This window comes from Bufo bufo, chromosome 4, assembly GCF_905171765.1.
Source record: "Bufo bufo chromosome 4, aBufBuf1.1, whole genome shotgun sequence".
In the NCBI taxonomy this organism is placed as follows: Eukaryota; Metazoa; Chordata; class Amphibia; order Anura; family Bufonidae; genus Bufo; species Bufo bufo.
Window position 1 is genome coordinate 60,222,293 of NC_053392.1, and position 72,089 is coordinate 60,294,381.

Here is a 72,089-nt window from a genome sequence, read left to right on the forward strand (position 1 = left end):
AAGCTTGTGAAGGAATTCTGGTGTCTTATACCATCTCGTGAGTAATTTATAAGAGTTCGCCTGAATCCTAATACAACGGCTGAAACCATGTGAGTGTGTGAGGATAAACGCCTTTTCAGGTTCCGATAGGGTCGTGGACAACTCCTTTTCCCAAGCTGCAAGGAACCACAGGTCTGGAGGTGCAGAGGAGAGTAGCTCCCTGTAAAATGTGGAGAGAGGCTTCTTGGGGCGAAGGGAATTAGAAATTTTTCCTTCTATCCATGAGGGATCTAACACAGGCCTAGGGAGTGATTCTAAAAGTGCCAAATCTTTTTTAAAAGCTATAACCGCCAGGAAAGAAGCCCCTTGAACCCTCGGGATTTCGTATATTTTGCTCCAATCCACGGCGCCTGACACAGTCATAATGTCTTAAGGTTGGATATTATAGCCCAAATTCCTGAGGCATCAGAGGTGGTAGGATGAATATAAGCCTGAAGAAAGTTTAAGGGGAGACTCAAGCTTGGGAACCTAAGGGTCGAGGACCTGTATAGCTTGGACCATTCCAATAACAGACCTTTCCATAAGGGCGAGGTATACTTATTATTAGCGGTACATTTGCGTAGGCCCCATAAAGCTAACTTGTCCCTATACGTAAGCAAATCACACTCCAGTCGGGAGACAAGGCCGAGAGGGCGCCAGGAAAGGAGGCTCAAAGCTCTGTTCAGCATTGATGCTTTGTAGTAGAGGTAGATGTCGGGAAGGCCGAAGCCTCCCAACCTTCTCTCCCGAGTGAGAGTGGTATAAGCCAATCTAGGGGAACCGCCCGACCACACAAAGGCTGAGAAGACCCTGCGGACCTCCACAAAGAAGGAATGGGGTAGCCAGATAGGGAGAGTTTGGATGAGATAAAGTAGTCTGGGGACAATAAAAGCTTTAATGTAGTTTTTCCGTCCAATCCATGAAATAAACTGAAGTTTTAGGGATTGTAAGTGTGATCTAATGGATTTCAGTAAAGGAACATAATTCAGTTCGAAAAGATCCTCTGGTTTTGCTGAAATATGGGTACCCAGAAAAGGGATTGACTTGGGGGACCATGAAAAAGCAGTGGAACATTTGAGCGTTTTGACAGTAGCGGGTGGGCAAGAAATATTCAGGGCCTGTGACTTAGTATAGTTAATCTTAAAATTTGAGACCGTTCCATAGTCTTCAAAAATGGCTTGAAGTCTGGGGAAAGAGGTTAGAGGGTTGGACGTTATGACCAGAAGATCGTCTGCAAAAGCAGCCGTCAAATGGGTATGTGCCCCCACGGTGATTCCCTTAATGTCCGGATCTTGCCTGATCCTGGCCAGCAGGGTCTCCATGACAATAACAAAGAGGGCAGGTGAGAGCGGACAACCTTGTCGTGTCCCATTAGTAATGGGAAATACTGGGGAGAGTGTTCCATTAATCCGTATCCTGGCAGAGGGGAGCGAGTAAAGTGAGAAAATGGATTGGATGAACTGGTCCGGCAGGCCGAACTTCGACAGTGCCCGAGACATAAATTGCCAACTGATCCTGTCGAAGGCCTTCTCTGGATCTGTACTAAGAAGAGCTAGAGGTATTGAATGCTGACGAGCATGTGTGATCAATTGAATGACACGGACCGTATTATCACTCCCCTGTCTGCCAGAGACGAACCCCACCTGCTCCTCGTTGATAATGTCAGGGAGAACCGCCTGAATCCGTTGAGTCAAAATCTTGGCCCACCACTTCACATCCGTATTCAGAAGCGAAATGGGACGGTAACTCCCGCAGTTTAGGGGGTCTTTATTTTCCTTGTGAATTACTGTGATATGGGCTGAAAGTGATTGGGGAGGGAGGGAGCCTCCTTGGAGTAAGTAATTACAGAGGGTGTTAAAGTGAGGGATTAGAGTATGCTTAAAGGTTTTATAATAAGAGATGGTGAAACCATCGGGGCCTGGGCTTTTCCCTGAGGGTATGGAAGAGAGAACCTTACCAATTTCAACGTCTGTGATAGGAGATAAGAGCTGGGCTGACTGAGCTTGGGTAATAGTGGGCAATTGGAGGGAGGAGAGAAATTTCTCCGTTGCTTCACCTAATTGAGCTGGTGACATATCATCTGGTGTTTTAAGGTTGTATAGGTCCCTATAGAAAGCACAAAAGGACTGTGCTATGTCTGGAGTACTTTTATGTAGGACGCCTTTGCCATCTTTAACTGCAGCAATAAAGGAGTCAGTTTTTTGCTTCTTAACCAAAGCGGACATTAACCTATTACCTTTATCCCCGTGCGCATATGAACGGAATTTGGCTCTTAGTAAAAGCTTAGCTGACGTGACATTCAACAGGTTCTTGAGCTTAGTGCGGGCTTCAGAAAGCTCTAAGGCACAACTAAGGGCCTGGGAGGTTTTGTGCGATAACTCTAGAACCTGAATCTGGGAGAGAAGTGTCGCCACAGCCTGATTCCGTTGTTTTTTAATATGGGCACCTAAGGCTATTAGTTCTCCTCTCAGGACCGCTTTGTGGGTTTCCCATATTATGGAAGGGGAGGGGGCGTCAGGGCCTGAAGCATTAGATGTGAAAAAGTCAGTTATGATAGAAGATAATTTAGCAGCATGGGAGGGGTCTGAAATGATGGTCTCATTGATGCGCCAATTCCATTCCCTCTATGGGAGGTCCAGCAGAGAAATACTCAAAAACACCGGAGCGTGGTCAGACAAGGTGATGTTCCCTATGTGGGATTTGATAGCCCTGTTAGCAAAGGATTTAGATAAGAATAGATAATCTAGTCTGTGATAAGACAGTTTAGCAGCTGAATAAAAGGAGAAGTCCCTACCAGTGGGGTTTGTGGTACGCCAGATATCTAGGACTCCTAACCTCTGTAGGGCAAGCTTGAGGCGCCGCAAGCGGACATGTGTAATGGCAGACTTCCCATTAGAAGAATCTAATGCAGGGTCAAGGGTAGCATTAAAATCACCTCCCAAAATAACCATTCCCTCCTTGAAGGAGGACAGTAGGCCTAGGGTCTGAACGAGCCAAGCAACCTGCCCTCTGTTGGGAGCATATACAGTTGCCAGGGTAACAGGAGTGTCAGCGATAGTGCCCTTAACAAACAGGTAACGATCCTCAGGGTCTGCAGATACAGCAGAATGCTTAAAGGGGAGCTGCTTGTGGATCGCTATGCTGACACCCCTGCTAGCCGAACTATACGTGCTGTGGAACCATTGGGAAAATCTTTTGGGGGGCAGTTTGGGGATCTTACCCTCTTTGAAGTGGGTTTCCTGAAAGAATGCTATAGACACTTTATCCCTCTGTAAAAGGGCCAGGATTTGGGACCGCTTGCAAGGCTTGTTTATTCCCCGGGCGTTAAAGGATGAAATCACAATAGACGACATTCTGAAATAGAAAGCAGACAATCAGCATCTGAAAATGCAATATATGACATCTGATGGTGGAGGGGGGGGAGGGAAGACACATGAGGGAAGATGGGGAGACAAACAGGTAAGACATTGAACAATAGTGCAAATACAATCTGCAAAGTGAGCTCTACTGAGCACCTGACTATACGACCCTTTCTCATCACGGCTACCAGCCGGGGTCTGTCAGGTGGGGGGTCCCGCAGAGCTACAGAGGGCCATTTACTGGCCATCTCACAGGGAAAAGGGGTGACCCAGAGGTGACACCGGGTTAACCCCTGCAAAGTAGAAAATGAGCAGGTAAAAGGCAAGGTCCAGAACATCAAGTGAACCAGAAGCAAGTCTGGAACTGGGTAAACTTCAGCTGCACGCTGGAACATTCTTCTCCACAACAGGTGGACATAACTGGCTTGAAATCAGGCCTGTAACCCTCAGGAAACAAAGGAGCTCCAGGGCACTTCACCATAAGGCACTAAGTCCCAGGTATACCGATTGGAGCAGGAACCAGAACAGAGATCCCCTCAGAGATCTCCATGCTCAGGTAGGAGGGTGGTCAGCCTTCTCAGCCCTAGCTTTGGGCGATCTTTTATTATAAACAAGGCGCCATTCAGTCGCCTGGGGTGGCGGGAGAGGTGGATCCACCATGTCGGCCGGCATCCATGAAGGGATCTCGATCGGGCTTATCCCCAGCTGGGCCCAGCTGGCATGTAGATCCCTCGGCGATCGGATGGAGATCTGGCGTCCGTTTTTGAGGACCGCGATCCCGAACGGATATAGCCACCGGAACGGGGTAGCTGCTGCTCTAAGGGCATCTAGGAGCGGCTTGAGGATGCGCCGTTTAGCCAATGTGGTCGGGGCCAGGTCCTGGAAGAACATGACCGGCGTACCTTCATACTGCAGACGATCCGTTTCTCTTCCAGCTCTCATGAGTGCTGCGGTGTCGATATAACTTAAGAGGCCGCAGATGACATCACGTGGGGGATCGGTGTTCTTAGGTTTAGGCCTAAGCGCTCTGTGGATTCTTTCAATCACTATCCGCTCCGCTCTCTCAGGCCCCAGCAGATCAGCAAATAACTCATGCGCCACTTTCTCCAGCGCTTCACTGGCGAATGATTCTGGGAGCCCGCGAATCCTTAGATTCCTCCTACGGCTCCGGTTCTCCTGGTCCTCGACCCTCAGGAGCGCTTCATTAAGCAGGTCAGTATGGGAGCTGAGTGCCTTGTATGTTTTCTCTTTAATTTCAGATAGGTCCCTCTTAATAGGGGCTAGTGACGAATTCAGCACCTCCAAGAGCGCCGCTTTGGTGAATGAGCCCCTCTGCTTCCTCGATTTATAAGTCGAGGCATCCGAGACACTGCCGCCATCTGTGTCTTCCTCCATGTCGGATGCCTGGGCTGGAGCGGGCGCCATCTTGGGGGTCTCAGCCAACCGAAGCTTTGTTTGCTTTTTTAAGAATTGATCCATGTCTGGCTGTCTGGATCTCACAGGAGTAGGATCTGCTTGATCCTTAGAACGATCCTTGCCCGTTTTGCCCATCAGAGCGGTGCTGTTTGCTTATTTTAGGGGTTAATTCGCCGGTAAGGTTGAGGAGCTCAGCAACTTGCAGCCATCAAGCTACACAGCCAGGCTCTGCCCCTATAGTAGTTATATTCTTGTACATAGGAGACAGTATTATAGTAGTTATATTCTTGTACATAGGAGGCAGTATTATAGTAGTTATATCCTTGTACATAGGCGCAGTATTATAGTAGTTATATCCTTGTACATAGGCGCAGTATTATACTCGTTATATTCTTGTACTTAGGATCAGTATTATAGTACACTGCGTGCAGAATTATTAGGCAAATGAGTATTTTGACCACATCATCCTCTTTATGCATGTTGTCTTACTCCAAGCTGTATAGGCTCGAAAGCCTACTACCAATTAAGCATATTAGGTGATGTGCATCTCTGTAATGAGAAGGGGTGTGGTCTAATGACATCAACACCCTATATTAGGTGTGCATAATTATTAGGCAACTTCCTTTCCTTTGGCAAAATGGGTCAAAAGAAGGACTTGACAGGCTCAGAAAAGTCAAAAATAGTGAGATATCTTGCAGAGGGATGCAGCACTCTTAAAATTGCAAAGCTTCTGAAGCGTGATCATCGAACAATCAAGCGTTTCATTCAAAATAGTCAACAGGGTCGCAAGAAGCGTGTGGAAAAACCAAAGTGCAAAATAACTGCCCATGAACTGAGAAAAGTCAAGCGTGCAGCTGCCAAGATGCCACTTGCCACCAGTTTGGCCATATTTCAGAGCTGCAACATCACTGGAGTGCCCAAAAGCACAAGGTGTGCAATACTCAGAGACATGGCCAAGGTAAGAAAGGCTGAAAGACGACCACCACTGAACAAGACACACAAGCTGAAACGTCAAGACTGGGCCAAGAAATATCTCAAGACTGATTTTTCTAAGGTTTTATGGACTGATGAAATGAGAGTGAGTCTTGATGGGCCAGATGGATGGGCCCGTGGTTGGATTGGTAAAGGGCAGAGAGCTCCAGTCCGACTCAGACGCCAGCAAGGTGGAGGTGGAGTACTGGTTTGGGCTGGTATCATCAAAGATGAGCTTGTGGGGCCTTTTCGGGTTGAGGATGGAGTCAAGCTCAACTCCCAGTCCTACTGCCAGTTTCTGGAAGACACCTTCTTCAAGCAGTGGTACAGGAAGAAGTCTGCATCCTTCAAGAAAAACATGATTTTCATGCAGGACAATGCTCCATCACACGCGTCCAAGTACTCCACAGCGTGGCTGGCAAGAAAGGGTATAAAAGAAGAAAATATAATGACACGGCCTCCTTGTTCACCTGATCTGAACCCCATTGAGAACCTGTGGTCCATCATCAAATGTGAGATTTACAAGGAGGGAAAACAGTACACCTCTCTGAACAGTGTCTGGGAGGCTGTGGTTGCTGCTGCACGCAATGTTGATGGTGAACAGATCAAAACACTGACAGAATCCATGGATGGCAGGCTTTTGAGTGTCCTTGCAAAGAAAGGTGGCTATATTGGTCACTGATTTGTTTTTGTTTTGTTTTTGAATGTCAGAAATGTATATTTGTGAATGTTGAGATGTTATATTGGTTTCACTGGTAAAAATAAATAATTGAAATGGGTATATATATTTTTTTTGTTAAGTTGCCTAATAATTATGCACAGTAATAGTCACCTGCACACACAGATATCCCCCTAAAATAGCTAAAACTAAAAACAAACTAAAAACTACTTCCAAAAATATTCAGCTTTGATATTAATGAGTTTTTTGGTTTAATTGAGAACATGGTTGTTGTTCAATAATAAAATTAATCCACAAAAATACAACTTGCCTAATAATTCTGCACTCCCTGTAGTTATATTCTTGTACATAGGAGCAGTATTATAGTAGTTATATTCCTGTACATAGGAGCAGTATTATAGTAGTTATATCTTGTACATAGGAGCAGTATTATAGTAGTTATATTCTTGTACATAGCAGGCAGTATTATAGTAGTTATATTCTTGTACATAGGAGCAGTATTATAGTAGTTATATTCTTGTACATAGGAGCAGTATTATAGTAGTTATATTCTTGTACATAGGAGGTAGTATTATAGTAGTTATATTCTTGTACATAGGAGGCAGTATTATAGTAGTTATATTCTTGTACATAGGAGGCAGTATTATAGTAGTTATATTCTTGTACATCCAAGCAGTATTATAGTACTTATTTTCTTGTACATAGGAGCAGTATTATAGCTAGGGTTGTCCCGATACCGATACTAGTATCGGTATCGGGACCGATTCCGAGTTTTCTCGGCGGTACTCAGCCGCCGATACCCCGCCCCGATACATAAATAGAATACTATGGGCGTAACTATGTAACTCTTACACCGGGCCCCGCCGCTCACCAAAGTATTTATAAACGTGAATCCTTATCCTGTTTACTAACGCTGCCCTCTCCCATGTTCCCATGTCCCCCCTGTATCCCCACAGCACTTACTTAAGCTTCCATAGCAGGCAGAGCGGACGGCACCAGTAACGTCACTCACTGACGTAGAGCGCCTGCTCCGCCCACTGACGTCGCGCGTGAGTGACGTTACTGGTGCCGTCCGCTCTGCCTGCTATGGAAGCTTAAGTAAGTGCTGTGGGGATACAGGGGAACATGGGAGAGGGCAGCGTTAGTTCAACTTAATAACAGGATAAGGATTCACGTTTATAAATACTTCGGTGAGCGGCGGGGCCCGGTGTATTGGGGGACACTGTTATGAGGGGGATCTGTGGATGACATATAGCAGTGTCATCCACAGATCCTCCCCATAACAGTTCCATCCACAGATCCCCTATAACAGCACCATCCACAGATCCCCCACCAAATAACAATGCCATCCTCAGATCCCCCCAGCCCATAACAATGCCATCCTCAGATCCCCCCACCCCATAACAATGCCATCCACAGATATCCCACCCCATAGCAGTACCATCCACAGATCCCCATAACAGTGCCATCCACAGATCCCCCATAACAGCACCATCCACAGATCCCCATAACAGTGCCATCCACAGATCCCCCATAACAGTGCCATCCACAGATCCCCCATAACAGTGCCATCCACAGATCCCCCATAACAGTGCCATCCACAGATCCCCCATAACAGTGCCATCCACAGATCCCCCATAACAGTGCCATCCACAGATCCCCCATAACAGTGCCATCCACAGATCCCCCATAACAGTGCCATCCACAGATCCCCCATAACAGTGCCATCCACAGATCCCCCATAACAGTGCCATCCACAGATCCCCCATAACAGTGCCATCCACAGATCCCCCACATGACAGTGCGTCATCCACAGATCCACAGATCCCCCAAAACGGTCACATGACATTTAAAAAAAGTATCGGTATTCGGTATCGGTGACTACTTGAAAAAAAGTATCGGTACTTGTACTCGGTCCTAAAAAAGTGGTATCGGGACAACCCTAATTATAGCACTTTTATTCTTGTACATAGGGATAGTATTATAGTAGTTATATTCTTGTACATCCAAGCAGTATTATAGTAGTTATTTTCTTGTACATAGGAGCAGTATTATAGCACTTTTATTCTTGTACATAGGAGCAGTATTATAGTAGTTCTATTCTTGTACATAGGAGCAGTATTATAGTAGTTATATTCCTGTACATAGGAGGCAGTATTATAGTAGTTATATTCTTGTACATAGGAGCAGTATTATAGTAGATATATTCTTGTACATAGGAGCAGTATTATAGTAGTTATATTCCTGTACATAGGAGGCAGTATTATAGTAGTTATTTTCTTGTACATAGGAGCAGTATTATAGTAGTTATATTCTTGTACATAGGGATAGTATTATAGTAGTTATATTCTTGTACATCCAAGAAGTATTATAGTAGTTATTTTCTTGTACATAGGAGCAGTATTATAGCACTTTTATTCTTGTACATAGGAGCAGTATTATAGTAGTTCTATTCTTGTACATAGGAGAGGATAGACGTGTGCTGCTGAGCTCCCTGCAGGGAGGGGGCATGGCTTCTGACCCAGGTGGAGGGGAGGGGAGCTGGGCTGATGATCCTGGGAAAGCCCAGAGCCTGGAGTGTGGCCTGCAGCATGGAGAGGAGAGTTTGGAAATGGTGGCTGGTGAGTCTTCTGAATGCAGCATTGTTTCTGACTTGAACATAAATGGGACCAGGAAAAATGTATTTAAACTTGAAATGAAGATCCACAGATTAAGAGATTAAATTAGCAAAGAGTCTGATCCTAAAACAAAGCTGATGAAGTGTGAGTGTCTGGATGATTGCACACGTGAGCTGGCTGTACTGAAGGGGAGTCGGGAGGAAGATAAAAATATAATATCTAAAATACAAAACTGGGCAAGTGACAAAAAGAAAGAATCTAGAGCAAAAAGTTGTGAAAAGGAGAGAAATTCTTAGAAAAAAAGAAACTGAATATGAGAATGGTTGCAATGTTGTGAAGCAGAGGAACCCTATAATATATGGGGGTGCAGAGACTGGAGGATCACAGCTCTTGTGTGAACCATGTTTGGGGTCTGAGCCATCAACCTCTGCAAATGCTGCAGAACAAAGTGTGCCAGACAGCAAGGGGTTAAGCACAGTGGCACCCATGGGTGCTGCTTCACAAATATCACCAGCCACCGAAGAGAAATTCCTTTCAAGAAGCAAAATATTCAAAAAAGTTATCAGTAAATTACTGAAACAAAAGCTCAGCACGCCTGAAGAATCTGCTGCCACCAAACCACCTGAACAGAGGCCCTGTGTGTCTACAGAACCAGCTAACCCTGCAGGGGTCACACTTGTAGAACCAATTGATCCAGGCACAGAGACCATTTCCACAGAGCCAGCTGGTCCAGGCACAGAGACCATGTCCACAGAGCCAGCTGGTCCAGGCACAGAGACCATGTCCACAGAGCCAGCTGGTCCAGGCACAGAGACCATGTCCACAGAGCCAGCTGGTCCAGCCATAGAGACCAGTGTGGCTGATGATGGGTTCCAGACAGTAAAAAGGAAAAACAGCATAGTGAAGAGAATACCTGAGCTATCGGTACTGGAAGTAGCTTCTGGACGTTACAGTGCACTGGGAGAAGAAGCTCAGAAGGAAGAGGCACAAATGGAGCAAGTTCATTCACTCAATCCTGAGGATGACCCTCAAAAAGAGGATCTTGTTTCCTCAGTGTTCACCAAAAGATGGGGCACTACAGGTCACAGCAGTGGGAGGAGGAAAAAAAGGGACAAAGAAGTTTAAGTGACCTGAATAAGACTGCAAAAAAACCTCTTAATGTGAACAGTGTAAAGACTAAGAACAGGCAGCAGGCGAGTTTCTCAGGAGAGATCTGATGTCTTCTCCATCCATACAGGAGACTTATATGAAGAGCAATGCTCATGAGTTTGCAGCCAGGAGACAAGAAGCGTCTTTCTGGTCCTTTGTGCTGGAGAGAAATGATTGTGTGATAAGATAGAAGTTAAGAAAAATAACTGCAAAAATGTGTAGTGGAGGAACATCCATGTCTCAGCATTTGTATAATGTTTGTGATGTTTATGTGATGTAACTTTATTTTCTATGACTTTATTGTAAATATATTGTAATATTTTGTTGCTTGATTTTAAATAAAAAGATCATTATAGTAGTTATATTCTTGTACATAGGAGGCAGTATTATAGTAGTTATATTCTTGTACATAGGAGGCAGTATTATAGTAGTTATATTCTTGTACATAGGAACAGTATTATAGTAGTTATATTCTTGTACAATGGAGGCAATTTTTATTAGTATAAACAAGCAAAAATACAATAGTACATTTCAAAATAAGAATGAACAAACAATTATTAAACTGAAATCATACATATCATCAAAATAATAAATTTATAATAACTTTAACTTAAGAGTCCATTGCAAATAAATGGGAGAAAAGATGAATAAATAAACATAATTTCAGGATACATGAACCAAAAATTACTCCAAATATACATTCCTCCATAATTTTTCATTCTCGCCCTTTCTCCTAACTTCTATAGACCTGATCCACCTTAGCTCCGACAGGATGAGGTTTACGGCTTTCTCATGATTGAAGGGCTCACTGTGGATGGACACTCTTGTTCTTGTATGCCAGTGATAGTATTTAACGATAGTAATAATCAGATGCATGGTCCCCCGGTCAATGTCAGCTACCTGTGATGTCACACCATATACAATGTCTGGGTAGGTCAGAGACTGCAGTCTTGGGATTTTTAGCTTGCTGGTTATCTCCTGCCATATCTGTCGCCCTCCCCAGCACTCGGTTATAAAATGTTCCATAGTCTCCTCCTGCTGACAGCCCAAGGGACACATGCGATCTAGAACACTCAGGAACTTTAAATTGCCTCTGACAAAAAGCTTCCCATGGAATGACAGCCAGGCAATGTCAAACAACTTTGCAGGAAGCCTTGGTCCGTTGAGGAACCTAAGACTTTTCTGCAAGGTGGCTGTTGTGCAGTCTCTCAGTGCTGGCTGCAAGTTATAGAAGGCCCTACAGATCCTTATATAGAGATCCTTCCTGGTCTTAGTCTCCAGATACACCTTGTCTATTCCCCATTTCCTCACACACTTTAGACCATATTCCAGGTACTGGGGGAGGAAGCCACGAGTAAACCGACCCCTCTTGAGACTGCCGCCTCGCACCCAAGACTCTGCAAAAGGCAATATCCAGTCCCTGACACTGTTCACCCACAGGGAGCTGCTGTTTGAGTCCAGGCAACCAAAATTAACTTTCAGAAACATGGAGTCAAAGAACACCCTTGGATTTAACATATCCAGCCCACCCTCTCTCCTCTGTAGGTAGGTGATCCCTCTTTTTATTGGGTTCAACCTGTTCCCCCACAAAAGTTGGAAGAACAGGCTAAAGAGCCTAGCCGAGAAAGGTTCTGGCAAAGGAAAGACAACAGAGACGTACAAGAAGACGGGGACCAGGTAAGTCTTCAACATAGTAACCCTTTCTCTATAGGTCAGCCTCCAGTTCTTCCATCGCTGAACCTTTGCATTTCCGGAATCCAACTTTTCTTCCCAATTTAGTTTGGCATTATCTTCCCTCCCAAATTTGACCCCAAGGATTTTAATATAGGTGGAGGCCTTTGCAAATTGTGGCAGATCAAAGTCTGGATCAGTACTCAAAGTCCAGAGAGCTTGACTCTTCTCAAGGTTGACTAGAGACCCTGAGGCCTCCGAGTAGCTTCTGATGGCTGCAGACAACATCTCCACCTCTCGAGGCTCAGATATCACCACAGTCACATCATCCGCATAGGCAACTACTTTCAAAGGCAAGCAGTGGGGGACCAGCACCCCCTGAAAATCACACTCCTGTAGTGACCTCAGGAACGGGTCCAAGGCAAACACATACAGCAGTGGACTCAAAGGGCAACCCTGTCTCACCCCTGCCTCTACTTCAAAAGTGTCCCCTTGCCAACCATTGATTAGAGGAAAGCTCTTCGCCTCACAATATAAAGTTTTCAGCCAATCTACAAATTGTCCTGGAATACCGTACTTTGACAAAGTGGCCCATAGATACTCGTGATCCACTCTGTCAAAAGCTTTAGCCTGGTCCAGACCTACAACATATCTCCCACACCTCAGAGCTTTACATCTCTCAAACATCTCCCTTATCGAGATGACTGCTCCAGAGATGTTCCGCCCTTTTACTGTGCCAAACTGACAGCCTGCCAACAGTGCCCTGGACAAACAGACTAACCTAGAGAACAGGATTTTTGCCAGAATCTTCCTGTCGACATTCAAGAGGGCAATCGGCCTCCAGTTCTTGATGTCACTAGGCTCCTTACCTTTAGACAGCAGAATTAGCGAGGACACCCTCATGGACGGAGGCATCAGGTGATTTTCTAGACAATTTTTGTACACGTCCACGAGGATTGGGGCCAAGTGGTCTCTGAACTTCTTATAGAATTCTGCTGTTATACCATCTGGACCTGGTGCCTTCTTCAGATGTAACTGATCAATGGCCACTTTAACTTCCTCCACCGTTAATTCTGCTGTCAAAGGAGAAAAGTCCACATCATTAGTATCAGGGCCTGGAGTTGCCTCCAAGAATTGAGTCATCTTCTCTTTATCCAAAACCTTCTTCTGAAATAAGTCAGCATAGTAAGATTTCACCACCCCCAGGATACCCTCCCGAGATTCCTGCAAAACACCCTGGGAGTCAGTGAGACCTGCCACCGATTTATTAGCCACACGTTCCCTGCAATTCTCAAAGGGATCAGGAGCCCCTAAGGTCCCATAATCCCGTTCCAGAACCAGGGAGGTGTACCTGCTGTACTGATACTGCCTTATCTCAGATTTCAGTTGGTCGATCTTTTGTTTTTCATCCCCACCCGCCGAATACAGTGACTCCAATTCTTTCCGCAGCCTGAGATACTGGCTATACTTACTCTTCCCTCTTTTAACTGACAGTCTCTGTAAGAGGGATCTGATCTCCACCTTGACATCCTCCCACCAGTCGGCCACGTTGTTATAAAAGTCCACTCTCTGTAGCTGAACCTGGAAAAGAGAGTGGACACAATCCTGGACATAGACATCATCCAGGAGGCTGGAATTAAGCCTCCATAGCCCTCTACCAATATCAGAGCGTCTAGTGGCTCCCAAGCAAAAAAACAAAGCCAGGTGGTCAGAGTAGGGGACGACCTTCTCACTTATCCCGCTAACAGTCTCTGTGGGGTTCACAAACGCCATGTCGATTCTACTGCTTCTGTCAGCACAAGAATATGTGAAGTTTGGCTTTCTGCCACCCCATGTGAAGACATCACTTAGGCCAGCCTGCGATATTATGTTACTTAAGACTCTGGAGTCTCTGACCACCGCTCTGCCCGAGGACCGGTCACCTGATGACAAAGTGACATTAAAGTCCCCTGCCATTACCACAGGTATAGAGGTGAAAAGATACTGCTTCACATCATTAAACAGCTGGATTCTCTCAGCCACTGTCTGTGGGCCGTAGATGTTAATAAAGCGGAGCCGTCTACCATGGATGGTCACTTCCAGCACCAGGCACCTTCCCATAGCTACCTCCGTTAACCTGTGCACAGTCACGTCATTGGTGTTAAACAGTATGGCCACCCCAGCATAAGGCTCCACAGCCAGCGACCAGCAAGAAGGACCAGACCGCCATTCACTCTCAGCCTCACGTAGATGCCCCAAGGTGTTCAAACGTGTCTCCTGCAGAAAGATGACATCTGCATCCAGGTATCTGAGGTGATCGTATACCGCGTGTCTGGTCCTTCTTACTTTGATGCTGTTCACATTGCTCGAAGCAACTTTTAGAAAAAACCCAGCCATCACAAGATAACAGAGAAAGAGCAGATAAGTGACTCCCATCATCATAGGTCAGGATCAGAGGCTTCCTGCCTACCACCGGTCTCCATATCTGACTCTACAGGGGCTTCTACAGGAGGGGGCTTCTTCTTTGTTGGGGGGTCCCCTGTGTCTGCCTCACACTCATTATCTATTCTCTGTTGCTCTTCCTCATAATCCCCATCAGACTCTGATAACGCCTCATATCTGTTTGATAGGACCATGACACTTGCACCGGTACTGACTTTTTTCCTGGTGTTTTGGCCCAGGTTATGTCCCTCCTCAGACTTACGGGAAGACTTATCTTTTTTCCTCCTTTTGTTCCTCTTGGCCTCTTCATATACAGAAGGTGATACAGAGGCGGCTGCCTGAGACTGGTCCTGAGTGACCACCTCCATGGTGCCCTGTGTGTTCTCTGAAGGCTGAGGTTCGGGTGTTGTCTCACCTGACCCCTGTTGTACCTCGTGCCTCGTCAGTATGGTCCCTGACATCAAAGCCTCCTCCTCTATAGCGTCTGCGGCCTCCACTAACTCCTCATCTGGAAGCTCCCTGCATACGTTATGCCAGGCATCTGGGCAATCCTTATGTGAGTGGCCTATCTGTCCGCAGAGATTGCATCTAACGTTCTTACACGTGGCACTCAGATGGCCGAGCTCACCACACAGGTTGCACTTGACCACTGTGCACACATTTGCCACATGACCGACCTTGCCACACTTGAAGCACTTTCTAGGTTGCCCAGGATAGAAACAGACGCCCTTCTCTCTACCGATAAAGAAGGAGTTAGGGAGATGTAAGGTGATGTTATTGTGCTGGCGCAGCTTCACCAGCACCTTCCACCCTCCAGTCCAGACACCATCATCGTCCCTGTTCTTAGTGAGGTCGGACACGAGGTCACAGTGCCTCCGGAGCCACACCACAATGTCCTGGGGAGGAACAGATTCATTCCAGAAAATAACATTCACAATAACAGTGTCTGGCTTGGAAATGGGAATGAAAATGAACTTATTCCAGCCCTCGGTGTCTCTAACCCTGGCAAAGTTTGCCCAGAACCTATCCAGACTAGACATAAGCTTAAAGCTGACATCATAGCCCTGCCTGTCTGGTAGATTTATCACTGCCAGGATGTCCTCTGGAGCAAACCCCATCTGGTGGCACAGGAGTTCCCTCACCACAAACCTCCTATCGGGGAGGTCTTCTTTGGTGCCTCGGTGTTTAAACCTCACCACGTTCCTCCTCTTAAACGCCTGGCCTGTATAGCCTGCACTGGAGGTGAAGGATGGAGCGCCGCGGCTCCAGGCATTCCTGGGAGGATCCTGACGGGCCTCACTACCCTGAGTATTGGGGCGAGTGTCTCCACTAGAGGGGCCTGACGGGGGGGCTCTACCCTGAGTATTGGGGTGCGCGTCTGCACTAGAGGGGACAGTCTCATCCGATGTGGGTTGTGTTAAGGGGGGGAAATTACAGACATCATTCTGTACACCTTCCTGACCGCCATCCACCTCTATATCCCACACAGACTGTACAGTATCCCCAGCCCCCGATCCCTCATGTACAATATCAATGTCCCCGGTCTGTGCCCCAGTAACAGAGCTCTCCTGCGTCTCCGCATCACCCTGACCCATGGATACATGTCCACTGTCCTGCCGTTGGGCTGGCTCTGCTGGGACTTGTGGTGCCACATATCCAGGATGTTGCTCAGGGACAGCTGAAGGTTCTTGCGGCTGCACTTGCCCACCTCCCTTCTGGAAAGAGAAACTTGCAGGCTTCAGTATTGGTTGTGTCACATGCCGGGGCTCATCTGGGGACACGGACCCTGATTGTGCTCTAGAGGAGCGGGATCCAGAGTCACTGTTCTGTCTCTGCTGTGAGAAGCGTTCCTGGTTCCCGTAGGACTCGGCCAGGGGCCCCCTCCTCTCCAGGACACAGTCCATCTCCTTCACCACCTGTGCCAGCTCTATGCTCAGTGAGTGCAGCTTGGTATCGTACAATGTGTTACTATCGGGGTGCGCAGTTTTCAGGTTATACACACAGTCTATCTGCATCTGCAGCAGTTGTTTGTGGTGCTTTAACTCCCCCATTATCCTTACCAGAGCCGGGATCTCCTCCGCCATCTGCAGCTCAGGTGCTCGCGTGGTCTCCTTCACCTGCTGTCCTGGTCGGGGCAGGGGTCCAGGCTGTTTGGATTCACAGGTCTCCTGCAGCTTTGCCTTTCCAGCTTTACTGCTAGCACTTGCAGTTGCATCTGCTGAGGCCTGTTCACACTTTGCAGTGTTTGTAGACATGGCATTCCTGGTTACCTGTAGAGGCATTGCTGCAGATCTGGTGCGGCCTTGGCAGGCCATGCTGGAAGCCACAACTTGCTGTTTCAGGTTTTCTTGCAATGTTTGTTTCTCCAGTGATGTCCGTCTCTGTCTGTGTGCAGGAGAGGGGAGCTGCTCACCTGCTGCACGACCTGTGCTCATCACCTCTGCACCTTGCTGGCTGGACTTGGGATCCGCTTGCATCTTCACTACACTCACTTTCTTCTCTTCTTCTTTCTTCAGAACAACAATATTTCCTTCATTCTGCTGCTGACTGGAAACTTTGGGATTAGTATCCACTTTAGAAATGGTTTGGGAGTTTTCTCCCAGTGTAGGCCTGGAAGCCTGGGCCTTGCTGAGGGAAGTTCCCCGCCCGGGCTGGCCACACCCTGGGCTCTGGACAGACATCCACAGGCTCAGGAGAGCTACTCACACACGTCCTCACAGCTAGGAGGCAGTATTATAGTAGTTATACTCTTGTACATGGGAGGCAGTATTATAGTAGTTATACTCTTGTACATGGGAGGCAGTATTATAGTAGTTATATTCTTGTACATAGGAGCAGTATTATAGTAGTTATATTCTTGTACAATGGAGGCAGTATTATAGTAGTTATATTCTTGTACATGGGAGGCAGTATTATAGTAGTTATATTCTTGTACATAGAAGCAGTATTATAGTAGTTATATTCTTGTACATAGGAGCAGTATTATAGTATTTATATTCTTGTACAATGGAGGCAGTATTATAGTAGTTATATTCTTGTACATAGGAGGCAGTATTATAGTAGTTATATTCTTGTACAATGGAGGCAGTATTATAGTAGTTATATTCTTGTACATAGGAGGCAGTATTATAGTAGTTATATTCTTGTACATGGGAGGCAGTATTATAGTAGTTATATTCTTGTACATAGAAGCAGTGTTCAGAAAAAACGTGGTATGAGCAGCTCTCACCTGCCTGGAACTCCACTTTTGAGGCACGGAACCGCTCCCTCACCCGGTCTGGGAGCAATGGGGATAAATGCCAAATGAAGTTGGTCCAGCCTTGCTTCGTGGTGATCCAAAAGGCACTTTATTGAATAGTTATATGTACTAAAAACATCCAGATACAGGTTGCATACGTCTAGGCGTTTCGGGCAAAGAACAGTTTAGCCCTTACTCATGACTGCTCAACACACATTAAGATCCTCACCTTTTATAGGGGGAAGTGAGCCACAGCTGAAGCAATCAAGGCATCAGGTGGCGCCTCCCTCCTGGGAGGCAGTATTATAGTAGTTATATTCTTGTACATAGGAGCAGTATTATAGTAGTTATATTCTTGTACATAGGAGCAGTATTATAGTAGTTATATTCTTGTACATAGGAGGCAGTATTATAGTAGTTATATAAGCATCCGCGAGCAAGTGCAGATGCGGTGCGATTTTCACGCATGGTTGCTAGGTGATGATCGGGATGGGGACCCGATCATTATTATTTTCCCTTATAACATGGTTAGACAGGAAAATAATAGCATTCTTAATACAGAATGCTTAGTAAAATAGGGCTGGAGGGGTTAAAAAAAATTATAATAATAATTTAACTTACCTCATCCACTTGTTCGCGCAGCCCGGCTTCTTTTCTGTCTTCTTCTTTGCTGTCCAGGAGGAAAAGGACCTGTGGTGATGTCACTGCGCAGTGACATCACCACAGGTCCTTTTCCTCAAATAAGAAGAAAGAAGAGAAGCCGGGCTGCGCGAACAAGTGGATTAAGGTGAGTTAATCTATTATTATTATTTTTAACCCCTCCATCGCTATTTTACTAAGCATTCTGTATTAAGAATGCTATTATTTTTCCTTATAACCATGTTATAAGGGAAAATAATAAAATCTACAGAACACCTAACCCAAACCCGAACTTCTGTGGTCTGGGTACCAAACATGGCGATTTTCTTACGCACGTGCAAAACGCATTAAAATGCTTTGCACTCGCTGGAAAAAATCACGCATGTTCCTGCATCTTTTCCCGCAACGCACCCGCAACGCCCGTGTGAACCCAGCCTAAGGCCTCTTTCACACGGGCATCACAGATTTGGTCCGGATGCGTTCAGGGAAAATCGTGCGATTTTGCTTGCAATTGCTGTCAGTTTTGTATGCGATTGCGTTGCGTTGTTGCGTTTTTCCCACGCGTGTGACATGCGGATGGCATGCGTTTTTCACGTTCGTGAAAAAAATCTGATCCATCCTCTACATTCACCTGTGACTGCAAACACATATAAATACCCCCAGCATGCATTGTTTTGTTAGACAGCTCCATTTTTTGGTGGAGTGGTTGTCGTCTGGTTGGTGTGTGTGTGTCTCTGGTATTGGATTTTCCTTTGCAGGATGTCTACTTTCACCCTGTCATCAACTGACCATTTCTTCTTGCACTGGCTGGTCTCCCGCTGTTTTGGAGAGCAGCCAGAAATGATTGAGGAGTCACCGTAGAGGAAGCGTCTGTGGGGGCATCCGATCCTTTCGCAGAGGGCCAGCAAAGGTCTCTTTGTTGGCTTGTACGCTGAGCTCCGTGCAGACCCTCAGAAGTTCTTCAATTATTGCCGCATGCCGGTGTCTACGTTTGATTGGCTGTTGGGGGAGTTGAGGCCTTCCTTAACTTTCCAGGACACCAATATGCGGCGGAACGTCTTATTATTACTTTAAGGTAAGACTAAATATACATTATCAGACTCATACTTGAATGGCACACTGTTTGCAAATACATCGTTGTTTTGTCAATGGCCTATGTCTTCTGAACTTTTGATCTTCAATGCATAAGTACGTAAAATTAGTAGACGTATTTAAAATCGTTCATTTGTAATCATGAACTGTGTCCGCTTAATTAGTCACACCAGAATCCAGTTCCGCAGGGGTTAATAATTCAAATGCATGATGAGGACACTTTACCTGTGTGTATATGTTAATTGTCTAGAACTTTATGAAGCTAAATGCTATTCCTTTTTTATAATTATCTAAAAATATAAACAAAAGCTTTAAAATCTACCACTATGTGCTCGGTTCATTTATACTTTCCAGACACATTGCCATTAAATAATGTCAAGTAATGTACTTGATTTCCAAACGTATGCTATTTATGTGTATTCATTTTTATTTCTTTTTTTCTTTTCAGATATCTGGAGGCTGGAAATTCTTTTTCGTCTTTACATTTTGATTTTCGAATGGGGACCTCCACAATTGCTGGCGTGGTACGGGCTACATGTTCCGCCATTTGGTTGACACTGAAGGCTTCAGTGCTGCCACAACCAACCAGGCAGCAGTGGCTTGACATAGCCCAGGGCTTCCTGGAGAGGGCTCAATTCCCAAATTGTATTGGTGCCCTTGACGGGAAGCACATACGGGTTAAGAAGCCACCGAACTCAGGGTCCCAATACTATAATTCTAAGCAGTTTTTCTCTGTAGTTTTGTTGGCCTTAGAATGCATGTTTTAAATTAATACAATTTCTCAAGTATAAGTGGGACTAATTCTCATTATTACCAAAATATGAGTATATGTGTAATAGCGAATAAAATCCATGTGGAATGTTGGTTATATGGTGTAAATTTTGGTATGTCTAACATGTTATGTATATACACTCACCTAAAGAATTATTAGGAACACCTGTTCTATTTCTCATTAATGCAATCATCTAGTCAACCAATCACATGGCAGTTGCTTCAATGCATTTAGGGGGGTGCTCCTGGTCAAGACAATCTCCTGAACTCCAAACTGAATGTCAGAATGGGAAAGAAAGGTGATTTAAGCAATTTTGAGCGTGGCATGGTTGTTGGTGCCAGACGGGCCGGTCTGAGTATTTCACAATCTGCTCAGTTATTGGGATTTTCACGCATAACCATTTCTAGGGTTTACAAAGAATGGTGTGAAAAGGGAAAAACATCCAGTATGCGGCAGTCCTGTGGGCGAATATATGCTTGTGAAAATCTGCTATCTTGTAAGTAGAATAAACTTTGTTACTTACGTACCTTGAGGGTATTGCACCATCTTTTTCTGTCCTTCATTAAGGCAATCCAGACCGGTTTGGAGCAAGCGGTCGTTGTGGTGGATGATTCAAGGCAAAGTCTCACTTCATTATATATTTGCGGCGGACAACAGGTCCATTGCAGGCGGACAACAGACTCATTGCAGGTGGAACATTAGATACAGAGCAGCCGGGTGTGCTTTTGAATAGCCTCGAACGGCTGCTGAAAAATCCACGAGCTGTATTGGGACTAGTGTGTTCCGTCCATGTATTGATATAATATGAACTTGCGCCTTTTTTGCTCTGCTGCAGACTACGAACTATTTTCTTTTGGGTCACAGTAATTAACATCTTCACATATTGCTGTAGTATTTAGCGCGGTACCCGTTTTTCTTTTTCTTTTTACTGTGGGCGAATATGCCTTGTGGATGCTAGAGGTCAGAGGAGAATGGGCCGACTGATTCAAGCTGATAGAAGAGCAACGTTGAGTGAAATAACCACTCGTTACAACCGAGGTATGCAGCAAAGCATTTGTGAAGCCACAACACGCACAACCTTGAGGCGGATGGGCTACAACAGCAGAAGACCCCACCGGGTACCACTCATCTCCACTACAAATAGGAAAAAGAGGCTACAATTTGCACGAGCTCACCAAAATTGGACTGTTGAAGACTGGAAAAATGTTGCCTGGTCTGATGAGTCTCGATTTCTGTTGAGACATTCAAATGGTAGAGTCCGAATTTGGAGTAAACAGAATGAGAACATGTATCCATCCTCTGATGGCTACTTCCAGCAGGATAATGCACCATGTCACAAAGCTCGAATCATTTCAAATTGGTTTCTTGAACATGACAATGAGTTCACTGTACTAAAATGGCCCCCACAGTCACCAGATCTCAACCCAATAGAGCATCTTTGGGATGTGGTGGAACGGGAGCTTCGTGCCCTGGATGTGCATCCCTCAAATCTCCATCAACTGCAAGATGCTATCCTATCAATATGGGCCAACATTCCTAAAGAATGCTATCAGCACCTTGTTGAATCAATGCCACGTAGAATTAAGGCAGTTCTGAAGGCAAAAGGGGGTCCAACACCGTATTAGTATGGTGTTCCTAATAATTCTTTAGGTGAGTGTATGTGAAATAAAGCATGATGTCCAAAAATCTGTTTACCAAACATTTTAATCTATGAAGTAATGTCATAGCCAGACCCTTATTTCTGATATTTGCGGACTCTATACTGACAGGGAATGTCCCACAGGATTGGCGCGTGGCATATGTGGTGCCAATATTCAAAAAGGGGCCAAAAACAGAGCCTGGAAACTATAGGCCGGTAAGTTTAACATCTGTTGTGGGTAAACTGTTTGAAGGTTTTCTGAGAGATGCTATGTTAGAGCATCTCAACGGAAATAAGCAAATAACGCCATATCACCATGGCTTCGTGAGGGATCGGTCATGTCAAACTAATTTAATCAGTTTCTATGAGGAGGTAAGTTCTAGACTTGACAGCGGCGAATCAATGGATATCGTATATCTGGACTTCTCCAAAGCATTTGACACTGTACCACATAAAAGGTTAGTATATAAAATGAGAATGCTCGGACTGGGAGAAAACATCTGTATGTGGGTAAGTAACTGGCTGAGTGATAGAAAACAGAGGGTGGTTATTAACGGTACACACTCAGATTGGGTCACTGTCACTAGTGGAGTACCTCAGGGGTCAGTATTGGGCCCTATTCTCTTCAATATATTTATTAATGATCTTGTAGAAGGCTTGCATAGTAAAGTATCAATTTTCGCAGATGACACTAAACTGTGTAAAGTAATTTACACTGAAGAGGACAGTATACTACTACAGAGGGATCTGGATAGATTGCAGGCTTGGGCAGATAAGTGGCAGATGAGGTTTAACACTGATAAATGTAAGGTTATGCACATGGGAAGGAATAATGCAAGTCACCCGTACATACTAAATGGTAAAACACTCGGTAACACTGACATGGAAAAGGATCTAGGAATTTTAATAAACAGCAAACTAAGCTGCAAAAAACAGTGTCAGGCAGCTGCTGCCAAGGCCAATAAGATAATGGGTTGCATCAGAAGGGGCATAGATGCCCGTGATGAGAACATAGTCCTACCACTTTACAAATCGCTAGTCAGACCACACATGGAGTACTGTGTACAGTTCTGGGCTCCTGTAAACAAGGCAGACATAGCAGAGCTAGAGAGGGTTCAGAGGAGGGCAACTAAAGTAATAACTGGAATGGGGCAACTACAGTACCCTGAAAGATTATCAAAATTAGGGTTATTCACTTTAGAAAAAAGACGACTAAGGGGAGATCTAATTACTATGTATAAATATATCAGGGGTCAGTACAGAGATCTCTCCTATCATCTATTTATCCCCAGGACTGTGACTGTGACGAGGGGACATCCTCTGCGTCTGGAGGAAAGAAGGTTTGTACACAAACATAGAAGAGGATTCTTTACGGTAAGAGCAGTGAGACTATGGAGCTCTCTGCCTGAGGAGGTGGTGATGGTGAGTACAATAAAGGAATTCAAGAGGGGCCTGGATGTATTTCTGGAGTGTAATAATATTACAGGCTATGGCTACTAGAGAGGGGTCGTTGATCCAGGGAGTTATTCTGATTGCATGATTGGAGTCGGGAAGGAATTTTTTATTCCCCTAAAGTGGAGAAAATTGGCTTCTACCTCACAGGGTTTTTTGCCTTCCTCTGGATCAACTTGCAGGATAACAGGCCAAACTGGATGGACAAATGTCTTTTTTCGGCCTTATGTACTATGTTACTATGTTACCTGAAAACCCTAACATTAATGTGTGTGTCACTGATTGTGGGCAAAATTTTCAAAAATTATGTGTATTTTGTGGATAATGATGTTCAAGACAAAGCATAAATCTATATTGTGTTGTGTGTGTTGCTGCAACATAAACACAAATCTGCACAATTATAAACTAGAACAAAAATGTGTTTTATTGAACACAATAGTCAATAATATACTCTGGCATTTTAAAAAAAATAACTCAGTAAAACAAATAAATTATAAATTAACATAACGCCTTTATGGCGAGGATGGTCCCTGATAATGAGGCCCAGAGTCTTGGTGCTGGGAAGGGGGCCCAGATTATTGGGATGCCCAGGTTGACTTGGTGAGGGGCCCTGATAAGGAGGCCCAGAGTATTGGGGCTGGGAAGGGGGCCCAGAGTATTGGGATGGCCCAGGTTGACTTGACGATGGGCCCTGCGGCCCATAGATGGGTTCCCCCTGATACTCTGGCACATATGGCGCCATTGGTGGACCATAATGATCCCTTTGGGGAGGCAATTGTTGGGGGGCCTGTGAGGGCTGAGAAACTTGGGGGTGGTGGGGGACAAACATGTGCCCATGGAAGCGCAGGTTTTCTAGCGCCTCAAACATTTCTGTCGGGTCATGTGGGGGAGTTGCTACCTCTAGAACGATTTCTAGAGCCGATCTCGTTCTCAATACGTGATCTGGAGGCAGGGCCGTCTTTTCGAATGGGCACGCTGGGCAGTTGCCCGGGGGCCCCACTTGCCTGGGGGCCCGCCTGCCCAGTGAACCCACCAGCCAACTTCCCAACCGTCATTTAGCAGCGGGCGAGGGGGGGCAATCGCCCCCCCTATGTTGTCCTTTGCCCCCCCGGTTGCCCCCCCGCTGATTCCCCCAGTTGAATACTAATGAGCGCTTCCATTATGGAAGCGCTCATTAGAACCGAGAGACCAGGAAGTGGTGAACGCTCTGTACTCACCACTTCCTGGTCCTCGGCTGTCGGCTGTGCAGGGCTGCGCACAGCGTGAGGGCGCTCTGTGACCTCACGCTGTGCGCGCCAGTTCAGAGCACAGAGTCGACTGAGGAGAGGCAGGCGGCGTCCAGGAGCAGGAGAGGTAAGTGATTTTTTATTTTATAAGAAAATGTGGCTGCTGGGGGCATAAGGGGGCTAATGGAGAGGCATATGGGGGCTAATGGAGAGGCATATGGGGGGCTAATGGAGAGGCATATGGGGGGCTAATGGAGAGAGGCATATGGGGGGCTAATGGAGAGAGGCATATGGGGGGCTAATGGAGAGGCATATGGGGGCTAATGGAGAGGCATATGGGGGCTAATGAGGCATATGGGGGCTAATGGAGAGGCATATGGGGGCTAATGGAGAGGCATATGGGGGCTAATGAGGCATATGGGGGCTAATGGAGAGGCATATGGGGGCTAATGGAGAGGCATATGGGGGCTAATGGAGAGGCATATGGGGGCTAATGAGGCATATGGGGGCTAATGGAGAGGCATATGGGGGCTAATGGAGAGGCATATGGGGGCTAATGGAGAGGCACATGGGGGCTAATGGAGAGGCATATGGGGGCTAATGGAGAGGCATATGGGGGCTAATGGAGAGGCATATGGGGGCTAATGATGAGGCATATGGGGGCTAATGATGAGGCATATGGGGGCTAATGATGAGAGGCATATGTGGGCTAATGATGAGAGGCAGCATATGGGGGCTAATGATGAGAGGCAGCATATGGGGGCTAATGATGAGGCATATGGGGGCTAATGATGAGAGGCATATGGGGCTAATGATGAGAGGCATATGGGGGCTAATGATGAGAGGCATATGGGGGCTAATGATGAGAGGCATATGGGGGCTAATGATGTGAGACATATGGGGGCTAATGATGAGAGGCAGCATATGGGGGCTAATGATGAGAGGCAGCATATGGGGGCTAATGAGAGGCATAATAACACTGTCATCCACAGATGCCCCCATAACAGTGTGTCTTCCACAGATCCACCATAACAGTGCGCCTGCGCACTGACGAGAGACAGAAAGAAGGGGAAAGAATCCGCGGAAGCAAGCAGAGGACGGCAGAGCAGACGACTGAATAGCTTCTTTTGTAAGTAAATAGTTTTATTATAAATGTATCCCTGCATACCGCAATTCTCTCATATTTTGTAATCTTATTTATATATACTTATTTTGTTTTTGCCCCCCCATTTTTGACTGTGGTATCTTTGTGCCCCCCCTATATATTATTCCTATATTAAACACTGATTTTGTTGAAAGTACCAATAAATATCGCCTTATTGATAATTTGCATTTTTATTCTAGTGCGTGATTGTGTAGACAGGGCCCCAGTGCACTGTATTGCCCGGGGGCCTATAATGCTCTTAAGATGGCACTGTCTGGAGGTAGCTGGCGCATATTATGGGCCAGACTACAGGCAAACAAACATATCACGATGATCCTACTGTCATGCTCTAGATAAATAATCTAGAATTTGAACATTTATGTTCGAGTTGGCAGGAGGCATTGCCCGTCGTCTGGCCCTGCTGGGTAGAGCCAGAGGGGGTGAATCGGCACCTGATGCTGCAGGAGGCCTTGATGGTGCTGTGCTGGGTCCTGGAACACTCTCCTGCTGTGCCGATGTCGTGTCCTCCTCACATGCACTTGAAAGGTGCAGGGCCGACTCCTCACCTTCCTCCTCTAGGTTGTTCTCCGTTCTACAAAATGAAGACAAAAAAAATACATGAGGATATGAAGACAATTTAGCTTTGTATATAATTATTGAACAAATTCCTATCATGAGCTAACTACATTTGTCACATAGTACTAACTGGGCCAAAAAAAAGAATACATATGTGGTAATTTAACTACATTCTTAACATTATAAGTACAGATGTAGCAGGGATGTACTTCTACTTCTATGACATCTCACATTGACCAATTCAAAACATTGACAGTACATAAGTATTCTACATACAGTGTGTATAGCTTCACATGTAGTGGTCAGTGTGTAGGATGGACTTACGGACGCAGCACCATGACGTCGCGCAGGAACATCAGCTGCTCCTGGAATATATATGGTCTTTTCTTGTGGGGACCAGCCCCGCTCCGCCCATGCTGCTTCATCTCTTTGCGGATCTCGTCACGGCAGCTCCGCCAACGATTCTTGACCTCTTCAACTGGTAATACAAAGACAAGAAAGGAACATGTATCAATTTCTAAATTTAGACAGACAATAACGTATAACAAGGCCTATATACTAGGGACAATAACGTATAACAAGGCCTATATACTAGGGACAATAACATATAACAAGGCCTATATACTAGGGACAATAACGTACAACAAGGCCTATAAACTACGGACAATAACGTATAACAAGGCCTATATACTAGGGACAATAACATATAACAAGGCCTATATACTAGGGACAATAACGTACAACAAGGCCTATATACTAGGGACAATAACATATAACAAGGCCTATATACTAGGGACAATAACATATAACAAGGCCTATATACTAGGGACAATAACGTACAACAAGGCCTATATACTAGAGACAATAACGTATAACAAGGCCTATATACTAGGGACAACGTATAACAAGGCCTATATACTAGGGACAACGTATAACAAGGCCTATATACTAGGGACAATAACATATAACAAGGCCTATATACTAGGGACAATAACGTATAACAAGGCCTATATACTAGAGACAATAACGTATAACAAGGCCTATATACTAGGGACAACGTATAACAAGGCCTATATACTAGGGACAACGTATAACAAGGCCTATATACTAGGGACAATAACGTATAACAAGGCCTATATACTAGGGACAATAACGTATAACAGGGCCTATATACTGGGGACAATAACGTATAACAAGGCCTATATACTAGGGACAACGTATAACAAGGCCTATATACTGGGGACAATAACGTATAACAAGGCCTATATACTAGGGACAATAACGTATAACAAGGCCTATATACTAGGGACAATAACGTATAACAAGGCCTATATACTAGGGACAACGTATAACAAGGCCTATATATTGGGGACAATAACGTATAACAAGGCCTATATACTAGGGACAATAACGTATAACAAGGCCAATATACTAGGGACAATAACATATAACAAGGCCTATATACTAGGGACAATAACGTATAACAAGGCCTATATACTAGGGACAATAACGTATAACAAGGCCTATATACTAGGGACAATAACGTATAACAAGGCCTATATACTAGGGACAACGTATAACAAGGCCTATATACTAGGGACAATAACGTATAACAAGGCCTATATACTGGGGACAATAACGTATAACAAGGCCTATATACTGGGGACAATAACGTATAACAAGGCCTATATACTGGGGACAATAACATATAACAAGGCCTATATACTAGGGACAATAACGTATAACAAGGCCTATATACTGGGGACAATAACTTATAACAAGGCCTATATACTAGGGACAATAACGTATAACAAGGCCTATATACTAGGGACAATAACATATAACAAGGCCTATATACTAGGGACAATAACGTATAACAAGGCCTATATACTAGGGACAATAATGTATAACAAGGCCTATATACTAGGGACAATAACGTATAACAAGGCCTATGTACTGGGGACAATAACTTATAACAAGGCCTATATACTAGGGACAATAACGTATAACAAGGCCTATATACTACTGACAATAACGTATAACAAGGCCTATATACTAGGGACAATAACATATAACAAGGCCTATATACTAGGGACAATAACGTATAACATGGCCTATATACTAGGGACAATAACGTATAACAAGGCCTATATACTAGGGACAATAACGTATAACAAGGCCTATATACTAGGGACAATAACGTATAACAAGGCCTATATACTGGGACAATAACGTATAACAAGGCCTATATACTAGGGACAACGTATAACAAGGCCTATATACTGGGGACAATAACGTATAACAAGGCCTATATACTGGGGACAATAACGTATAACAAGGCCTATATACTAGGGACAATAACGTATAACAAGGCCTATATACTACTGACAATAACGTATAACAAGGCCTATATACTAGGGACAATAACATATAACAAGGCCTATATACTAGGGACAATAACGTATAACAAGGCCTATATACTGGGGACAATAATGTACAACAAGGCCTATATACTAGGGACAATAACGTACAACAAAGCCTATATACTAGGGACAACGTATAACAAGGCCTATATACTATGGACAATAACGTATAACAAGGCCTATATACTATGGACAATAACGTATAACAAGGCCTATATACTAGGGACAATAACATATAACAAGGCCTATATACTGGGGACAATAACGTACAACAAGGCCTATATACTGGGGACAATAACGTACAACAAGGCCTATATACTAGGGACAACGTATAACAAGGCCTATATACTATGGACAATAACGTATAACAAGGCCTATATACTAGGGACAACGTATAACAAGGCCTATATACTAGGGACAACGTATAACAAGGCCTATATACTAGGGACAATAACGTATAACAAGGCCTATATACTAGGGACAATAACGTATAACAGGGCCTATATACTGGGGACAATAACGTATAACAAGGCCTATATACTAGGGACAACGTATAACAAGGCCTTTATACTGGGGACAATAACGTATAACAAGGCCTATATACTAGGGACAATAACGTATAACAAGGCCTATTACTAGGGACAATAACGTATAACAAGGTCTATATACTGGGGACAATAACGTATAACAAGGCCTATATACAGGGGACAATAACGTACAACAAGGCCTATATACTAGGGACAATAACGTATAACAAGGCCTATATACTAGGGACAACGTATAACAAGGCCTATATACTATGGACAATAACGTATAACAAGGCCTATATACTGGGGACAATAACGTATAACAAGGCCTATATACTAGGGACAATAACGTATAACAAGGCCTATTTACTAGGGACAACGTATAACAAGGCCTATATACTGGGGACAATAACGTATAACAAGGCCTATATACTGGGGACAATAACGTACAACAAGGCCTATATACTAGGGACAATAACGTATAACAAGGCCTATATACTAGGGACAACGTATAACAAGGCCTATATACTAGGGACAATAACATATAACAAGGCCTATATACTAGGGACAATAACGTAAAACAAGGCCTATATACTAGGGACAATAACGTACAACAAGGCCTATATACTAGGGACAACGTATAACAAGGCCTATATACTAGGGACAATATCGTATAACAAGGCCTATATACTAGGGACAATAACGTATAACAAGGCCTATATACTGGGGACAATAACGTATAACAAGGCCTATATACTGGGGACAATAACGTACAACAAGGCCTATATACTAGGGACAATAACGTATAACAAGGCCTATATACTAGGGACAACGTATAACAAGGCCTATATACTAGGGACAATAACATATAACAAGGCCTATATACTAGGGACAATAACGTACAACAAGGCCTATATACTAGGGACAATAACGTACAACAAGGCCTATATACTAGGGACAACATATAACAAGGCCTATATACTAGGGACAATATCGTATAACAAGGCCTATATACTAGGGACAATAACGTATAACAAAGCCTATATACTAGGGACAATAACGTATAACAAGGCCTATATACTGGGGACAATAACGTACAAAAAGGCCTATATATTAGGGACAATGTATAACAAGGCCTATATACTATGGACAATAACGTATAACAAGGCCTATATACTAGGGACAACGTATAACAAGGCCTATATACTAGGGACAACGTATAACAAGGCCTATATACTAGGGACAACGTATAACAAGGCCTATATACTAGGGACAACGTATAACAAGGCCTATATACTAGGGACAACGTATAACAAGGCCTATATACTAGGGACAATAACGTATAACAAGGCCTATATACTAGGGACAATAACGTATAACAAGGCCTATATACTAGGGACAACGTATAACAAGGCCTATATACTAGGGACAATAACATATAACAAGGCCTATATACTAGGGACAATAACGTATAACAAGGCCTATATACTAGGGACAATAACGTATAACAAGGCCTATATACTAGGAACAATAACGTATAACAAGGCCTATATACTAGGGACAACGTATAACAAGGCCTATATACTGGGGACAATAACGTATAACAAGGCCTATATACTGGGGACAATAACGTATAACAAGGCCTATATACTGGGGACAATAACGTATAACAAGGCCTATATACTAGGGACAACGTATAACAAGGCCTATATACTGGGGACAATAACGTATAACAAGGCCTATATACTGGGGACAATAACGTATAACAAGGCCTATATACTAGGGACAATAACGTATAACAAGGCCTATATACTACTGACAATAACGTATAACAAGGCCTATATACTAGGGACAATAACATATAACAAGGCCTATATACTAGGGACAATAACATATAACAAGGCCTATATACTAGGGACAATAACGTATAACAAGGCCTATATACTGGGGACAATAACGTACAACAAGGCCTATATACTAGGGACAATAACGTACAACAAAGCCTATATACTAGGGACAACGTATAACAAGGCCTATATACTATGGACAATAACGTATAACAAGGCCTATATACTAGGGACAATAACGTATAACAAGGCCTATATACTAGGGACAATAACATATAACAAGGCCTATATACTGGGGACAATAACGTACAACAAGGCCTATATACTAGGGACAACGTATGACAAGGCCTATATACTATGGACAATAACGTATAACAAGGCCTATATACTAGGGACAACGTATAACAAGGCCTATATACTAGGGACAATAACGTATAACAAGGCCTATATACTAGGGACAATAACGTATAACAGGGCCTATATACTGGGGACAATAACGTATAACAAGGCCTATATACTAGGGACAACGTATAACAAGGCCTATATACTGGGGACAATAACGTATAACAAGGCCTATATACTAGGGACAATAACGTATAACAAGGCCTATATACTGGGGACAATAACGTATAACAAGGCCTATATACTGGGGACAATAACGTACAACAAGGCCTATATACTAGGGACAATAACGTATAACAAGGCCTATATACTAGGGACAACGTATAACAAGGCCTATATACTATGGACAATAACGTATAACAAGGCCTATATACTAGGGACAAAGTATAACAAGGCCTATATACTAGGGACAATAACATATAACAAGGCCTATATACTAGGGACAATAACGTACAACAAGGCCTATATACTAGGGACAATAACGTACAACAAGGCCTATATACTAGGGACAACGTATAACAAGGCCTATATACTAGGGACAATAACGTATAACAAGGCCTATATACTAGGGACAATAACGTATAACAAAGCCTATATACTAGGGACAATAACGTACAAAAAGGCCTATATACTAGGGACAACGTATAACAAGGCCTATATACTGGGGACAATAACGTACAAAAAGGCCTATATATTAGGGACAACGTATAACAAGGCCTATATACTATGGACAATAACGTATAACAAGGCCTATATACTAGGGACAACGTATAACAAGGCCTATATACTAGGGACAACGTATAACAAGGCCTATATACTAGGGACAACGTATAACAAGGCCTATATACTAGGGACAATAACGTATAACAAGGCCTATATACTAGGGACAATAACGTATAACAAGGCCTATATACTAGGGACAATAACGTATAACAAGGCCTATATACTAGGGACAACGTATAACAAGGCCTATATACTGGGGACAATAACGTATAACAAGGCCTATATACTGGGGACAATAACGTATAACAAGGCCTATATACTGGGGACAATAACGTATAACAAGGCCTATATACTAGAGACAATAACATATAACAAGGCCTATATACTAGGGACAATAACGTATAACAAGGCCTATATACTGGGGACAATAACTTATAACAAGGCCTATATACTAGGGACAATAACGTATAACAAGGCCTATATACTACTGACAATAACGTATAACAAGGCCTATATACTAGGGACAATAACGTATAACAAGGCCTATATACTAGGGACAATAACGTATAACAAGGCCTATATACTAGGGACAATAACGTATAACAAGGCCTATATACTAGGGACAACGTATAACAAGGCTTATATACTGGGGACAATAACGTATAACAAGGCCTATATACTGGGGACAATAACGTATAACAAGGCCTATATATTAGGGACAATAACGTATAACAAGGCCTATATACTAGGGACAATAACGTATAACAAGGCCTATATACTGACAATAACGTATAACAAGGCCTATATACTAGGGACAATAACGTATAACAAGGCCTATATACTGACAATAACGTATAACAAGGCCTATATACTGACAATAACGTATAACAAGGCCTATATACTAGGGACAATAACATATAACAAGGCCTATATACTAGGGACAATAACGTATAACAAGGCCTATATACTAGGGACAATAACATATAACAAGGCCTATATACTAGGGACAATAACGTATAACAAGGCCTATATACTAGGGACAATAACATATAACAAGGCCTATATACTAGGGACAACGTATAACAAGGCCTATATACTGGGGACAATAACATATAACAAGGCCTATATACTAGGGACAATAACGTATAACAAGGCCTATATACTAGGGACAATAACGTATAACAAGGCCTATATACTGGGGACAATAACGTATAACAAGGCCTATATACTAGGGACAATAACATATAACAAGGCCTATATACTACTGACAATAACGTATAACAAGGCCTATATACTAGGGACAACGTATAACAAGGCCTATATACTGGGGACAATAACATATAACAAGGCCTATATACTAGGGACAATAACGTATAACAAGGCCTATATACTAGGGACAACGTATAACAAGGCCTATATACTGGGGACAATAACGTATAACAAGGCCTATATACTGGGGACAATAACGTATAACAAGGCCTATATACTGGGGACAATAACATATAACAAGGCCTATATACTACTGACAATATCGTATAACAAGGCCTATATACTAGGGACAACGTATAACAAGGCCTATATACTGGGGACAATAACGTATAACAAGGCCTATATACTAGGGACAATAACGTATAACAAGGCCTATATACTGGGGACAATAACGTATAACAAGGCCTATATACTGGGGACAATAACGTATAACAAGGCCTATATACTAGGGACAACGTATAACAAGGCCTATATACTGGGGACAATAACGTATAACAAGGCCTATATACTAGGGACAACGTATAACAAGGCCTATATACTGGGGACAATAACGTATAACAAGGCCTATATACTGGGGACAATAACGTATAACAAGGCCTATATACTAGGGACAATAACGTATAACAAGGCCTATATACTACTGACAATAACATATAACAAGGCCTATATACTAGGGACAATAACGTATAACAAGGCCTATATACTGGGGACAATAACGTACAACAAGGCCTATATACTAGAGACAATAACGTACAACAAAGCCTACAGGGAGTGCAGAATTATTAGGCAAATGAGTATTTTGACCACATCATCCTCTTTATGCATGTTGTCTTACTCCAAGCTGTATAGGCTCGAAAGCCTACTACCAATTAAGCATATTAGGTGATGTGCATCTCTGTAATGAGAAGGGGTGTGGTCTAATGACATCAACACCCTATATTAGGTGTGCATAATTATTAGGCAACTTCCTTTCCTTTGGCAAAATGGGTCAAAAGAAGGACTTGACAGGCTCAGAAAAGTTAAAAATAGTGAGATATCTTGCAGAGGGATGCAGCACTCTTAAAATTGCAAAGCTTCTGAAGCGTGATCATCGAACAATCAAGCGTTTCATTCAAAATAGTCAACAGGGTCGCAAGAAGCGTGTGGAAAAACCAAGGCGCAAAATAACTGCCCATGAACTGAGAAAAGTCAAGCGTGCAGCTGCCAAGATGCCACTTGCCACCAGTTGGGCCATATTTCAGAGCTGCAACATCACTGGAGTGCCCAAAAGCACAAGGTGTGCAATACTCAGAGACATGGCCAAGGTAAGAAGGGCTGAAAGACGACCACCACTGAACAAGACACACAAGCTGAAACGTCAAGACTGGGCCAAGAAATATCTCAAGACTGATTTTTCTAAGGTTTTATGGACTGATGAAATGAGAGGGAGTCTTGATGGGCCAGATGGATGGGCCCGTGGCTGGATTGGTAAAGGGCAGAGAGCTCCAGTCCGACTCAGACGCCAGCAAGGTGGAGGTGGAGTACTGGTTTGGGCTGGTATCATCAAAGATGAGCTTGTGGGGCCTTTTTGGGTTGAGGATGGAGTCAAGCTCAACTCCCAGTCCTACTGCCAGTTTCTGGAAGACACCTTCTTCAAGCAGTGGTACAGGAAGAAGTCTGCATCCTTCAAGAAAAACATGATTTTCATGTAGGACAATGCTCCATCACACGCGTCCAAGTACTCCACAGCGTGGCTGGCAAGAAAGGGTATAAAAGAAGAAAATCTAATGACATGGCCTCCTTGTTCACCTGATCTGAACCCCATTGAGAACCTGTGGTCCATCATCAAATGTGAGATTTACAAGGAGGGAAAACAGTACACCTCTCTGAACAGTGTCTGGGAGGCTGTGGTTGCTACTGCACGCAATGTTGATGGTGAACAGATCAAAACACTGACAGAATCCATGGATGGCAGGCTTTTGAGTGTCCTTGCAAAGAAAGGTGGCTATATTGGTCACTGATTTGTTTTTGTTTTGTTTTTGAATGTCAGAAATGTATATTTGTGAATGTTGAGATGTTATATTGGTTTCACTGGTAAAAATAAATAATTGAAATGGGTATATATTTGTTTTTTGTTAAGTTGCCTAATAATTATGCACAGTAATAGTCACCTGCACACACAGATATCCCCCTAAAATAGCTAAAACTAAAAACAAACTAAAAACTACTTCCAAAAATATTCAGCTTTGATATTAATGAGTTTTTTGGGTTCATTGAGAACATGGTTGTTGTTCAATAATAAAATTAATCCTCAAAAATACAACTTGCCTAATAATTCTGCACTCCCTGTATATACTAGGGACAACATATAACAAGGCCTATATACTAGGGACAATAACGTATAACAAGGCCTATATACTAGGGACAACGTATAACAAGGCCTATATACTATGGACAATAACGTATAACAAGGCCTATATACTAGGGACAATAACGTACAACAAGGCCTATATACTAGGGACAATAACATATAACAAGGCCTATATACTATGGACAATAACGTATAACAAGGCCTATATACTAGGGACAATAACGTACAACAAGGCCTATATACTAGGGACAATAACATATAACAAGGCCTATATACTATGGACAATAACGTATAACAAGGCCTATATACTAGGGACAATAACGTACAACAAGGCCTATATACTATGGACAATAACATATAACAAGGCCTATATACTATGGACAATAACGTATAACAAGGCCTATATACTAGGGACAATAACGTATAACAAGGCCTATATATTAGGGAGGACAGAAAGGATCAAACATGTATACATTGTGTACTTACTTAAGTTCTTGCGACTTTGGCCTTGTTTTTTTTTCCCTAGATTCGGGCAAAGAGATCCTGGGTTACCTCCACCCACGCGGCGTCCTTTTTATAAAGGTCCTGGTACTCCCCAGACCGAAGATCCCAGAGGCAGGGCCTGTCCTGCACCAGGAAAATTTGCTTCTCAACGTCCATGGCGCGTGGTGTCTTTGGCATTTTGAAAAGTTTGGGCCCTGCAAGGGCTGTAAAGTGATGCAGCCAACTTCTCCATCTTGTGCTGGCCTCAAAACAGACGCAGCCAGACGCAGAGAAACGCCAACTTCCTGTATTAGATCCCCATGAGTGTTGCTAAGTTACTTGCATGAAAAACGCAACGCAGTGCATCTGGATGCGTTGCGTTTTTCACGCGGCCCCATTCACTTCTAACAGAATATAGACCCTGCTGCGATTTTCACGCAACGCATAAGAAATGAATGGGTCAGGATTCAGTGCGGGTGCCATGCGTTCACGTCACGCATTGCACCCGCGCGGAAAACTCGCCTGTGTGAAAGTGGCCTGATTGTTCTGTGCATATTGTATACATTCTTCAAGGAGAATATGATGCATGAATGTGACATCAGCACAAGAATCTATAAAAATATAATGGCTGCACACACATATAAGCAGTAAAGCTGAGAAATGGGGATCATTCCAAATTCAAGTGGTACTATACCTACTATTTGGATCAATGTTAAGCTCTTAGCGCACATTTTGTTCAAACTTGTGTCGGGCCCAAGAATCTTGTGCATTTTTTATTTAATCCTTGTCTTTACCTTTGTCTCTATTTGTCTCCTGTCCGCATAGTTGTATGATCTTTACATCTCGCACGGTTATGACATCTGGCAGATAAAAACTGTAAAGCGCTATGTGAAGCACGCTGTCAGAACATTTAGAATAACATTTCCGGGATTACATTTGTATAAATTAAAGGGAAAAAGAATTCATTGAAAAAATCTTTATTCTGGAATAATCCATTTATAGCACTAGGCTGGCTTTCCACCAACACCTGTGTGGTTTTCATAGCTATGAGGTGCAATGGAAAATTGTAATTGAAGCTTGTATGTCTTTTTAAGGGGCTTTCCAGAAATATACATCGCTGGTCTATCCTCCGGTCACCAGTGTGTGATGATTGGGCAGCCCCTGCTTGTTAGCAGAATATATGGACCGGTGGGGTCGTGGGGGTCAGGATGCAGGTGGGGATCATGATTGGGAGAGGTGGTTGTGGCCTTGACATGGGTAGTAGTACTCACAGTTCAACTTGGCAGTCCTCCCTCTGGTGCTCTCTATGGCCATGCAGTGAATGGAGCGCGCACCCTTTCTTCCCTCGGGGCCCACACTGTTATTGGGGCTCATGTCTTGTGATAGTTTGGGTGCACTTGATGGTAGTTGTTTGGGTAGGGTGCAATGCAGGAGGGTGCATTCCGAACTGGCAAAGTATGGAGACGATGATCAGGCCTGTGGGTTACAATAAATAGTCTCTTTACTGAATGGATGATGAGGGCAGTAGTACAAGTAGCAGCTAAATCACTTTTTATAAGTATCTTACATTTGCCACAATTTCCAAAATGGCAGTGTATGGGCAACACAATGATGGAGGTAGTAGTACTTTCAGTCTCTCTCTCTTTACTCTTTACCGTCTTTTTAACCCCTTAAGGACTCAGCCCTATTTCACCTTAAAGGGAACCTGTCACCAGTTTTATGGTGTCCTAACTAAGGGCAACATAAATAAGTGACTCATTCTCTTAGCACAATGCTGGGTCACTTTCTTTAATTGACCCAGTCAATCTGCCAACATCTTGTATTGAAAAGCTCCAGCTGACTCTCCTCGCCCACCTGCTGCTGAATGACAGTTTGTTTCCATATGAACCAGCAGCAGGTGGGCAGGGGAGTGGCTATAGCTCTGAATTAAATATACGCTGGACTCAATGACATCACGCTGGAATCGAATCAGCTCATTAGCATGCGGCATGTGGCATCTTTGTGTGTATATTATAAGGTAACCATCTGTCACACCAGTAAGTGAATACATCTAAGGTACTTTTTAGTAGTTAATGATTGTATATAATTAGTTAGATTATAATCAAATATCCACATGACAGGTTCCCTTTAAGGACTTGGCCATTTTTTGCAAATCTGACCAATTGTCACTTTAAGTGCTGATAACTTTAAAACGCTTTGACTTATCCAGGCCATTCTGAGATTGTTTTTTCGTCACATATTGTACTTCATGACACTGGTAAAATGAAGTAAAAAAAATTCATTTTTATTTATAAAAAAATACCAAATTTACCCAAAAATTGAAAAAAATTGCAAATTTCCAAGTTTCAATTTCTCTACTTCTATAATACATAGTAATACCTCCAAAAATAGTTATTACTTTACATTCCCCATATGTCTACTTCATGTTTGGATCATTTTGGGAATTATATTTTATTTTTTGGGGATGTTACAAGGCTTAGAAGTTTAGAAGCAAATCTTGATATTTTTTTTTTTGAAATTCTCAAAAACCCAATTTTCAGGGACCAGTTCAGGTCTGAAGTCACTTTGCGAGGCTTACATAATAGAAACCACCCAAAAATGACCCATTCTATAAACTACACCCCTCAAGGTATTCAAAACTGATTTTACAAACTTTGTTAACCCTTTAGGTGTTCCACAAGCATTAATAGAAAATAGAGATACAATTTCAAAATTTCACTTATTTGGCAGATTTTCCATTTTAATAATTTTTTCTAGTTACAAAGCAAGGGTTAACAGCCAAACCAAACTCAATATTTATGGCCCTGATTCTGTAGTTTACAGAAACACCCCATATGTGGTCGTAAACCGCTGTACGGGCACACGGCAGGGCGCAGAAGGAAAGGAATGCCATACAGTTTTTGGAAGGCAGGTTTTGCTGGACTGTTTTTTTTTACACCATGTCCCATTTGAAGCCACCCTGATGCACCTCTAGAGTAGAAACTCCATAAAAGTGACCCCATCTAATAAACTACACCCCTCAAGGTATTCAAAACTGATTTTAAAAACGTTGTTAACCCTTTAGGTGTTCCACAAGAATTAATGGAAAATAGAGATACAATTTTAAAATTTCACTTTTTTTGGCAGATTTTCCATTTTAATAATTTTTTTCCGGTTACAAAGCAAGGGTTAACAGCCCAACCAAACTCAATATTTATGGCCCTGATTCTGTAGTTTACAGAAACACCCCATATGTGGTCGTAAACTACTGTACGGGCACACGGCAGGGCGCAGAAGGAAAGGAATGCCATACGGTTTTTGGAAGGCAGATTTTGCTGGACTGGTTTTTTTGACACATGTCCCATTTGAAGCCCCCCTGATGCACCCCTAGAGTAGAAACTCCATAAAAGTGACCCCATCTAAGAAACTACACCCCTCAAGGTATTCAAAACAGATTTTACAAATGTCGTTAACCCTTTAGGTGTTCCACAAGAGTTATTGGTAAATGGAGATGAAATTTCAGAATTTAAATTTTTTGGCAAATTTTCCATTTTAATCCATTTTTCCCAGTAACAAAGCAGAAGGCAGATTTTGCTGGACTGTTTTTTTTGACACCATGTCCCATTTGAAGCCCCCCTAATGCACCCCTAGAGTAGAAACTCCAAAAAAGTGACCCCATTTTAGAAACTACGGGATAGGGTGGCAGTATTGTTGGTACTAGTTTAGGGTACATATGATTTTTGGTTGCTCTATATTACACTTTTTGTGAGGCAAGGTAACAAGAAATAGCGGTTTTGGCACCGTTTTTATTTTTTGTTATTTACAACATTCATCTGACAGGTTAGATCATGTGATATTTTTATAGACCAGGTTGTCACGGATGCGGCGATACCTAATATATATTACACCGTTTTTACACCGTTTTTATTTTTTTACGGTATTCACCTGAGGGGTTAGGTCATGTGATATTTTTATAGAGTTATTACGGATGCTGCGATACCTAATATGTATACTTTTTGTTTCTTTATGTAAGTTTTACACAATAATATCATTTTTGAAACAAAAAAAATAATCATGTTTTAGTGTCTCCATATTCTGAGAGCCATAGTTTTTTCAGTTTTTGGGCGATTATCTTAGGTAGGGTATGATTTTTACGGGATGAGGTGATGGTTAGATTGGCACTATTTTGGGGTGCATATGACTTTTTGATCGCTTGCTATTACACTTTTTGTGATGTAAGGTGACAAAAAATTGTTTATTTAGCACAGTTTTTATTTTTTATTTGGGGAAAATGACGTTTTTGTTTATTTTTACTTGAAACTTTTAATTTTGGGGGGGGACTTTGTTTTTTCAACTTTTTTTTTACTTTATTTTTTGTCCCACTTTGGGACTTCAACTTTTGGGGGTCTAATCCCTTTTACAATGCATTCCAATACTTCTGTATTGGAATGCATTGGCTGTATGAGTAATACTGTGAGTATTACTCATACAGCTTCCGGCCTGTGAGATCCAGGGGGCTGGATCTCACAGGCTCATCACCGGAAGGCAGCGCAGATGCCTAAGGAAGGCATCGCGCTGCCTTCCATGCCATCGGGTCCCCCCTACAGCCGCATGGGGACCCGATGGCACCGCCGCTCACCGCCCGCCGGATAAGGTAAAACCGCAAACCGCAAGTCTGAATTGACCTGCGGTTTGTGGCGATCGCCGATGCGGGGGGGGGGGGTCACATGACCGCCCCCGGCGTTGTGACAGGATGCCCGCTGAATGATTTCAGCGGACATCCTGTTCCAATTAACCCCCGCCGCGCCGCAATGTAATTTTAAAGTTAGGACGTACCGGTGCGCCCGGATACGGTCGTGTGCATAGGGCTTAAATATAATCCATAAATTCCAAAATGAGAGTTGCCAACCAGCGACATAGCAATAGGGGGTGTAGAGGTAGCAGTCTTCCTCTAGGCTCTGTTGCTCGAGAAGGTCCAGAGCCAAATAGGAAGACATTGGTATTATACCTGGTAGGTCGGGGAGGACCTCGTGCAGATTTTGCACTGGTGTACAGGAGTTCCAGGTAATGCCTCTGGTGCCAACAACAGCAAAGGCAATGCAATTTGGATTCATTGTACATCACTTTTCTCCATAGTGTCATGGTTTAGAACAACTACACCTATCATTTAAAGTGGCTGAGTGGACTACATTGCTGTGCCTTGATCCAGACACTATATCTGCTGGAGTCCTTGGTGACGTGAGTAGCTGAATGGGTGAAGAGCTCCAGGAGTGTGAGAAAGACATAAATACTGGGGGAAACCAGTTACAGAGCTAACAATAAACCTGAACAGGAACTCAACATGTCCCAGTCACATAGCAAGTAAACAGTGGCAACAGCAAAATAGTGTAACGCCTCCCGTTAATAACTTCCTCTTGGGCAGCGGGGGCCACAATCAGCCATTGACAGATGTGAATAGGTATTTTGCTATTTTAGACTTTGCAGAGGAAATTATTGAAATAGCAGAAGCTTCAGTAGATAATAAAAGGGCGCCCTCAACTGGCTACGTTGACTCTATTGCACGTCAGTGTGGTGACGCTGCAGGTGGCTACATGTCCTGCCAGTCTAAGGCCTCCAAGCCCTGTTTGTACACAAGCACATAGTGACCTACAGTAACCAAGTATGGAGCCTTACAGAACCATATGTTGGGATGACCTGAGCTGCCCATGGATCAAGATCAAGTGACTGCATAGTCCAATAGTCCTAATGGGACATAGCAAGGTCCGTTGGAGGACATGTTCATGTGATATTTCACCAATGTGAAAAAAAAATGTCGCTGTGACCCAGACATACAGTAACACTGGACTGTTGCCTGCCAGCGATAGTCTTGGTTTGCCCTAGTAACCCATATATAGATGAGCTCGTCTTTAGGTTTTCCAAAACGGAAAGCCACTATGAGTGGTTCTTCCTCTGCCAGACGTAGCCTGTCCATGTATTACATAGAGAACCATGGACTTGGATGGCCACCATGTAATTCTATGTTTCACCTGTAGCGGCCACTGCAGTGGAAATGTATGGCCAGAAATGATAGCAGCTGATCACTGGGGCATCCAATGATTGACGTAAAAAAATGAATCAGACATATAGCACATGACAATCTCTTTCTAACAAAGCTAGATGTTAGACATGGATCCAGAGATCTATCCATTCATTGCTTTGAGGGCATGTCCTTTTTCCTATAGCTCTCTCCCTATCACAGCTAAGGAGGGGGTCTGTCCTTTTTGCTGCAGCTCTCTTTCCATAACAGCTCAGGAGACATGTCTTTTCTGTGGCATCTCTCTACCTATCACAGCTCAAGGAGTTTATCCTTTTTGCTGAAACTCTCTCCCTATCATAGCTCAGGGGTGTGTCCTATCTGCCGCAGCTCTCTACCTATCAGAGCTCAGGGGTGTGTCCTATCTGCCGCAGCTCTCTCCCTATCAGAGCTCAGGGGTGTGTCCTATCTGCCCCAGCTCTCTCCCTATCAGAGCTCAGGGGTGTGTCCTATCTGCTGCAGCTCTCTCCCTCTGTCACAAGCTTCAAACTGTAGATAGGGGTTGGTGGTAGTTAAAGGATGGAACTGAGAATGTGCGACCACCTCAGCGATGTTACTAAAATGGACGGAGACATAAGGAAAAGAACAAACAGCAGGTGGCACTCTACAGATACATTTTATTGAATAACTCAGTGGCTATACTAAAATTTTAATTACATGCAATTACAAAAGTATTCAGATCCAGGTACTGGCCTGAAAATGTTGACTATTTTTTGTGGGGCAACCCCTTTAAAAAGACAAAAAAAAATGCTTAATTGATGATATCTATAGAGTTCAAATTAACATAAATATAGAAAATGGTGTCTTAGCAATAAAAATAAAAAAAAAGAAAATTCCTAGAAAGGAACCGGGTTGCATAAGTTTTTGTGACAGACGTTGCGAGTGTTAATGGCGGATACTTCTCCAGCAGATCTTGTCCAATATGAAGAGGAAGTCCTTGCAGAGAACAAACGGATGGCTGCACAATGGCAGGAAATAGCTTCCCGCGGTCCAGCAATCAATTAAAACAAAGATGAAATCCTCCGGGATGATACAATTTAGCGCAAGTCAATTTAAAGGGACAGACAATAACACGAAAATAAGTATAGTCCGGGGCTGCTGAAACTGGAAAGGAATGTAACTCCAGAGGATGTAAAGTCTAGGAAATATGTAGAAATTGTCAGTGAGGAACCGGAAATAGTTGCCAATGGTGGGAATAGTTATCACATATGTAGTAAAGTACTTACACGAGGCAAATAATTTGATAGTCATTCATAAAGAACCACTTAAAGGCAACATCTAAGATCAAAGCATTTGGTAGGAGTTCCCAGATCCTTCTGTTTCAATGTAGGTTGAGCTAAACATTTGGTTAGACAAATTGCAAACATTACAATTAGGGATCAGCGAATCGACTTCGGATGAAACATCCGAAGTGTCATACCCTGCTCTGACTATGTGCGTAGGTCGGCCAGAATAGCAGCATGTGTTTAGTTTTTGTTTTGTTTTGGAGTCGTGCTGGACCCGCCTCCCATCAGGTGCACTGGGTGGGGTCATTGGTTTAAATATCACTCTAGTCCAGTGTTCTGAGCGGGTTATAGAAATCAGTCTGGCCTTGGAAGCAAGGAAGGAAGGTTGTCTGTTCCAGCTCAGAAAAGATAAGTGTGGTTTTAGTTTTTGTTGATTGCTGTCTAGGTGGTGTTTGTGTCATCTTTCCCATCCAGGTTCTGTGCGAGCAGGCTGCTCCTTTTCCCCTTTTCACCATCTCAGGGAATCTAGGGTGTTTTAGCCCAGGCACGAGGACACATCATTCCTACCTTCAAGGTCTGAATGTGGGCTGAGCAGTGCAGGGAGAGAGGTCATGGTTTAGCTAGGAGGTGACCCTTCCCCTGCTTCTCGCCTAGCGCCTGGTTGTTGGTTTATCTGTGTGTCTGAGTTCCCCGTCCGCCGTGACACGAAGTCGATTTGCATAAAACTTCATTCCGATACTGTACAGAGCAGGAGCTCCCTACAGTATAAGAATGTATTGGCTCCGATGAGCCGAAGTTATTGCCACTTTGAGAATATAGATTTAGAATATAGTGTTATACTGTCTATTCATATTGGCGAATATTCTAGATTTTTTTTCATCTGAACCCATGATCCCTCCCTGCTTCTTGCTTGAGGGCCAATGAGAAGGCTGCATGTCTTTGTCTGAGCTTAGCAACATCCCTAGCAACCAATAGGAAAGTTACCTACCCCTTATTACTATATAAGAACCTCCCCAGCAGCCATTTTCTGCAGTTTTATGGACTTTTGAGAGAGACAGCAGTGTCATTGCTGTGTCATTACATTAGATAGTTAGTTAGTTAGTTAGCTCATATATATATAATACAGATAGTTAGTGGGAGATAGTCCGTGTAGGTTATATAGTAATATAGTGTAGCTGATTCCAGTGCAGGGTGTTAGGCAGTGTGATAGGTTCTGCTGTCCTTACATACATGCTACAGACATAGTGCTGTGATGTCACAAGTTCGCAACAATACTTAGCGCACCAATCAGTAATATGTAGTCAGACCTGCTAAAATGTGAAGTTGCACGTATTGCGCCAAAATATGCGCATTAATTGCCGATTTGCGCAATCGTGAATATATTGGACCTCTCTATCTGCATATAAAGCTATTGTAATGTTCCGCTGTGCCAACCATTGTCTCCAGTCTCAGGAAACTTCTAGCAGCTTAAAAAATGTAGCAAAAGTGACCCACGCCTGTATTGCGCGCGCATTACGCGCATATTACATTGCCGATTTTCGCAATCAAGAAAATAATAGCGAATTCTCGAATTTGCAAATTTATGACAAATATTTGCCCAAATATTTGTGAAATATTGCGAATTCGAATATTGAAATAGATACAAACAAGAGTACATAGAACTTTCATTCCAGTGTGTACGTCTGATAGGGTGTGTTCCTGTCTCCCCCGGCTATATAACCATCTGCTGCCTACTGAGCTAGACAGGAAAACACAGTACTATCTTGATGTAGTGTCCATAGTTATTTACTACATTTTTATTTACTATTTACTTTTTAGATATTAGTTTTTATGTTTGGATATTTTGATATGTTTGGGTATTTGGATATAATAAATATCTGTTCTTGGTACATTTCCTGGTGACTGAGTGCCTGTTAGTACTTTTGTAATACAAGTCTCTATTTACAGACTGTGAGGCACCTAAATCCAGAAGCCAGAACGGGAAAGCCACTATATATTTTAGCTGAGTTCCAATTATTTTTGTACAGTCGTGGCCAAAAGTTTTGAGACTGGCCCAGATTTTGGTTTCCACACAGTTTGCTGCTTCAGTGTTTTTGGATCTTTTTTGTCAGGTGTTTCTATGGAATACCGAAGTACAGTGTTGATCCTCCTTCTTTTTCCAAACGCCTGGACTTCACCCTGGCATGCTGGATATCAGCTTCTGGGACAAATCCTGACTGATATAAACCCATTCTTGCCTAATAAGTGCCTGGAGTTTATCACAATTTCTCTGTTTTTGTTTGCCCACCTTCTTTTTGAGGATTGACCCTCTGGGGGCCATGGACCCAAAAGGTCCATGTTTTGTTCACTGAGCCACTTGGCTATTACTTGTGACCTGGTGCTACATTATGCTGGAAGAAGAATTATTCATCACCACATTGCTCCAGTCCTCACCACACTCTCTTGGATGAGAAGCAACCTCACACATGAATGGTTTCAGGATGCTTTACTTTCGACATAACACAGGATTCATGGTAGCACTCAGGACAATAATTTTTCTAGATGTCCCAAGCAGTCTGAAGGAGGCTTCATCAGAGAAAATAATTTTACCCCAGTCCTCTGCAGTCCGATTCCTGTACTTTTTGCAGAATGCCAGTCTGTCTTTGATGTTTTTACAGAGGCTTCTTTGCTGCCCTTGTTGACACCAGGCCATCCTCCGAATACCTTTGACTCGCAGTTACACTCACACCAGCCTGCTGCCATTTCTGGATAAGGCTAGTTTCACACTAGCATTGTTGGATTCCGTCAGGCAGTTCCGTTGCCGGAACTGCCTACCGGATCCGGAAATCCATATGCAAACGGATATAATTTGTTTCCGGATCCATCTGACAAATGCATTGAAATATTGGATCCGTCTCTCCGGTGTGATCCGGAAAAACGGATCCGGCATTTATTTTCTTCACATTTTTAAAGGTCTGCGCATGGGCTGACCGGAAAACCGGATCCGTCAATGCGGCAATTTCCGGAACACTTGGTACCAGTTCCGGCATTAATACATTTCAATCCGGCAAGTGTTCTGGAATTTTGGCCAGAGAAAATACCGTAAAAGGGACGGAACGGAAGACATCCTGATGCATTCTGAATGGATTGTTTTCCATTCAGAATGCATTAGGACAAAACTGATGCGTTTTTTTCCAGTATTGAGCCCCTAGGACGGAACTCATTACCTGGAAAACTTTAACGCTAGTGTGAAAGTACCTTAAGCTCTGCACTAGTGGTGACCCGATCCTGCAGCTGAGTCCTATTTAGGAGACTGTCCTGGCACTTGCCGGACTTTCTTGGGCACCCTAAAGTCTGTTTTACAGCAGCTGAACCTCTCTCATCTCGAAGTTCTCGATGATCCGGTTGATTTAGGTGCAATCTCACAAGCAGCAATGTCCTTGCCTATGAAGCCCTTTTGATACAAAGCAATGATGACTGCACGTCTTTCCTTGGAGGTAACCATGGTTGACATAAGAAGAAAATGATTTCAAGTAACACACACCCTTTTAAAGCAACCAGTTTACTCTTCTAAGTGTTAACAAGACAGCTGCCTTATCCTTCTTAACACTTTCTCCTGAGTTAACAAGAACACTGAAATGATGTCAGTAAGCCATTTTGTGGGAGGGCTGAAAATCAGTGGAAATAAGGATTTTATGATAAGTTAATTTTCATGGCAAAGAATGACTGCAGTTAATTGAAATTCATCTGATCACTCTTCATATCAATCTAGAGTAAAGCGGTTATCCAATTAATAATGTAAAAAAAAAAAAAATCAGATATCATATAGTACATGGCAATCGCTTTCTAACACAGCTAGAACCAGCCCTGTACCTCACATGGATCCAGAGATCTCCACATTCATTGCTCTGCTAGATTTATATCAAGCTGACAGCTCAAAGGGAGTGTCTTATCTGCTGCAGCTCAGGGGGCGTATCTCAGCTCTCCCTATCACAGCTCAGGAGGCGTGTCTCAGCTCTGCCTATCACAGCTCAGGAGGCAGATGAAGGATAAAACTGAGCATGTGCGGCCTCCTCAGTGGGCAGGACAAAGAAATAAGAGAAAGAACAAACAGCAGGTGGCGCTATACAGATACATTTTATTGAATAACTCAGTGGCTATGTAAAATTTTTAATTGCATAAAATTACAAAAGTATTCAGATCCAGGGGCTGGCTTAAAAAAATGTAGAATATTTTTTGCAGGACAACCCCTTTAATGCTAATTTCCACCATAAAGCAGTAAACTTTTTGAAAAACAAAATTTGTGTCACTCTCAAAACTTTTGGCCACAACTGTTTGGTGCCATTTGTGCACTGTATCATGCTATTATTTAGGTATTGTATGGTGCTATTTGTGCACTGTATAGTTCTCTTAATTGTGCACTTTATGGTGCTATTGTTTAAACATTGTGTGGTGCTCTTATTTGTACACTATATGGTGCTCGCATTTAGACTCTGTATGATGCTTTTATTTTGGGATTTGTATTGTGCTGTTATTTGAACATTGTGTGGTGTTCTTATTTGTACACTATATGGTGCTTTTATTTGGACTCTGCATGATGGTGTCATTTGTCGCATTATGTGTTGCTGTTATTGAGCCAGCTCCTATATGTGAGTGATGGTAGTCAGCTCCTGTCTGAAAGTCAATAAAGCTGATTTGAGAGCCAATTGAAGTGTTACTCTGCACTCTCTCTCTCTCTCTCCTTTGCCCATTGATGAGGTTGGACTGACTGTCTAATATGTCTAAAGGTATTAAATAGGGAGCCACTTGGGAGCCAAAAAAGATGATCTGGTTCACTAAAAAGGGCCAGAATTCCCATCACTACTGTATATTTGTGTAGTATGGTGCTGCTATTTATGTGCTGTATGGTGCTATTATTTTTCTACTGTATAGTGCTGTTATTTATACACTGTACGGTGCTATTTGTGCACTATATGGTGCAGTATTTGTAATCGGTATGGTGGCATCGTTTGGGCATTGTATAGTGCTTATTTGTACATAGTATGGAATCAATATCTGTGCTCGGTATGGTGGTGGTCTTACTTGGGCAGTTTGTGGTGCTGTCATTTTAGCACTTTATTGCACACATTAGTGAACACTTTATAGCAATACTATTTTTAAGGACCACAGTCATTGTGTTACTGTCTGTAATGTTTTACTATACTGTAGTTGTTTGGTTTTCCTCTTATACACACCAGAACATAGATTACTTGAGTGGAAACACACCCTTTAAATGAAGGTCCTGAGGACATTGTCCACACAATGACACTCTCTCAGGCATGTTGGAAGTATCCTACATCCTTAAGATGGCAAAGCCACACCAAATTCATGATTACTTGATATTGTAGTAGAATCTGGAACTTCCCACAGAGGTCATACTTAGCCCTATTACACGAGGTCTATAATTTAGGGAATTTGCAAAAGTCATCAGGATGGTTTCCTATAAACAATGGAATGGTCTAGAAGTAGGACTCAACTGAGAGACCAAGCGAAGGAAAAGCTTAAATTGCCATTTACCTAACTATTATATGGTTAGGTAGATCTTTTAGGGACCTTTAGCTTCTATTTATATTTGCTGACGTCTACAAATGACTATTCATAATTTCCAGTGACATCTGAATTCCTTTCTAATCTATCAAAGGCAATAGGGTCCATTGTGAAGAAGTTCAAGTTCCTTAAAAATCTTCAGATCCCTCCCGATTGCAAAACTACTAGATTTTAGCTAGAAAGTGACTAAAGATGCGCAATTAATCTCAGATGAAAAGGAAGGGTGGAGAACACATCTGACAGAACAATTGCTACCTCCGACAATCCACATGATTTATAGTTGGTCTTCTATATCTATCTCTTTTGTCAGATTCACGTTTAAGAAGAATTAACATTTTTGTTTAAAATCTATTTTTGTTTTAATGGGTAGGTTGGCATCACTGATACACAAATCAAGGAGTGCCTAACATTTCACTACACTGACTTTATCAATGTTAAGGTTCCTCCAGTAAATCTAGTTACCATGGATTACCATAGTGGAAATAGATGTCAAGTTTTCTACACTAATAATGTGGTCTTTGTTGTAGTAACACAGTTGATACCATGGAGCCTTTGGGTCTCTTGGTAGCTTTGATCTAAAGGGGACACAACGGGAAGGTTTTAGACAAATCAAGAAGGTGCCAATGCAAAAGACTCAAGCACTGGTGGACCAAATTGGCCCAGACTGGAGTATAGGTGGACCAAATAGGCACAGACTAGAGTGTTGATGGATCAGATGGATACAGACTGGACCATTGGTGGACCAAATGGGCACAGACTGGACCGTTGGTGAACCAAATAGGCACATACTGGACCATTGGTGGACCAAATGGGCACAGACTGGTCCATTAGTGGAGCACATCGGCACAGACTTGAAAATTGGTGGACAAAACGGGCACTTAAAACCTAAACTGATTCTATATGAAGCAATTCGCTAAATGATCCTACCACCATAAATATTACTATACCAAAAAATACTGTACTTACCCATCCCTGCCAAAAAGAAAAAACTTTAATTTGCATATATTAAAACTTATTTTTATTCAGCAATTAGGGCACATATAAACATGGGACCAACACAGATGCCTTCAGCTGCCAAGTGAACATGCAACAGGTCAGCCAATTTCACAGATCTGTTGACAGATGCCCCTTAAATTGCCCCTGTAGCCAAAAAATGACCATCCCAAAAGTAATATCAAGATCCATGAGAGTCTTCTTGGAGACCATAAGTTCCAAGCCTGCAAGATGACCCATATACAAACCGGATTCCAAAAAAGTTGGGACACTATACAAGTCGTGAATAAAAACTGAATGCAATGATGTGGAGGTGCCAACTTCTAATATTTTATTCAGAATAGAACATAAATCACGGAACAAAAGTTTAAACTGTGAAAATGTATCATTTTAAGGGAAAAATATGTTGAATCAGAATTTCATGGTGTCAACAAATCCCAAAAAAGTTGGGACAAGGCCATTTTCCCCACTTCTGGGGACGTCTGGGGACCGAGGAGACCAGTTTCTCAAGTTTAGAAATAGGAATGCTCTCCCATTCTTGTCTAATACAGGCCTCTAACTGTTCAATCGTCTTGGGCCTTCTTTGTTGCACCTTCCTCTTTATGATGCGCCAAATGTTCTCTATAGGTGAAAGATGTGGACTGCAGACTGGCCATTTCAGTACCCGGATCCTTCTCCTACGCAGCCATGATGTTGTGATTGATGCAGAATGTGGTCTGGCATTATCTTGTTGAAAAATGCAGGGTCTTCCCTGAAAGAGATGACGTCTGGATGGGAGCATATGTTGTTCTAGAACCTGAATATATTTTTCTGCATTGATGGTGCCTTTCCAGACATGCAAGCTGCCCATGCCACACGCACTCATGCAACCCCATACAATCAGAGATGCAGGCTTCTGAACTGAGCGTTGATAACAACTTGGGTTGTCCTTGTCCTCTTTGGTCCGGATGACATAGCGTCCCAGATTTCCAAAAAGAACTTTGAATCGTCTGACCACAGAACAGTCTTCCATTTTGCCACGCTCCATTTTAAATGATCCCTGGCCCAGTGAAAACGCCTGAGCTTGTGGATCTTGCTTAGAAATGGCTTCTTCTTTGCACTGTAGAGTTTCAGCTGGCAACGGTGGATGGCACGGTGGATTGTGTCCACTGACAATGGTTTCTGGAAGTATTCCTGAGCCCATTCTGTGATTTCCTTTACAGTAGCATTCCTGTTTGTGGTGCAGTGTCGTTTAAGGGCCCGGAGATCACGGGCATCCAGTATGGTTTTACGGCCTTGACCCTTACGCACAGAGATTGTTCCAGATTCTCTGAATCTTCGGATGATGTTATGCACAGTTGATGATGATAGATGCAAAGTCTTTGCAATTTTTCGCTGGGTAACACCTTTCTGATATTGCTCCACTATCTTTCTGCGCAACATTGTGGGAATTGGTGATCCTCTACCCATCTTGGCTTCTGAGAGACACTGCCACTCTGAGAAGCTCTTTTTATACCCAATCATGTTGCCAATTGACCTAATTAGTGTTAATTGGTCTTCCAGCTCTTCGTTATGCTCAAATTTACTTTTTCCAGCCTCTTATTGCTACTTGTCCCAACTTTTTGGGGATTTGTTGACACCGTGAAAATTGGAATCAACGTATTTTTCCTTTAAAATTATACATTTACTCGGATTAAACGTTTGATCTGTCATCTACGTTCTATTACAAATAAAATATTGACATTTGCCATCTCCACATCATTGCATTCAGTTTTTATTCACAATTTGTTTAGTGTCCCAACTTTTTTGGAATCCGGTTTGTATCTCCTGAGTGCATAGTCACTGTCCAATGACCTTAGATTACCTGGAATTGATCAAGATATTGCGACAAGGACCTAAGAGTCCTTCTCATACTGAAGTCCGATATCACTGGAGTCAGTAGATGTATGGTGCAGTGCTGCCACCTGCTGCCTGTTCACCATAATGCTATATGAGAACATAACATTAAATGTGTTACATTGCAGATATTATACGCTTCATTAGTGCTAAAGCAGGGGTGGGATGTGGGCAGTTCCCAAACCCCCTTGATAACATAAATACTGGTTTTCACTTCGCAGACCCAGGAAGACATAGGATGGCAATACAACTAAATATATTGTATGCAGAGCCCTAGTCTCCCTGTCAAGTCATTTGGCAAAGCTACATTTTGGCACCCCCCCTCGCAGAATAGATCCTATTCTAATTAATGGGACCTTTGCCTGATACTTGCCGGCTGTCAGACTGCTGCTTCAGCAGCTGTCTTGCCCAAGCATGCAGTTATGGTTCTAACTTGCCCCATTGTCAGAGGAAACAGAAAAGTATGCCTTTAAAGGGGTTGTCCAATGAAAAATTCGACATTTTTTTCAAACCAACCTGGATCTGAATACTTTTGTAATTGCATGTAATTAAAAATGTAGTATAGTCACTGAGTTATTCACTGAAATCTATCTGTATAGCGCCACCTGCTGTTTGCTTTTTTTATTTTTTATTTCTCTGTCCACCTCACTGAGATGGAAGCACAAGCTCAGTTCCATCCTTCAACTGCCACCAGCTGCAATAGGAAGGACATGCCCGCTGAGAGTGCACACCCCTAAGCTGCCAGCTTGAAATTAATCTAGCAGAGCAATTGTAGCAGTGAATGGGGAGATTTTTAGATCCACGTAAGGTCCAGGGTTCTAAGTTTGATGTCTGATTTTCGTTTTTTACATTAATCACGGGATAATCCTTAACCCATAGGATACCAGCGCCGTACATGTACAGCGCTGGTATCAGGGTCACAAATCCCAGTGCCGTACAGATACGTCGCTCTGATCCAGGGCCGGTGCTATAATAAGGCAGACCAAGCGGCTGCCTTTGGGTGCGGGGGAAGGGGGGGGGGCGGAAAAAATGAAACTTTTTTATTTATTTTTAAATACCCTGTATTTTTCGCCCCTGGGTCTTATGGGGCGAATACTAATGAAACGCTTCCATTTTGGAAGCACTTCATTAGTACCGGAGAAACTGGAAGCGGTGAAGGATCTGTACTCACCGCTTCCTGGTCCTCCACTCGGCTGTCTGCTGTAAACGGCTGCGAACCATGTGACCTCACTGTGCGCAGCCTTCACAGCCGCCAGCCGAGAACCAGGAAGAAGAGAGAGAGCGCTGGTGGTGAGGAGCGGCGGCATCCAGGAGCAGGAGAGGTAAGTTATTTTATTTTATTTGTGCTGATGGCTGACATGGGGGGGGGCATGATGGCTGACATTGGGGGGCTGATCTGAGGCATTGGGGGGCTGATCTGAGGTCTGATTAACATTGGGGATCTGATTGCTGGTCTGACCTGAGGTGCAATGGAAAATATTTTTTTCTTATTATCTTTATGGGCCGGTGCGTCTTAGAGGGCGAAAAATACGGTCCTCAAACCAGCGATTGTCTGAAGCAGAGAGAAGATACCAGGACCACACAGAGGAGAAGCCAGCTGCTGTAGACGGGACCAGGGCCAGGTGAGCTGCGAGGGGGGGTGCCAAAATGTAGCTTCGCTTGTGTTGGCAAAAATCCTTGCAGCGGCCCTGCTCTGATCAGGCGGGCACAGGAGCTAAGCCCGCCCCATCAGCTGCAGGGGTCCGGCAGTCACAGATACCCGGAACCCCTGCTGTATGAGCCGGCATCGGTGAAAACACTAATGCCGGCGCTTTAACTCTTGCATGCAGTATCCTGCCGGGTGTGGGGTGTCCATCGGGCCCCCGCGCTGCTGTGAGAGGGACCCGATGGCAGGGAAGGCAGCCCGATGCCTTCCTTAGGCATCGTGGCTGCATTCTGTGAGAGCCTGTGAGATCTAGCCCCCTGGATCTCACAGGCAGGAAGCTATAAGTGTATTACAGTGATTAATACACTTACAGCCAATGCATCACAATACAGAAGTATTGCAATGCATTGTAAAGGGGATCAGACCCCCAAAAGTTGAATTACCAGAGTGGAAGAAAAATAAAGTGAAAAAAGAAGTAAAAAAAAAATATGTGTCCTTTTCCCAAACTTAAGTAAAAAAAAATGTGGTATCACCCCATCCGTATCGACCGGCTCTATAAAAATCCACCCTGTCAGGTGAATGCCATAAAACAATGTAAAAAAAAAGCCATTTTCTGTCACCTTGCCTCACAAAAAGTGTAATACCAAGTGATCAAAAAGTCTTATGTACCCCCAAAATGGTACCAATCAAACCGTCATCTCATCCCGCAAAAAATGAGCTCCTACCTAAGACAATCGCCCAAAAAATAAAAAAAAGGGCTCTCAGAAAATGCCAACACAAAAATATTAGGTATCGCCGTGTCCGTAACAACCTGCTCTATAAAAATATCACATGATATGCCCCCTCAGGTGACTGCTGTAAAAAAAAAAAGTAATATGCCAAAACAGCCATTCTTTTTTTGACCTTGCCTCACAAAAAGTTTAATACCAAGCGATCAAAAAGTCTTATGTACGCCAAAATGGTACCAATCAAACCATCACATCATCCCGCAAAAAATGCACCCCTACATAAGACAATCACTTAAAAAATAAAAAAACTGTGGCACCTATAAACCAATCCATCAAAATCTGCGCTGCAAAAGCCATATGGCGCTCCTTCCGTTCTGAGTCCTGCCATGTACCCCCACAGCAGTTTACCACCACATATAGGTTGTTGCCGTATTCAGGAGAAAATGGGTAACAAATTATGGGGTGCTTTTTCTCCTGTTACCTCTTGTAAAAATTTAAAATTTGGGGCTAAAGCAAAATTTTATTGGAAGAAACAAAACTTTTCATTTTTACAGCCAAGTGTTTCCAAATTCCGTAAAACGCTTAGTGAGTCAAAGTGCTCAGTACCCCCCTTAATATAGTCTTTAAGGGGTGTAGTTTCCAAAATGGGGTCACTTTTTGAGGGTTTCCACTGTAGGGGTACATTAGGATTTCTTCAAATACAAAATGGTGCCTAAAAACCATTCTAGAGAAATCTGCATCCAAAATCTATATGGCGCTCCTTTCCTTCTGACCACTGCCATGTGCCCATAGAGCAGTTTACCGCTACATATGGGGTATTTCTGTAAACTGCAGAATCAGAGTAATATATTTTGAGGTTTATTTTGCTGTTAACCCTTGCTGTGTAAAATCTACCAAAGAAGTTAAATTTTAAAATTTCACCTCCATTTTCCTTTAATTCTTGTGGAACACCTCAAGGGTTAACAAAGTTTGTAACATCAGTTTTGAATAATTTGAAGGGTGTAGTTTCTAAAATGGGGTCATTTATGGGTGTTTTCCATTACGTAAGCCCCTCAAAATCACTTTATAACTAAATTGGTGCTTAAAAAACATGGTTTGGGAAATTTTGCTGAAAATTAGAAAAATAGCTTCTAAAATTCTAAGCCTTCTAACGTCCTGAAAAATAAGATTACATTTACAAAATTATGTCAACATAAAGCATACATATGGGGAATGTTGATTGATAACCATTTTATGAGGTATTAATATTTGTCTTAAAAGTAGAGAAATTCAAATTTAAAAAATTGTGAATTTTTCCAAATTTTTGGCAAATTTTGGATTATTTTATAAATAAAGGTGAAATTTATAGACTCAAATTTACCACAGTCATGAAGTACAATGTGTCACAAGAAAACAATCTCAGAATGGCTTGCATAACTAAAAGCGTTCCAAAGTTATTACCACATAAAGTGCAAAAATCATCCTGGGATTTAAGGTGAAAAGGTGGCCCGGTACTGAAAGGGTTTGTCCGGGTTCAGATAACCCCTTCTTCCCTCATTCAGCATGAATGAGTGGAGCATCGGAGCATTTCACACTCCGCTGCCCTAGCCTGTAAAAACTCTGACGCTCCCCCTTGCCCTGGGCTGTATTGCGCAGGGCAAGGTTTCTTTTGTGTACATTCTCATCGCTAGGCTTCTCATCGCTAGGCTTCTCATCGTTAGGCTTCCGTCTAGCAGTGATAATGGTGATGTCACCGGCACTAATGGGCGGTCTTTAGCGTTGCCCTAGCCTTTCACATTAGTGACGGTGAGTGAATAAGGGTTATGTCCGGGTTCAGCTCATATATTTATTTTTCATATCCGTAAGGGACACCCATTTACCCCATCATTAAAGGGGCATTCCCATCTCGTACAATGGGGGAATATTGCTCGGATATGCCCCCATTATCTGATAGGTGGGGGTCCCACCTTTAGGACCCTCACCTACAACGAGAACGAAGCTGGGAGAGCTGTGGCTGGAGGACCTCGGGTTTCCCAGGCTACGTCCACCACCAAGAGCTGCTCCCTGCTGCTCCCATACAAGAGAATGGGAGCGCACTGTGCACGCACGGCCCCTGCTCCCATTAATTTCTATGGGGCAGACGGAAATAGCCGAGCTTGGCTATTTTTGGCGGCCCCATTGAAATTAATGGAGGGCAGCTGCGCATGCGCAGTGCGCCCTCCACTCATTTCCATGCTCCGTTCTCGTTGTAGGTGCAGGTCCCAGAGGTGGGACCCACACCTATCAGACAATGGGGGCATATCCTAGCCATATTCCCCCATTGTCTGTGATGGTAAAACCCCTTTAAATGCCCTTGCTCTAGAAGTCCAGATCCTTAGGTTTGATGGCACTGCTTGCTCTTGATTACTAGAGGTGATGACAAGAACACAATTACATCTTCAAAGTAAAATTCTCACTTAACATTTTCACTTGAGAATCCAAGCAGTATAACAATTATAATGGGTAGAATCTTGGCTCAGTAATCTTTAAAGGGGCTGACTAGGCCCTGAAAATAGCACCCAATGCTGAAGTATTTAGCCCTGCATTTTTGCCGGAATTTGCAACATAGGAGATGCACATCTGGATGAACCCCATAGAGACTGGACGATCTGTATCTCTCCTTCTGTCGCTGCAGTCTATCATCTCCCACACTGTTTACTCCTGCTGGTCTGCTTAGGTGGGCTGCTTGGACCTGGAATACCTCAGGCTATATAGCACCTAGAGAGGCACTTAGAGATTTAAGCCAGGTCTTGTTTAAAAGTTAAGAATCTAAATTTTAAAACAAGCTGTGTAGTTTTGCTGCCTAACTCTGGCACTGGTGCTACTCTGAAACAGCTGATCAGCAGGGATGCGGAGTCTCACACCTAGCCAGCCTAACCAGTATTACCAGCAGAAGGTGAGAGCTCAGAACATATAAGTGACATCATTTTTAGTAGCTATGGAGGTAAAAGATACCTCCTTGCCACTAATGGTTGTATCTCAGGCTCTATAGAAGCTAGAGCTATAAGTCAGGTCTGGCCGACAATCAGCATGAAATATTACTCTAAGACATCTTGCAAATCTCACTCCCAAACTCATATTGCTTTATTAGCGTTAAAAAAAGACGAGGCAGTATAAAAAAAAAGTATAAAACATTAACAAAAAAAACTCAGAAAATCGCTTTTGTGCATAATCGCAAGGGAAAAAAAAACTACGTGTATATTAAGTAATTTATTTGTAGCCCAAAACAGGACTAAAGACTAATATCACTACTCCCACACAAAAAAGGCCTCATACAGCCATAGCAATGAAAAAAAAAAAAAAATTTATAAAAAGGTTATGGCACTGAAATGCAGAGAGGTAAAAATGAAAATAATTGGCTAGTCATAAAGGCCCTTTGAAGCCTAGTCATTAAAGAGTCAAAGCCAAAATCCATGTACAATGTGTTTCCAGTAGAGATAAGTGAATCAGTATGTAACAAACCCGATTCGTTACGAACTTTCCAAAATTTCGTCTGGCATCCGAACCTGAACTTTTTCTGGTTCATTTCAGACGATTCCAGTAAAACAAAGCTAAGCTCCATTTTTCTGCACATGTCGGCAGGAAAAAAACACTATGGAGGAAGAAGAAGGATGCTCACATGACCCTAAGGCTGGGTTCACATGAAGTATTTGCCATCCATTTACCGTGGTGGTGCACAACCTTTTTTGATCTGACTACCACATTGTCACATTCAAGTGGCTGCAAAAAAATATATATGTCAATCGGCACTCGTTTGCATCGGCCTATTCCTCGAGCTCCATAATTTAGTTCTATTGATTATTGACAGCGCATTCCTGATTATACAAGGAGACGTGCTGACAATTATCGGACATCCTTATCCTGATAAAACACCCAAATCAGCCAACATACAAGTGATTGCTCATTTGTTGGCTGATCAGCGGCTCAATTATACAGGCCAGATGGGGTGCACCACCAATTTGGCCAGGTGAGGCAATCGCCTCAGGCAGCACCAGGTAGGGGCAAGAGGGGGGCAGCGGAAGGGCAATGAGTGATTAGGGGTTAGGTTAAGAAATTGGCATTGGGGAAGGGGGTCGGCGTTCAGCAGAAAGGCTAGGTGCACCCCTGCAGGCCAGTTATCAGGAATCAGTGTCCCTATGAACACTTGTTCCCAGTGATTGGATAAATATCGTGCAGTGTAATAGGTTCTTAAAGGCATTTCCCAGTACAAATTATTTTACCAGAAAACCCCTTTAAGTGGCAACATTCCTTGCATCTTTGCTCATATTCATAAATAAGCACATTCCTTGACTGCAGAGGACGATGTGAAATAATAGACCAAAATCCTTGTCACTGTATCTCCACACAGTTGAAATGTATTTATTTTTTTTGAAGTTTGTGAAAATAGCATACATGTGTTTTACAATACACATAGTAGCGGACTATTATATCTCTGAGAAGTAACGTGAAATACTAGTCTGAAATCCATGTCAGTGCATCTCCACACAGTTGAATTTTTTATTTTTATTTTTTGCCTGCAGTTTGGGAAAATAACATATGTGTGTCTTACAATACATAGAGTAGTAGATGATTATATCTCTGAATGAGAACATGAAATACTAGGCCGAAATCCGTGTCTGTGCATCTCCACCCAGTTGAAATATATTTGTTTTGGCTGAAGTTTGGGAAAATAGCATATTAATGTGTCTTACAATACACAGGGTAGCGGACAATTATATCTGTGAGTGATAACGTGAAATACTAGGCTAAAATCCGTTTCAGTGCATCTTCACACAGTTCAAATTTAATTTTTTATTCAAGTTTGGTAAAACAGCATATATGTGTCTTACAATACGCAGGGTAGCAGACAGTTTAAGTCCCTGAGTGATAATGTGAAATACTAGACCGAAATCCATGTTGTTGTATCTCTACACAGTTCAAATTTAATTTTTGGGGGGTTAAAGTTTAGGAAAACAGCATATACATATTTTACAATATGCAGGGTAGTGGACAATAATATCTGTGAATGATAATGCTGAAATCCCGGCACTTTAGTGGGGGAATAATTGCATGGTAGGTTGACAACTTATGTTTTACAGTAGAGAAAGTTTTTTTGCTGAATCTGTAGATTTTATCGCCAAAAAGACATTAGGCACTAGGCCCAAATCTGTTAGTGGCGCCAATAATGCATAATTTGCAAAGTCAACTGTCAGTAGCAGTGTCTTCAGTGTGTTTGTGGAAAGGGAAGTACATTGTATTAAGCCTCCTGTCTTTAAGTTCCAAAAAATAGATTTGCAAACCATTTCATACTGTGTGTGTCTGTTAGGCACCTTTCACACGAGCGAGTATTCCGTGCGGGTGCAATGCGTGATGCGAACGCATTGCGCCTGCACGGGATCCAGACCCATTAATTTCATGTGTGTGTACATGTGCGTTGGTTTTCATGTATCACATGTGCGTTGCTTGAAAATCGCAGCATGTTCTATATTCTGCGATTTTCACGTAACGCTGTGCAAGCAAGTTTCACGCATGGTTGCTAAGAGATGTTTGTATACATTCAGCTTTTTATCACACGCGTGCAAAACGTATTATATTGCATTGCACTCGCACGATAAAAACGGAACACCTGAACGCGATCGCAGGCAAAACTGAATGACTTTGCCTGCGAAATCGCGCAGTTATCACTCAACGCATCCGCAACGCATCCGGACCTAATCCAGACACACTCGTCTGCAAGGGGCCTTAGGGTGGCCAGACGTCCGGTTTTAGGCCAGACAGTCCGGTTTTCTGGCTCCCTGTCCTCCGTCCGGCGCAGGGCTTGGATGGACACAGGGATGTCCACCCTTTCAGTAGCTCACGCTCAGACAGCAGCATTGTGCAATCTGAACGTGAGCTGCAGAAACTGACTGAGGCTTCTCTCACCCCCAGTCAGTCACTGGAGCCACAGACATGGCTCCCTGTGGCTGACTGAGGGGGAGAGAAGCACCCCGGCTGCCCCCAGCTCACCATCCATTCATAAACTTCTTCCCTCTCCTCCCACCATTTTTTTTCCCGGCCGGCGATTGGGGGGGGGCTTTACTGAGGTGTCCGGGGTTTCTCGGTTTGGTGGCGTGGCCGGTGAGGTCCGGCTTTCTGAGATGAAGCCAGTGGCCACCCTAGTGACTGTGTATATGTAGGCCCAAAATGTCAGGGATATGGAAGGATTCCAAACTGAAGACTCAGGTCCAGAACGTGAGTAGCAGCAGGACCAGCTATCTGGCTAGAAGTAGTAGTAGTAGGCCGCAGTTGTCCCTGCTGACTTTGGAAAGGCGCAACATTATCATTGAGGAGAAAGAGGATGGGATTGTGGATTGGATGGCTCACTCCTCCTCTCAGTCACAGCAGGATGATGTGGAGGTGACTTCTGAGCTTGACACCATGCAGTAGAGCCAGTGGTCACAGCATTCCTTCTGCTCCTACTCCTTGCAGCCCCAAAGAAGGCTTTCAGTGGAGTCCTCCCAGTCTTAACTGCCCTTTCCTAGTGGGGCACCTTACTTTTTCCTAAGAAGAGGCAAGAAAACCCTACCACACCCTATGGTAGATAGTCAAGAGAGTCTCTATGTTGACAACTTGTGTGAGAGCAGTCAGTGTTTGTTCTGCCCTGAGGAGGAGGTACAGGTGGAAGCTGCTGATCCCATGCATAGCTGTGTTAGAGGTGGTAATAGTGACACCTGTAGCCACGGTATTGGTGGTGGGGGCAGCGACAGTGACAGTCTAGGGAGAGCTGTGGAGGAAGGCCAAAGAACCCATCATCATATCCCACAGTCTGATAGAAGCGGCAGGGATGATAAGGACTCTGCTGACGTCTGTGTGTTGGACATGACCTGGGAACCAGATCAGGGGGGGTTCAGGGGGGAAGCAACATAAGAGGAGGACAGTGGTGGTGGCAGCAGCAGTGATAAACAGCATAAGTCAAGTACCTCCTAAAGAACAGCCAGCGCCATGTCTGCTTCGTGATCTGGTGATGCCGCTGGCTCTGTGGTTGGGTTACACGCAAAACATGCCAGAGCTGTATTTCCCGTCTGGCCATTTTTCTCCACTCCACTCCACATTTTTGTCTTGTGCAAGCTCTGCAAGTACAAAATAAGACATGTTGAGGTGAGCACAAACGAGGCACAACAGCGGTATCACCAGATTCCATGGGCAAATAATGCTGGTAGCCAGCTAGCGTGCCAGGAGTTTCCTCCTTCTACTGACCACCCTTGCAGCACCCAGGTCACATCCACGGGCAGTACAATGTCTTTCACATCTCTTTTTGCTTCTCCTACTCAGACTCCTCCTCTGCTCCATTGTCAGCCATTGATAATGGAATGTGTGGCCAGGAAACAACTGTACATGCCCAGCAATCCGATGGTGCGCAAGCTTAATTGCCACCTGACCAAGTTGCTGGATGTGCAGTCATTGCCATACCATTTAGTCTAGTCAGCTGCCTTTAGGGAGCTAATTGCGTGCGCTCAGTCTCGCTGGAAGATACCTAGCTCCCATTATTTCTCCCAAAATGCCATTGTAACACCCCAGAATTGTGTTACGAAACTCTTTTACCCCGCTACAACCTATTAAGTGTATTTACCTTGTTATCTAATGTAATTTCACATAACATCCTTACAAATGTGCATTCAAATCCTTGTTACATATATTGCTGTAATTTCCATGTTCACCAGCAGGTGGCAGCAATGTGTTCAGCAAGGACTTAGCCAGTTTAGTGTTTCTGAACTGGAATAGTTCATTCCAGTTCAGCCTCCCCCTCTATGAGCAGAAGTGGGCTGGCCCATGTCCTGCCTCATGGGGAGAGAAGGAAGTTGAGTTAGTGTGTAACCCAACCCCAGCTAGGGGTAGGGTGCACGTGTAGGAGCTCCCAGATATAGGGATCCAAAGCCAGGATCTTGTCTCAGCTGAGACAATTGATCATCATCCCCAGCCTGAGCCTTGCAGCCTCAGCTGGAAGAAAGCAAGCAGCCACCTCCAGTTACAAGAAGAAGCATACCTCTGAGACAATAACTGTGAGTAGAGACCAGAGACCCCAGGAGAAGACATATTCCTCCTCAGAAAGTCAGTCCCAAGATAGCAGAAGACAGTCAGTGCAGAAGTCAAATTCCTGTCACATTGCAGAGCTACTAAGCAGACAAATACTTGCTGAGACCCAAGACTATTGCTGTATCTCGCTTGGATGAAAGCTGCAACTAGTAAAGACAAGTTTGAACTTTACCAAAGGTCTGGATCTCAATTACTGCTGCAAGTTCCTCAATTACTCCTACTAGCACCACACTCAATTTATTGCAAGTGAGCCAGGATCCAGGAGTCCAGCCGTACCCAAGTAGGAGACACCGTTGACACTATCACCATTACCACACAGAGACATTATACCACTCTGGCATTCCTAACCTGGTACGTGAGTTACAACACCTTAAAGGGCCCTGTGTTAGTACCCTGCGCACGCTGCAATTGGCGTCACAAACAAACAATAAACTATTATACACATATCGTGACCCACTGCATAATTTGGCATCCGTGTAACCGTACCACGCATCCTGCTCACCGCACCATCCTTGCCTTGTACTCTCACGTGGCAGAGAACGTGGGCTTCTCCCGGCGATTTTCGTTGTGGCGAGGCAGCACCCCGGCAACTAGGCCAGGTCCTTTTGACACCCCCATCCTTCCAGGATTGTATCAGCCTGGCTCCCACACCAGGCACTTATCCGCCTCCTCCACCTCCTCCTCCATGAACACGGTCCCCTCTCCAACAGCAGCAGGGCACAGCTTCACTCCCACTCCCCCTCCTTCCTATCACATGTGTCAAGTCAACCATTACCATGCTGCATTGGAGCTGACAGAGAGTAGCCACACTGGTGATCAGTTGCTAAAGTATATAAAGCAGCAAACATCTCACTGGCTGTCACCCTGCCGACTCCAACTGGGTAAGGTGGTCAGCGACAATGGGTGCAACATTTTGCCCACCCTGAACCTGGGGGAAATAACACATGCACTCTGTATGGCGCATGTCATCAACACAGTCGTGCAATGCTTTTTAAATAAGTACACTGGCTTGCGCAAGTTGCTTGCAATGTCCAGGAAACTGTGCAAGCATTTCTATCTTTCTTACATGGTAAGGAATGCTCTCCTGGACTCGCAGTTACAGAACGGCCTGCCGCTACACCACCTAATCCGTGACGTTCCAACTCGCTGGAATTAAACGCTGTACATGCTCTAGCGTCTGTACGAGTAGCGGAAACCCGTGAACGATTTTGTCATGCACCAGACCAGCAGCAGGGAGCATGTGTTGCTTTGAGGTCAAGCAGTGGCAGCTCATCCGAGATGCCTGTCGGATGCTGAAGCCCTTCGAAGAGGCCAAAAAGTTTGTCAGCAGGGACAACTGGGGCATGAACTATGTCATATCTCTCATATTTTTATTAGAACATACACTGACGCTCATGTAGCAGGTGACGACGGCAGAAGGAGAGCAGCTGACACATCTTGCTGTCCACCCTGAAGCTGTTGGGGACACACAAAAGGAATCTGCCCTGGAGGAGGATGAGGTGCTGCCACTGCAAGAGGAGGAGTAGGTGGGGGAGCAAGAGGAGGATGATGATGATGGCGGCACCGGCCAGGACACCTATTCATCTCAGTGAGGGGCGGAGGTGGAAAGAACTGGCTCCTTGGGCACGCTGGCCAGAATGGCGACCTCTACTCCCGCTTGCTTATGCAGTGACAGGTGTATTGTTGACATCAAGTAGTCTGATGATTACTGGATAGCCATGCTTTTAGACCCTCGCTATCAAAGCAAAATACGGGAATTTTTTCATCTCACAGAAAGGAAGGACAAATTACATTATTACCAGGAAACACTGTGTACGCAGCTTACTTTAGCTTACAGCTAGAAGCCTCTCCGCTCCCTCCCCCCCCACAGAGTCACCCCCTCCCTCCGCCACAAGCAGCAGTAGGAGCCGCAGCACTCAGTTCAGTCTCCTCAACGTGATTGAGCAGTTTTTTCACGTTTTTTCAGCCGCGGCAGGCTGAGGCCAGCCAGCAAGCCGACCTCTTCCGCCTCAATGCGCCAGTTTAGGCCTATGGTTGCATTTGGTTCATTTTGGAGTCACATTTGCCTCATTTCCACTCGTCACAGTCTTCATATAGGTCAATGGAAAGATGGCTGCTGACCTGCCATAAATGTAAATGTCAATATTATAGGCATGACAGGTGTAAAAAGTTCCACTCATGACCACTAGATGGCACTAAGTCCCACAATAAAAAAATAAAGAAAAATGATTCCCCTCTACAAGCTAATGATCGCCATTCCAGAAGGATGATGGAGCAGTGCACTGCATTATTATCACTATTATAACCATTACTGTATTTTACGCAAGCACTTAAAGTAAGGAATTTGGCCCCACGCAGCGACATAAACGTGTTTGTCACTGGAATGGCATGAATGTGTATACTGTGAGGAATGCGACGAGCACTTGAAAGTTGTATCACCTAGTGTTCTGATGTCTGCTACACTAGACCTCCCTGAGAAATCTACAAAATGAATGAATGGGTGTAGCGAGCTGAGTATGTTGGATGGAACACCTCGTGCCGAAATAGCTGATGATCAGGAAAGAGTCTCTAACCATGAGCAGCTCTTCCTCAGGCATACCCAGTATGGCCGCCATGTAATACTACATGACGCAGAAATGTATGGCCAGCCCAAAATAAAAGCAGTACAGTAAAAATAATGGAAATGCAAAAATAAGTATACAAATAATATAAAGAAGCTGTTCCCACAGCCCTAACACTAAGAACCTAAACTCTACAACACAGACAATTTTTCGGACACTTTATATGATGAAAGATAAAAATCCACCTTGGACCCAATAACGAACTAAGGGGGAGACAAGAAAACATTTTAAAATTATGAATTTAAAAGGGAAAATTCTGGGGGAAAATTAATTAATAAAAACGTTAACAGTGTGCGGCCTATTTGTGTTCTGTTGGCTCTGGACCTTGGACTGTATTTCTGGACATTTCCCTGATCGCTGGCTTTGCTTAGCATTGTACCTTCTGGTTTTGACTTCTACCTGGACCTTGACTTTGCCCCTGTTTTGCGATTTGCACCTTGACTCTCCGTGGTTGACCCAGCCTGGTATCGTCTCCTTGCGTCTTTTGTTTTGGCGCTATTGTACTCTCTTGGTTTTGACCCCTTTCTTCGTTTGGTCATAGTCCTCTGGTCTCGCGATTTGGTTCTGGTTTTCCTTTACGTTTATGATTCTGTCCTTCTCCTAGTCAGGAAGGGACTTTCGTCCAGTTGTGAGCCGTCGTTGAGGACGGATGCTGCACGCAGGTAGGGACAGTTGTGTGGGTGATTTCAGGGCCTCACTGTTCCTTACTGTGACAATTATCTATATACTGTATCTAATATCTATCATAAATGGCTTAAGCATTGATGATGCTATCAACCTGTAGAGACTTTTTGGTCTAAAATGTCATATACAAAAAAAATATGAAAATATAAGACATGCACACTAGATGGCAGCCTGGAGTAACCATAGAAAATACAGCTGGTTCATAGCATGATGCTTACTGAGGACTAGATGTCATTTGAGGCATCAGTCCTGCTGATGGATCTGGACCTTGGACTGTATTTCTGGACCTTCCTCTGATCGCCGGCTTTGCTTAGCATTGTACCTTGTGGTTTTGACTTCTACCTGGACCTTGACTTTGCCCCTGTTTTGCGATTTGCACCTTGACTCTCCGTGGTTGACCCAGCCTGGTATCGTCTCCTTGCGTCTTTTGTTTTGGCACTATTGTACTTTCTTGGTTTTGACCCCTTGCTTCATTTGGTCATAGTCCTCTGGTCTCGCGATTTGGTTCTGCTTTTCCTTTATGTTTATGATTCTGTCCTTCTCCTAGTCAGGAAGGGACTGTCGTCCAGTTGTGAGCTGTCGTTTAGGACAGATGGTGCACGCAGGTAGGGACAATGGTGTGGGCGAGTTCAGAGCCTCACTGTTCCTTACTATGACAATTATCTATCTACTGTATCTAATATCTATCATAAATGGCTTAAGCATTGATGATGCTATCAACCTGTAGAGCAGGCATCCTCAAACTGCGGCCCTCCAACTGTTGCAAAACTACAACTCCCAGCATACCCGAACAGCCTACAGGTATCAGCCTACAGCAGGGCATTGTGGGAGTTGTAGTTTTACAACAGCTGGAGGGCCGCAGTTTGAGGATGCCTGCTGTAGAGCCTTTTTGGTCTAAAATATCATATACAAAATAAAATGAAAAGATAAGACATGCACACTAGATGGCAGCCTGGAGTAACTATAGAAAATACAGCTGATTCATAGCATGATGTTTACTGAGGACTAGATGTCATTTGAGGCATCCCTCCTGCTGATGAGGATGACAGGGAGGGAGGGAGCAGAGCTGTATGTGCCATCGAGAATCTTGTGCCTATCAGTCATCTGGTTTGTAGGAAGCCAAGCTTCAGTATGGTTACCACCATCTATGGTGAAAAGGCCATGGATGCATTGCAAATTGATATTTCCACCTTATAAAAACCACTTTATCATTTACTGTGTAGTTCAGTGTCAGCTATTGTCCCCAGTTATCTGCTAATCTGCTACTTCTGTGCTGGAGGAGGCTGTCAGCAAGGTGACAATGCAAGATTTGACCCTGCCCCCAAATAAACCGTGGATCACTACACATAGGTACAGTATATTCCGCGTTACAGAGAAGTTCCAGCAGATACAACTTCGAGTAATCGTTCCCGCTGCCCTAGCCCTAGACATTTCTACAGTATTTCACCCATGTAACCTGCTAAAATGAATCCAGCTTTTGTCCACCATCTTGATTTTAGGAATCGGCATCTGGTAAACTCATGTCCCAGGATGCTTTGGAGATGTGGACAGATTACATCTATCAGGAGAGGTGACCGTGTAGCTATATACAGTACAGACCAAAAGTTTGGAAAAACCTTCTCATTCAAAGAGTTTTCTTTATTTTCATGACTATGAAGGCATCAAAACTATGAATTAACACATGTGGAATTATATACATAACAAACAAGTGTGAAACAACTGAAAATAAGTCATATTCTAGGTTCTTCAAAGTAGCCACCTTTTGCTTTGATTACTGCTTTGCACACTCTTGGCATTCTCTTGATGAGCTTCAAGAGGTAGTCACCTGAAATGGTCTTCCAACAGTCTTGAAGGAGTTCCCAGAGATGCTTAGCACTTGTTGGCCCTTTTGCCTTCACTCTGCGGTCCAGCTCACCCCAAACCATCTCGATTAGGTTCAGGTCCGGTGACTGTGGAGGCCAGGTCATCTGGCGCAGCACCCCATCACTCTCCTTCATGGTCAAATAGCCCTTACTTTCAAAGTTTTCCCAATTTTTCGGCTGACTGACTGACCTTCATTTCTTAAAGAAATGATGGCCACTCGTTTTTCTTTACTTAGCTTCTTTTTTCTTGCCATAATACAAATTCTAGCTGTGTATCCACCTGACTTCTCCTCAACGCCACTGATGGTCCCAACCCCATTTATAAGGCAAGAAATCCCACTTATTAAACCTGACAGGGTACACCTGTGCAGTGAAAACCATTTCAGGGGACTACCTCTTGAAGCTCATCAAGAGAATGCCAAGAGTGTGCAAAGCAGTAATCAAAGCAAAAGGTGGCTACTTTGAAAAACCTAGAATATGACATATTTTCAGTTGTTTTACACTTGTTTGTTATATATATAATTCCACATGTGTTAATTCATAGTTTTGATGCCTTCAGTGTGAATCTACAATTTTCATAGTCATGAAATAAAGACAACTCTTTGAATGAGAAGGTGTGTCCAAACTTTTGGTCTGTACTGTAGATCATTCCAAATTGTGAGCCACATGCTGGAGAGACACAGATGCAGGTCTAAGGCACAGGAGAGGCTGCAGGCTGTGCTCCGTGCAGCAGCATGCAAGTCACATGCAGAGTACAAAATCCAGCTTGCTGCAGAGCGATGCAGAGATAAAGGGTTGGCAATGACCGTATATCTTCTAGAGCGAGCTGACTGGTGACTACAGCTGGATAACACAGGGCTGAGAAGAATTACAGTTGTCATCCAGTCCATTCATGGTTTGCTGCAATGAACCGGCTCAGCCACATTCTACCTGATGTTTTACAACTTAGAACCTAAAAGAGACAGCACAGACGTCAGACATTACAGGATTATAGGATTTTCTCCAAACATTCAGTATTAACCCTTGAGCCGCCTTTGACCACTTGGAACAATTCATGTAGTAAGTGGAGATCAGTGGAACTCACTAATTGGCTGTAAATAATAGGTGATTTACCAACTGGGTGATTTCTCAGTTTTGTACATCCCAAATATTAAAGGGAGTGTCTGGTTTAACTGGTTTTATGTACAGACAGCTGGATTAGTGTCAGTGATCCCATTAAGCTGCCCGGTCTCTTGGTGGCCCAGCTTCTACAGTATCAAAGTCTTTGTACATCCGTTAACTGCCACATTGTTCAGACTTCAGGTCACACTGTGGGCCGCGTGCCCTGTGCCTGTTCCCAAGTTTCAGGGCTGCCCACCCTGGCAAGGCACGCAATTGTCACTGGGGTGGGGGGCATGGGAGCCAGTGGCTCCCTGCCCTTTACCCTTATAGGCCTCAGGCCACTGGACCTGAAGCTTATGAGGTAGTGTATAAATAATGCAGACGTGGACGTGGATGGAATGGGACTCAGGTATTAGAATTTTGTTTACTTGGCCACTTGGAGGACATATTATGGGGGCATTACTGAGGGCCCTATATGGAGCATTACTGATGGCATTACTGGGGGCACTATATGGAGCATTACTGATGGCATTACTGGGGGCACTATATGGAGCATTATTTGGGGGCATTTTAAAATACTGGAAACATTATGGGGGCATTACTGATGGTACTCAGGGTACTTTTAATACAGGAGCCACTAAGAGGGCATTATTATTACTGGGGGCACAATAGGGAGCATTATTTTTGCTGCAGGCACTACAGGGGCAATACTTAGGGCACATACTGGGGGCATTATTAATACGGGGATCACTATAAGGGACATTTTTTTTTGTGAATTCTTTATTTTGATTTATAGCAAAAAGGGGGAGGAGGGTACAGAAAGAAAAAGAAGGGGGGAGGGGAGGGAAAATAGTGGAAAAATCATCCAACTGAGTTACCAATCTCTGCTGAAGAAATATGAAAAATAGGACAAAAAGGAGCAAATATGGATAATTAGATTTAGTATTATAGTAAGGTATTATAAGGAATAAATGAGGACTAACTTTCTCAAATATATATTTTTTTCTTTTGGGGGAAGGGGCATTTTTAATACTGTGGGCACTATAGGGGATATTAAGGGACCACGATTATTGTGTAAGGGGCTATCTGTATGGTATGGCTTTTTCTGCAGCATAGTATATGGGGGCATTAGGAGCATAGAGAGCACAGAATTGGGGGTGGCATCAGGATGACACTGTTGGGACACCAGGATGGGGAGTTTCTGTTGAGAAGGTGGGGAGGAAGATAGAAAAATAAGCATGTCTGTGTGACAAACTCTGTGGAGACGAGATGTGACTGAAAGAAGTCGTCATGGTGGTCTGGTCCAAACGGAAAAGAGGAGAAAAGAGAACATCTATATCAGATGAGACATCACTGGATATAAGAGGTATGTTGTGCCATATTCTCCTGTATGTTTGCTAGATAAGTGCTGTATTCTCCTATATGTTTGGTAGAGCTGGAAGACCACACAGCATGCTGACGGTAGGCCTCGTTTGGTGTTCTGGCCCACATCTCACCTAAATGTCCATGCCATCATATCTTAAATAGTAACAAGGTGGACAGAATGTAGCATCTGATCCACCAGCTTCTCGGAAGGGATTTTGTGATGCTAGGGCAGAATTTTGTGCTACACTATGGTATTGCCGACTCTGCCTACTTGCGTTGGCCCCACCTTCTGTCAATTCGGACCTGCCTACAACATAGGACAACTTTTATTTTTCGATTTTTCTTACCAGGGTGACTTTAAATTGCTAGTCCACCCCTGAGTCTAGACAATGCTCTGTGAGTGGAACACATCAGCAGCAGCTGCACAGATCTCTCTGTCAGTTTGCTACAATGTATCAGTCTGGAGTGTAGAGAATTGTAGAGCAGGATCGGCTATGTACAGGTTTACTGTTTCTGAATGTAACCAGGAATGTCTGCATTCACTGACAGCAAATTTATTGGAAAAGATGAGAAAATGAAACATAAAGTATATCCTATTAAGGGTCCATTAAGACATTCGTAAGTGTTTTGCAGTTTGCAAATTGCGAATCTGCAAAACACGGATACCGGCCGTGTGAGTTTCGCATTTTGCGGACTGCACATGGCCAGCCCTATGATACAAATGCCTATTCTTGTCCGAGATTGCGATTTTTTTTGCGGGGCAACGGAACAGAAGTGCGGATGCGGACAGCACACGGTGTGCTGTTCGCATCTTTTTTAGCCCCATTGAAATGAATGGGTCCACACCTGTTCCGCAAAATTGCGGAACAGATTCGGACCCAGAACTACGGACGGACCCAAAAGGTGGTCCCCACCCCCGCAGACATACCTGCCCGATCCCCTGAGGACGCCGGTTTGCCGGCAAAACATGTCGGGAGGCAGAAAGCGTGTTTGTGTTTTTTAAATTACAGTAGTAGGTAAGACTATGAATTAATATATAGGGAAAGCGCAGAAAACAAGATGTATATGTAGCCAGTGACGGTGCGCAATAAGCTGACTACATTGTTGCTCGTATATTAAGCTGCTGGAGAGAAACAAACAGCAATTGAATTAACCCCTTATATATCAGATACAACATGGGGCAGTGCCAACTACTGAGATTTTTTAATTAGTCTCACATTGTATGTTCACTTATAGGTTTCAAATGTAATATAAAAATAAAAGTTATGTTTTAATTACTGAAGCACGTGTAAAAATACGTTCTATAGTCAGATGACTAAGTGTAATTAAATCCATACTGAGGTGGACACACATGCTCACTGCCACATGCTGCATCAGACGGCACACTCTCCCTGAGAAAGGACACGCCTCCTGAGCTGCCAGCTTGAAATAAATCTAGCAGCAAAAAAATTTGTAGCAATAAATGGAGAGGGATCTCTGGATCCATGTGAGGCACAGGGCTGGTTCTAGATCTGTTAGAAAGAGATTGTCATGTACTATATCATGTCTGATTTTCAATTTTTACATTAGTCATGGGATAAGTGTTCAGAGGTGTCTTATTGTTGGACAGTCCTGCATGAGCATCATACCTAGCTTCCTTCAGCAGCACAGGGGTTAAGTAGCTTGGAGCTGATTGTCTGATTGTACTTTTTTGCAATTTAAAGGAGGCCGCACTTTGATTGAAGATATAAATGAAAGAAATCATCCCTCTGAAAGCTATTTGTATTCCAATTAGCTCCCCTAGAAGTCATGAATAATCCATTGGCGCCGTGCAGTACATGGCGGCATTAGGCGACGCTTCTTATCCTGATTCCATTTCTGAGAGAACTCACAAATTGCGCTGTAGCCGGGCAATGGCACACACAAGGGCACTACAAAACTGACCCCTTAAGCATCCATAGCAATGGACACCTGGGGTCTGTTCCCTAGATCGCAGGCCGGAGGTGCACCTTGGTATCTTATTAACATTAAGTTGCAGCGGAGAAGCTTCTGCCTGTGCAGCCGCTAAAATTGCCGCTGCTTTCTGTTAATATAGTATAAATTAGGCTACTTTAACACTAGCGGCACGGACCTCCGGCTGGCTGTTCCATCGGGTGAACAGCCTGTCGGATCCGTCCTGCTGCTAGTGACTGTGTGCCCCCGGACTGCTGCTACATCC